The following is a 60948-nucleotide window of genomic DNA, read 5'->3' as shown; positions in this document are numbered from 1 at the left end:
AAAATGGCCGCCCGCTCAGCCGCCATCTTGATTTTCTGACATTTCGGATTTTTCCCATAATCTGGGTCGTATATCCGACCAAACGTCATTTTTATTTTTTTTCTGCCATAATTATTTCTGTCTGTCACTAACTTTAAAGACACCCATGTCGCGAAAATTTGTTTTCCCCGTAACTTTCAGTGTTGCCAGACTTTTTTCATAAAAATGGTGAAATGTCATTCAGGTCCCCAAACGTCACCAAACTGCATACCAAGTTTTTGGAATTTTTGGAAATTTCCATTTTCTACTATCCGGGGCCGTGGTGGAAAATTTTCTTCCAAAATGGTAGTTTTTTCCTATTCATGGCAACACTCGAATAACAGACCAACCATCGCCCGGAACATTGTACCCTACTCCGGTGTCGCCATCTACCGGAAAATTGCTGTCAAAGTTTAGAAATTTTTTGATCGCAACAAAATGGCCGACGGCTCAGCCGCCATCTTGTTTTTTGATAATCTGTAAATGTGGCCTTGAAGCAGACTATATAAGTCACAAATACCCAAAAGAAATTTTCTAAAACAATTGCGCATCTCGGAGTGACACCTCCCTAAAAACACCCCGAAATCGCATTTTCAATCCAAGATGGCGGCGCGGCCATTTTGTTTTTTCGTTTTTTTCTCACATTTTTGAACACACCTTGGCAACCCTAACAAACCACCAAAAAGGAAAAAATTCAGGATGAAAAACAAAAAAGTTGGAGTTTCAAAAAGTGCCGCCATTTTGTTTTTTGGTTCAAAAAATCTAGTAAAGCTGGCAGTCGAAAAATCTAGTTTAAAACAAACACTAAAAATTTTACCCATCTCCCCTTTAAATACCCCAAAAATACCCCTGATCAGTCAGTGAGTCAGTCAGTGGTAATCGAGCTTTATATAATATAGATAGACTAGCTTTGGTCGCCCGCTACGCGGGCTACAAAAGCTAGATCTGCGATGCTGGCCGCTCCGGGCTTCGCCCTACGCGGCGCTCGGCCTGCGGCCTCGCATTCGGAGCTCGGCCTTCGGCCTCGCAAAAATTACACGGGGCGTTTATCGTTTGTCGCAAGGCTCTTTTGCTTTTTTGACGCAACACAAGTAAATCTATGGCGACTGTCGGGATTTGAACTATGGCTCGGCCTTCGGCCTCGCCTTTCTGTCTGTCACTGGGCTCTAGTCCTTTTTTGACGCATTAAAAATTAACCTATGGCGACTCTCGGGCTTGTAACTATCGCTCGGCCTTCGGCCTCGCCTTTATTTTCGGTTATATGCTTGATTCAATTAGCTTATCTACCTTAGTTATTTGTTGGCTATATATTACGGAAGTAGGTACCTATGAGATTCTCCTAACAAATTACAAATTATTTTATAATAATCAACTCTATTGTAAAATCTTATGCATTCATAATAATAAAAGTAATAGCTAGTGTACCTACTTGTTTATTATTTTTATTGTCGTTAAGAATGAATGTAGTCTATCATGATCATAAAGTTAAAGGAATATTAACTTTATGATCATGATAATGTGCTGAAATTACAGAATGCTTTAGAAATAATACCGACAGGAGGCGCATCGTAGCGCTATCATCATTGATTACTATTTAACAATGCGCCACCTATCGATTTTATTTCCAAGCATTCTCTAGTTACCGTTGTTAATGGAGTGCTATGTTACATGAAAGTTTGAGTGCAGTTTAGTTTAGTCATATTATTAAAATTTAATCATCTTATGTTGTACCTAAATGAAAGCTGTTTAGGAAACAGATATCAAAGATATTAAGCCTGTGTGCGAGATAGTTAAGTCTGTGTGTTAGATATTTAAATCTGTGTGCGAGACAGTTAAGCCTGTGTGTGATTATAACTCAACCTACATTGTGTTTATTAATTAATTAATGAATAAAAAACAAAAAATTGCTTCAAATAGTATATTTATAACGATTAAACAATTAATCTACAACTTTTGAAAGCATACATTTGACTGTAATATTACTATGTCTCTGTAAAGGAGCAATCTACTTTCGTAATTGATCTATCATTTAGTACATTAAATAAAAAGACAAAAGCTTATAAGTGAAAAAAGTGCTACATGTAGCTTCAGTGCTGACAGTCGGATTTAAAAATCTAAGTTATCTAGAATGACTGGATCAAGCTACGATTTTAATATAAGCGAAAAATATTAAATTCCAATGATAGTGAAATTCGAGTAGTTTTACTTAGCTAAGACATGTTTAATTCCAAAATATTATGTAATCATAATAATCATCATTTCAAGTGCAATATTTATAATATGAATGCAAATTGACATTGGCTAAATGATTATGTTACATTTTCCTATACAAATGAAAATATAAAAAATAATCTGGATCAGAGATGGAATTGTGTAAAGCAATCGTAATCATTTGACAGTTCATAACGTACGATAAAATCAGTTAAAGCGTTTGACAGAATTATCGTACGTTATGTTACGTACGTAACTGTCAAATGATAACGATTGCTTTACACAATTCCACCTCAGTTTAAAAAAAAACTTATGGGCTGATATCTCAATCGTCGTAGAACTTTTAACAGAAGAATAGTATGAGATATGTCAAAATGTTTATTCTTCAGCAGATAGGTATTCAACGATTAAAAAATCAGTCCCAAGTCACCTACATATCCGAGTAGCTGGCATTTTATGTTCACTAAATTAATATTAGAAAATGAAAAATAAAGAAAAAAAATCAAATGAGCCATGATGAGGTTCAGCATAGGCTGCTACAAGTCTTGGGTTATGGTATTATTACTGATCAGTAAACAATATTAATTTGAATAAAAGTGCATAACTACTATGTTTTAATCTGTAAATATCTCTAATTGTTATTTTCTTGCTTCCTCTGTAGAACGTCAAGCATCTTCAAATCAGTGTTCATCGATAGTTGACTGCTGTCGTCAATCCAATACCGGAACTGCAACTGAGATTTCAAGTCCAATGTTGATAATTCCATGATACTGATGAACCTGGAAATAAAAAGACAGTTGTAATTATTTCGTTTTAATGATTTCATTCTCTTATATTTTATTCGCAAAAAAGGACTATAGGTAATTAAGAAATGACAACATAAAGGTGAGTGGATGCGTGGTAGTATTATCACATAATACCTAATTATAAGTTAAAGTGACATCTAAATAAAATGCGGCAGGCATTTATTGTGTGACATTTGCGTTTAAAATAAGATTTCAAATTATGCATAGAATTAATTTTATAAGAGTAATATTGAACATGTCTCGGAAATGGATTTGCAATAATATACAATAGGGATGATGACTGGGTAATGAAATCAAAATTATATTTAGTCCGTCAGACAGATAATTAGAAAATATTGACTCATATTTTTTTTTTCTATAATCGAATAATTATAGTATTAAATTGAGTTGAAATGTCGCGTGTCATCATTTTTGAGTAAAAATTCTACTCAAGCGTGACCATTTCAACTCGATGTAGCACTGTTATTATTTAATTATAAAAGAACATAAAAATTATGAGTCTAATATTTTCTAATTATCTGTCTGACGGACAAATAATTGAAATTTTGTCATCTAGCCTATTACTTATCTCATATTTCTTGGTCGTTTAGCGTAATAATGTTAGGTACACTTACTTGTCGTGTCGTGAACTACTATTTGCGTCTTGCGTTTATGTTTTGCTTTCTTTTCTTTCTTTATTCTTAGCCTTCTTGCTTCGTAGAGTAATATTTTACGCATTGAGACAGTAATTTCTTCTTGGCGATATCACTCCTCCTTCCTTGTGAGATGTGATCAATTCTATTTTATTCATGGCGTTTTACCTGTTGGTTAAATTTTGTTAAAAGTATTTTTTATAAAAAAAATGCCTTTAAACAAAGGTAGTAGGCGCGCGTGAACACCTGCCAGTAGAGAGGTTATATGACCTAACGACAGTTGGTGAAAAGAAAAAAGAACACTGGCTGAGTACTCCAAAGATATGCCCAAGCTTAATGTTTATGGTATCTTAACACTTACTATTGATTATTGCGATTGAGTTGTAAAATTGTTTTACTTACATAATCAGAAAAAGGTCGTGTGGTGCATTGTCAGACTCCGGTTCAGTTCAGTATGAAGTAGCGAAACGTAGGTAGCTAAGTATTATATTACATTTTAATTTTTATTATTTCTTCTAGTCTATACCTGAAATAGATGGCATATTAATATTATTAATAATGAAATGTAATAAGACAATTATAATTGTATAATTTATATAAATATAAATCTGAAGATTGAAGTTGCATTTACCTTAATTAGTAGTTAGTTCTTTTTATGTTTATGAATTCTTCAAATTTGCATTATTTTGTCAGGGCTGCGTTATTAATGCTTCATCTTGAGGAACTTGACTTGCGAGTAGTGTGGTGAGCACCATCGTAGCAATTTTAACTTTTGCATCACTCAAGTTTCTCTTTTGGCTTCTATACCTGAAATAATTAATGTAAAATATGTAGTACAGATTAAAATACTAATACATATTAGAAATGCGAAAATTTGGATGTCTGTTACTTTTTCACGCAAAAACTACTGAACGGATTTTGACGAAACTTTACAGTATTATTGTTTATAACCCAGAATAACACTTAGGCTATAATTTATGACGATCTATGACAAACAAAATTTCACGCCGGTGAAGCCGTGGGCAAAAGCTAGTCTTTTTATAAATTAAATAATAATTTTATTAATATTTTTAATACTTACTCTTAGTATCTTTTGAGTGAACGAGTGACAGTCATCTTGATGTCTAATTGAGTATCTTATCCAGATATAAACAGTGATATTACTAATAAATCGTTTGTCATCTGTAATATAAAACATATTAAAATTAGATTTATATTTGGCTATGCATTGTTAGAGTTTACATCGATGTATAATTAGAGACACATCAAAGCATTGCACGGCTCATCTGTGTTTTGTGTGAATGAGATGTTTCCACATTTATAAACAAGTTAGCTGCCACACACTGCCAGCCTGGTTAGTCCATCTGCAAGCTCTATAACATGACATACAATGTTAGTAAAAGACAGCCATAAATATTAGTTAAAGCCAGAGCCTCGTCAGTAAGACAGCAGGGAGCACCGCAGCGGAGCGTCTCACTCTCGCGGTGAGCCACGCCGCTGCCGCCAACAGCCGGCTGTTGGCGCGAGCAGGTGAGGTTGGCACATGGGATAGTACCATAACATTAATTTGATCTTATAATTAATTAAAGGCAAGCCAATGGTTAGTAAGATTAGTTTTGTTATGCACTCTCCCTTCTACTCCCCATCTACCTACATGAAATGTATAACATTAAAAACTGATTTTAATCATTCGCGTCCCACCCATTATAACTAAACGTCAAGCAGTGAGTACATAATGTAACTCATTCATAAATATCGCGTCAAGACATACCTAGACACATAGAAAGACACGGGTCTTTCTATTTTAAATAAAAACCATTTCATGTAGTTAGATCGCCCTACTGGGCGAATTCGATCTTCTAGCTACAATTAGTTAGCAAATAAATAATATGAATATGAATGAATTCTAAGCCAAAGCAGCGCAAGCATTTTAAAGCAGCAAGCAATTGCAAAGCAGCTACTGAAATGAATCCAAAATTTGATAGATTTGCCCGGGTAAGCCGATATTGTATATGATGAGTGTTTACGTGTGCAGTAATGTAAGAGAAGATGGGAAAGCAAAGTGAAATGGAATATGAAAAATATCACCCCATTACTGTAAGAGTGGTATATCGGAATATAACGTAATCACTTTGGAATCACCATGACATTAGCGCCTGATTCGGAACAGGAGCCTCCTCAGCCAACCAAACGAAGGAAGAGAGAATGATACCGCTGACTGAACGAACTGATTGACAGGGGAAGACTGTTAGGACGACACCCCCAGCCTGCAGGGGACGTCACTGATCCACGTGGGTGACACAGGCAGACGCCTCAGAGAGGGTGACGCCAACGAAGCGAAGAGTGTGAAGGCGACAGCCAACACAGCACGAGCATAAAGTTGAAGAGGTCGAGCGGAGGGAAGATGCAGGGTTAACGAATCAGGGCAGAGAAAATAACCGGTCGATAATGTCCCGGGTGTCAATCAAACACCTCAGCGTCGACGGAATATCAGGGTGTCCAGGTACAAGTACGAGTATGTCAATATAACAAACAACACGTGGTTCAGAAAGCAATGAGCAATGGATGTGTTCAAATGTAGTTAGTTAATGCCGTCATAAGCGAAACTGAACGAAATTGTTCTCACCAGCATAATAAGGATCGTCGTATAATTGTCATTTTGTAAAATTAATAATGTAACTGTCGCCTTTTTTCGCATTTCTTAAATAAACATTGCAAATACATCATAGGTCTCACTAAAAAACAGGTACTTTTAAAGGTATATAAAGTGTTATAAACGGTTACAAAAACAAAGTCAAAATTTATTTATTTGTAATTTTAAATAGTACTTAAATATTAATTAACAAGAATAAACATTCTAAAAAATAGCAAGTTACACTTAAAACATAACGTTACTTATTTATTTCAAGAATACTCAAATTTTAACAACTTTTAGTTATTGTTAATTTTATGAAATTGATCAAGTAGCAATTCCTGGCAAAGAAAGAAAATGTCACGTCCATTATGAAAACCCTCTCAACAATAAAATTACCTCATGCATGATAGCAACAACAAACTTGTAAATAAAAGGAGTAACTTTAATATTAAGAAAGTGAAAGAATAATGGTAATAAAATAACAATACCATAAGAAAATTCTAAACTGAAAATATAGTAAACATTCGGTACAAAAGAAGTGAAAACCCAAATAAAAACAAACGGTGTAGTCGATATCCAATGCTCACTTGTCTTCAGCAAGACAAGCGATAGGATGTTTTAACACCTACGACCTACAGTGCTCGAGATCCGTCGCACATCTATCTCATCAACGAGAGAAGAAGGAGGAAAATATTGAACAGAGTAGTTGAAACTGATAAATTATTAATTTTAACTTCAAAGACATGAGGTAATTAGGATAATATTTAGCGAGGGAACAGACAGCAGTTCTCAAAATGAGACCCATTTTTATCACAATTTCATTGTTAGGTTAAAATGGACGAACATAAAATATGTACCTACGTAGGACATTAAAAACAGTGCACCCAAAACAAAATTCTTATTGTTTAAATAAATGAAATTATTAAAAAGTACTATTCTGTAATATGTGAATAAGCTAACAAACATAACAAACTGAATTACAATAAAAACATTATAGGTAGGTGGTAGTCAATATTCATTATTAATTTATAGTTAATATGTACACATTAAGAGAAAAAAGTTTTTGGTTTTATATTAAGTTATTGCAAATTTTAATATTATTAACAAAGACAGGTACTAATTAATAAAAAATATTATTTGTTGTGTAGCAACATTTATGACTTAAATGTGATTAAAAATATGAATTCCTTTTAACTATTCGTATAGTGTCGATTCGAATTAAAAAAGTATGTCCTAAATGTATAACAAGAAAAGCAACGTTATGTTTTAAATGTTTTTAGTTATAAAAAAAAATCAATTTCTTGTAAAATTGTTAAAAAATCTTTATATCATTTGGTTTTGGACTATTATGTATTCGTTAAATATTGATTAAAACCCAGTATTCATAAAAAAACTGAATACTCCATGCAACAAAATACGTTAAGAAGTGTTTAGGATTTTAATTATTAACAGTTTAATGTCAGAGTTAGTTCTAGCTTTAACTACAACACGGATATTTAACCGGATATGTCCTGCGAAAATTGATTTTCTCGCCAAAAATCTTGTTTAAATCTTCTGCAGCCATAACGTGCAGTAACTAATAATATGACGTGATTGGATTACTAATGTTTGGCCAAAAACGTTTCCCAAATTATCACATCGCAAACAACTTATTTCATTCTTTTTATCGAAATATTCATTAACAAGACGTGATTCTGGCGCTCGGCGGCCGCTACCGCGGCACGCTGCGCTCGCCTTCGCGCGTTAATGGTCACTGTTCTAACCTAACCTAACCCACTATTTTCTGCAATACCTACTTTTTGCAAACATACAATTTTATTATTAAAATTATTGTTTAAGAAAACTATGATCATGTGCCTTATGCTTTGATTTGTGGGTAAGTATATGAAGTGTTAATTTGATCAATCAAATTATTTGGATATTTGGCAAAAAACATTTGCTATACAAAAATTTGCCATAAAAAAACTTGAACAAGTAAAATTTTGCCAAATGATAATATGACCAAATGAATTATCGCATCCCACCGCTCCTGCCAAAAGGCCACGGCATCCTCTCTAATGGTGCGCTTCAATTCCCGGCGCTCCCTGGGGGCCAGTTGGATTCCCTCCTCCGCAAGTCGTCCTGCACGAGAGACTTACAGGTAACGCTGCCGTGCTGCACGACCTGTAAGCCTTCGTGAGTAAAATGAGCGCCGGTCGCTGAGTATTCCCTCCAACCACCTTTGTCATCACAAAAATCGACGAGCATCGGTACCATACGGCCGCAGCGTATGTCATCGTGGCCACATAAATGCCTGCGTACAGCACACTTAGGGCGGGGTATCTCACGCCCCATGACGTCTTGCCAAAACCATTGGCAGCTTGTAAATCAATCAATTTCGCATGCGGCACATAGGACCTAGCCTCGTCGAGGGTCACACCAAGCGATTGCCACATCGTCTGCGTACGCTATTACGTGTACCCACTCAGGACACGGCAGCATCAGGAGGTCGTTGAGCAGGAGGTTCCAAAGTGTCGGGCCCAACATTGATCCCTAAGGACATCCCATGGTACTGCGCTTCCACGACGTTTGAGCCCCTACATAGAGGCCCACACGCCGGTCTGTAAAGTAACTAACCAATGACCTGAAGATATTAGGTGGAGCTCCGGTCTATTTGGCCTTCAACAAAATCATCGGCCACCACGCGTTGTCAAAAGCACCGGAGATGTCCAGGAAGATCAGCTGCACGTATGACGCAGTACTGTTCTCGGTGATCGAGTTAATGAACTTGAGCGCCGTGACCGTAGACCGGCCACGGGTGAAACCGTGCTGAGCGTCAGATATATGTCGGTGCAAGCAGGGAGCGCAGGAGATGATGACGCGCTCCAGGATCTTACCCAGGATTGGCAAAAGAGTAATAGGCCTATAGGCCTTCGGGTCAGAGAGAGGCTTACCGTTTCCCTTCGGGAGGACCAATAGTCTACCTACCTTCCAGATGTCTGTAAAAGAACCTTCAGCAAAGGTGGTGCGATAATAACTTTAAAAAAAAATAAAACCGACTTCAAATGCGTGAACACAAAAAAAAACTAAAAATTAAAAATATTGCGTATAAAAAAGTTCATCCCCAATTTTCCACCCTTGGGGGTGAAATATTTTCTTCAAATTCGCATGAAACCACCCTTTTGATAATACCTATTCAACAAAAAAATAATTGTTCAAATTGATTTATAATCGGCGGAGATATTGCGTATAAAAAAGTTCATCCCCAATTTACCACCCTTAGGGGTTGTTTTTTCTATTATTAAATTTAAATGGGACCACCCTTGAGGTATTACCTATACGCCGAAAAAAGATTTGTTAAAATCGGTTCATAATTGACGGAGTTATCGCGTAACAAACATAGAAAAAAAACATACGGGTCGAATTGAGAACCTCCTCCTTTTTTGAAGTTGGTTGAAAAGTAACAGTTGCTAAAAGTTTATTTGGGAAATGAAACATTGGCGATAAGTTGTTTGCGAAGCGAAATTTGGCGAAAAGTAATTTGGCCAAACGGAAGGATACCGACGCGATTACTATTAAATCGTAACAAATAAGTTTATGAAATGTTTATTTCTAAATGTAATAATATCAATATAACTTTAAAAAAAAAACCGACTTCAAATGCGTGAACACAAATAATATCTATTCAACAAAAAAATAATCGTTCAAATTGGTTCATAATCGGCGGAGATATTGCGTATAAAAAGTTCATCCCCAATTTTCCACCCTTGGAGGTGAAATATTTTCTTTAAATTTGCATGAAACCACCCTTTTGATAATACCTATTTAACAACAAAATTATCGTTCAAATTGGTTTAAAATCGGCGGAGATATTGCGTATAAAAAAGTTCATCCCCAATTTTCCACCCTTGGGGGTTATTTTTTTTTAATATTAAATTTAAATGGGACCACCCTTGAGGTATTACCTATACGCCGAAAAAAGATTTGTTCAAATCGGTTCATAATTGGCGAAGTTATCGCGTAACAAACATAGAAAAAAAAACATACGAGTCGAATTGAGAACCTCCTCCTTTTTTTGAAGTCGGTTGAAAAAAAAGGTGGCATAGGGGCCCGAGCGCCAGCCTCGCCGCACCTTAACCTATTTATTACACTGCATTAACTTAAATTATACTGGTAAATTACTAATATTAGTTAACCATGCCACCACCCCAGAGACATTTTAGTGAGAATGACAAATCCAAGATATCTTTTTTCATATTCTAATGATAGTAATAATTCAGACTGAAAAAACTTAAACACAATAAGATTGAAGAGGATCCCTTCCAATCGTGTAATGTTTCATTACCAATAATGTGACTGTTTTGACACTAAAGTAACCAAAAATATTTTTGACTATCTATGGGAACTGTGGCAAAGTAATGCTATAACATCACCCCATTCAAAATTAAAAGCGTAAAAATCTGGACAACTTGGTTTGACCAGTCCCCGAAGGCAGCGCCTGTTCACAGACATGACGGATGAGCCAGCCATCGCTTCACTCGATCATATTTTAGAGAATGTAACGACCCGCCTCACCACGCCACCACCCCAGAGACATTTTAGTGAGAATGACAAATCCAAGATATCTTTTTTCATATTCTAATTATAGTAATAATTCAGACTGAAACAACTTAAACACAATAAGATTGAAGAGGATCCTTCCCAATCGTGTAATGTTTTATTACCAATAATGTGACTGTTTTGACACTAAAGTAACCAAAAATATTTTTGACTATCTATGCTATGGGAACTGTGGCAAAGTAATACTATAACATCACCCCATTCAAAATTAAAAGCGTAAAAATCTGGACAACTTGGTTTGACCAGTCCCCGAAGGCAGCGCCTGTTCACAGACATGACGGATGAGCCAGCCATCGCTTCACTCGATCATATTTTAGAGAATGTAACGACCCGCCTCACCACGCCACCACCCCAGAGACATTTTAGTGAGAATGACAAATCCAAGATATCTTTTTTCATACTCTAATGATAGTAATAATTCAGACTGAAAAAACTTAAACACAATAAGATTGAAGAGGATCCCTTCCAATCGTGTAATGTTTCATTACCAATAATGTGACTGTTTTGACACTAAAGTAACCAAAAATATTTTTGACTATCTATGGGAACTGTGGCAAAGTAATGCTATAACATCACCCCATCCAAAATTAAAAGCGTAAAAATCTGGACAACTTGGTTTGACCAGTCCCCGAAGGCAGCGCCTGTTCACAGACATGACGGATGAGCCAGCCATCGCTTCACTCGATCATATTTTAGAGAATGTAACGACCCGCCTCACCACGCCACCACCCCAGAGACATTTTAGTGAGAATGACAAATCCAAGATATCTTTTTTCATATTCTAATGATAGTAATAATTCAGACTGAAAAAACTTAAAAACAATAAGATTGAAGAGGATCCCTTCCAATAGTGTAATGTTTCATTACCAATAATGTGACTGTTTTGACACTAAAGTAACCAAAAATATTTTTGACTATCTATGGGAACTGTGGCAAAGTAATGCTATAACATCACCCCATTCAAAATTAAAAGCATAGGAATCTGGACAACTTGGTTTGACCAGTCCCCGAAGGCAGCGCCTGTTCACAGACATGACGGATGAGCCAGCCATCGCTTCACTCGATCATATTTTAGAGAATGTAACGACCCGCCTCACCACGCCACCACCCCAGAGACATTTTAGTGAGAATGACAAATCCAAGATATCTTTTTTCATACTCTAATGATAGTAATAATTCAGACTGAAAAAACTTAAACACAATAAGATTGAAGAGGATCCCTTCCAATCGTGTAATGTTTCATTACCAATAATGTGACTGTTTTGACACTAAAGTAACCAAAAATATTTTTGACTATCTATGGGAACTGTGGCAAAGTAATGCTATAACATCACCCCATCCAAAATTAAAAGCGTAAAAATCTGGACAACTTGGTTTGACCAGTCCCCGAAGGCAGCGCCTGTTCACAGACATGACGGATGAGCCAGCCATCGCTTCACTCGATCATATTTTAGAGAATGTAACGACCCGCCTCACCACGCCACCACCCCAGAGACATTTTAGTGAGAATGACAAATCCAAGATATCTTTTTTCATATTCTAATGATAGTAATAATTCAGACTGAAACAACTTAAACACAATAAGATTGAAGAGGATCCTTTCCAATCGTGTAATGTTTTATTACCAATAATGTGACTGTTTTGACACTAAAGTAACCAAAAATATTTTTGACTATCTATGCTATGGGAACTGTGGCAAAGTAATACTATAACATCACCCCATTCAAAATTAAAAGCGTAAAAATCTGGACAACTTGGTTTGACCAGTCCCCGAAGGCAGCGCCTGTTCACAGACATGACGGATGAGCCAGCCATCGCTTCACTCGATCATATTTTAGAGAATGTAACGACCCGCCTCACCACGCCACCACCCCAGAGACATTTTAGTGAGAATGACAAATCCAAGATATCTTTTTTCATATTCTAATGATAGTAATAATTCAGACTGAAACAACTTAAACACAATAAGATTGAAGAGGATCCTTCCCAATCGTGTAATGTTTTATTACCAATAATGTGACTGTTTTGACACTAAAGTAACCAAAAATATTTTTGACTATCTATGCTATGGGAACTGTGGCAAAGTAATACTATAACATCACCCCATTCAAAATTAAAAGCGTAAAAATCTGGACAACTTGGTTTGACCAGTCCCCGAAGGCAGCGCCTGTTCACAGACATGACGGATGAGCCAGCCATCGCTTCACTCGATCATATTTTAGAGAATGTAACGACCCGCCTCACCACGCCACCACCCCAGAGACATTTTAGTGAGAATGACAAATCCAAGATATCTTTTTTCATACTCTAATGATAGTAATAATTCAGACTGAAAAAACTTAAACACAATAAGATTGAAGAGGATCCCTTCCAATCGTGTAATGTTTCATTACCAATAATGTGACTGTTTTGACACTAAAGTAACCAAAAATATTTTTGACTATCTATGCTATGGGAACTGTGGCAAAGTAATGCTATAACATCACCCCATCCAAAATTAAAAGCGTAAAAATCTGGACAACTTGGTTTGACCAGTCCCCGAAGGCAGCGCCTGTTCACAGACATGACGGATGAGCCAGCCATCGCTTCACTCGATCATATTTTAGAGAATGTAACGACCCGCCTCACCACGCCACCACCCCAGAGCCATTTTAGTGAGAATGACAAATCCAAGATATCTTTTTTCATATTCTAATGATAGTAATAATTCAGACTGAAACAACTTAAACACAATAAGATTGAAGAGGATCCCTTTCAATCGTGTAATGTGTTATTACCAATAATGTGACTGTTTTGACACTAAAGTAACCAAAAATATTTTTGACTATCTATGGGAACTGTGGCAAAGTAATGCTATAACATCACCCCATCCAAAATTAAAAGCGTAAAAATCTGGACAACTTGGTTTGACCAGTCCCCGAAGGCAGCGCCTGTTCACAGACATGACGGATGAGCCAGCCATCGCTTCACTCGATCATATTTTAGAGAATGTAACGACCCGCCTCACCACGCCACCACCCCAGAGCCATTTTAGTGAGAATGACAAATCCAAGATATCTTTTTTCATATTCTAATGATAGTAATAATTCAGACTGAAAATACTTAAACACAATAAGATTGAAGAGGATCCCTTCCAATCGTGTAATGTTTTATTACCAATAATGTGACTGTTTTGACACTAAAGTAACCAAAAATATTTTTGACTATCTATGGGAACTGTGGCAAAGTAATGCTATAACATCACCCCATTCAAAATTAAAAGCGTAAAAATCTGGACAACTTGGTTTGACCAGTCCCCGAAGGCAGCGCCTGTTCACAGACATGACGGATGAGCCAGCCATCGCTTCACTCGATCATATTTTAGAGTCATTTTAGTGAGAATGACAAATTCAAGATCTTTCTTTTTAATTTAATAAAAATAACAATTCAGACTGAAGATAATCTTGACAATGGAGGGGATCACTTTATTGTCATAATGTTTTATGTATTACTAATTTATGATATTAATTTATGCAACATAATATTAAAAATAGGTCAAGTTGCGGCGGGAGTGGCCCTTTGGCCATCCTTAAAACCAACTGTATTTTTTTACATACAATATAAAAAAAATCGGAAAACCGCGGTTTAGATAGCAAGAAACAAACGGACATATTCATTACGTCACGGTCATTGCATGGGTTCAAATATTATATGTGCTCCCTCGAAAACCTACTCTCTACATAACCGTTTAAAGCACTTTATATATCTATAAAAGTACCTATGTTCTTCAGTGTAACCTACGACGCAGCGTGCATTGCTTATTCAAGTAATGCGAAAAAAAAGGCTACCCCTGTACATTATTTCAGCTTCAACCAAACCAACGCGTGCAGATTGCCATCGCCGCGCGCCGGCGCGATCATAGGCCAATGACTGGTCGTGCGACCTGTCATTCGCCTATGATCGCGTCGGCGATGGTGATTTGCACGCGTTGGTTTGGTTGAAGCTTACTTTTACAAAATGACAATTATACGATATCCATAATATGCTGGTAAGAACAATTCTGTTCAGTTACGCTAAAAACGGCATATAACTAACAAAAAATCAACACACCCATTGCTCATTGCCTCCGGAACCATGCATATGTTTGTTATATTGGCATACTCGTACTTGTACCTAGACTTCCTGACATTCCGTCGACGCTGAGGCATTCAATTGGCACAAGTGGGACATTATCAAGCGGTTATTAACCTTACCTTGATTCGTCACCCCTGCATCTTCTCTCCGGTCTCTTCCCCCTCAACTTCACGCCCGCAGCTATGCGGCTGTCGAACTCCACACTCTTCGCTTCGATGTCGTTACCTTCCCCAAGACGTCCGCCGGTGTTTCCCACAGCATCAGCAACATCAGCCCACAGGCTGGCGTGTCCCCCTAACAGTCGTCCACGTCTATCCTTCAGTTCGCCCTTCAACGATATCATAACATCTCTTCTTCAATTTGGTTGACCGAGAAAGCTCCTATTCTAAAATCAAACACCAATGTAAATGGATTTATACTCCAAGTGACGACGCTATACCGATCCACCCCTACAGTGTAGAGATGATATTTAACATAGCCCATTCCCCCGATACTTCACTATCTCCACTCACACCACCACACACGCATAACTCATATACACAAAACCAACATGCCCAAACAAAAACCACCAAATTTTGAATTCATGCGAAATGAGTATAAAAAAGCAAAAATAAATAAATAATGCACGTGTATAGGCGTGTCAGCTTGATTTTAATTGATTTTAAAATATATTTACACAAAAGAATTGTCAATTGATTGATGAGGTGAATTATATTTACACTTTCCGAGAAACTGCGTAAAAATAAAAAAAAATATAAAAAAAGTAATCTAAAGAAGCTGCGGGTACACTACATTATTAAGCAAAAGTTTATCGTCGACTAATTTATCGCGCGAAACTAAAATTTTGATATCCGATTTTTCTTGGACCCGACCTAACGCTACGTACAATTGGCCATGACTGAACACGTCCGACCGCAAGTCTACGCCTACCCGATTTATAGTCTGCCCCTGACTCTTATGAACAGTCATGGCATAACACAGAGCTAAGGGGAATTGCCGTCGCGTCATTTCGATGGGGCTGTCCGGTTCGATTGGAGCTTTAAACAAGATACGCGGAATCAAAAATTCGTTTGTTTCGCCTGGCTTGCGAACGGTTATTATGCGCGGCGTAGTTTTCACGACGATAACTTTTGTGCCATTGACCAGTCGGTCTGAAAAACTAAGATTGCGGATTATCATGCACACGCATCCTACTTTTAGTGTTAGATCATGTTCTGGAACACCCTTTGGCTGCAGTTTATTTAACGCGTCCGCGCCTAAAAATATATCGTCCGCGTTATCGGAAAGGACTTTATCGATTGAATAAAAGTGTAACGGTTCCGACTCTACTCTATCTAATACTATGGAATTAATTTCCCTAACGTTTTGATTGTGTGTGGTGAGTATTGCTCGACCAGCACACGTGTCCGGTTCAATAATGACAACATGTGAAAAAACAAAATCTATTAAATCGTTCAAATCTGTAACATAAGAAAGGTGGGAAGTTAAATCTACTAAATTTAAAATTGAACGATTCACCTTTACAGTTTGAACCGGCAATTGATTCGATCCCAGTTTTAATAAAAAGTCAGAATACTCTGGGTCGTCTCTGTTACGTTGGGAAGTGCTCAAGTTGAAAATTTTAATTTGTTCCCAAATCGGTGAGGACTTGACTGAACAATTGATTACGTCAGAGTTACTTTTAGCTTTTACTACGACAGGAGGTATCTGACGGAAATCTCCTGCGAAAATTACGATTTTCCCACCAAAAAGCCTGTTACACTTCATCAAATCGCGGAGAGACCTATCAAGCAGGTGAATTAAATATTTGTGAGCCATAGGGGCTTCGTCGTAAATAATAACGTCAGCTTGTCGAACAAGCTCAGCGCGCTGCGAACCATTGGTAATGCTCCAGTAACCAAGATCATCTACGGGGTTGAGGGGGAATTTAAACATGCTATGTGCCGTAATGCCGCCTACGTAATTTTGCGCCGCGATACCTGAACTCGCCGTACACAAGACAATTCCTGAATTTCCGCGTGCGTGTGCAGTAATTACATTTAAAAGCAAAGTTTTACCTGTTCCGGCAGGCCCGTCAATGAAAATGGCAGTATTGTTCGAGTTTCGGAACTCGCTGTCACTCAGGAGAGTGTGAATATAACTAAACACGAGGTTTTGGTCGGGGGATAATTTTGGTAGCCAGCTACTCACGAACGTGTTTAACTCGTCGCGATTATATTCGACGCGCTCGCGGCCTACTTCGGTCGAATCGTCTATAACGCCCGGTAACCCTTGCTCGACAAGGGATGTCCCATGTTTACGCAATAACCGGTCGATTTGGACGAGACAAAGTTTGTACGCTTTTTCTGCGTCATCGGATAAACGCTGCAAAAAATCCTGACCAATTAAATGTTTGTACTTATCCCACAAAGAAACGACCCTAACCCCGTTCACAGCTAAGAGTACGAAAAAGCTACGCAGCCGTGGTCCAGTCAAAAATGTAGATGCTTCCTGCATAGCAATCTCATACTCCGCTTCATCGTCCGCGATCCCGAGAGCTTTCGCAGCTTCCTGGAAAGTTTTGCACAATGGACCACCAAGTTTATATAAATCGTCGTAACTACGACACGGCTGAGACGCTAAAAGTAGACGCAAGTAAAATAATTCACCTCTGTTTGGCGCGACCCAGAATAAACGCGATACTAATTCGCCCCTTTGCCGTCTTGTCAAGAATTTATTATTGCTCAATTCAAAGATTTCTACATTTTTTGTGGTGGGACGTCGTGAATGTACAATAAACCGCTCGTAAAAATCTAAATACGTTATGTTATCAAACTGTTCACCGAGAGGCCTTTTAAAATAAGTTATTAAGTCCGAATGAGCGCGGCGCGCGGCATCTGCTTCGGTTCCCGGCTTGAAAAAGATGGATTGTTGGCCCTCAAGGTGTACGGCGAGCTGCTTTACGTTCGGTTCGCGAGCTGTTACGTCAAACTCTAAAATGCGCCACGTCGCTTCGCAAGAACCAAGGTAACGTTTGGTGACATACTGCTCGATTTCATTGTTTTTATCTGAATCGGGAACGACAGTAACGCGCGATTCGTCAGGACCTTTGGTCATGTATTTGAATAAATATTTGACGATCGCGCGTGCGGAATATGCTAATAAATTTATGTGACAGTCATACTTGAGGAGAAGAGCGGCATTGTACGGAACGACCCACAAATCACTAACCGTTATGTCTCTATTTCTAAATTTAATGGTGGCTTGGTTTTTACTATCACGGCGTAAATGAACAAAACCTTTGTCATCGCAGTAAGTTACAGCCGTTTCAGATTTGGGGAAATACTTTGTGCATTTCATTTTTTCAGTATCCCAACATGGCAAATCTGTTCTATGTGGAGGTCCACATGGGCCGTGTATCATGTGATCAAGCACAGCCTTGCGTAATCTACCACCTGCCTCAGAAGGAGGAGGGATATCTGCCCTTACAAATTGATCGATTTCAAAATTTTGTATGGGACCACCCCCTTCGATTCTAAAACAAATGTGGGCATGGGGCAGTCCTCGTTTTTGAAATTCTATGACATGCATAATATACATACATCTACCAAACCAAGCACCAGTTCTAAGGTCTTTTAAAAGTTGTGCGAGTTTCAAGTTAAAAACTCTCGCACAAATTAAAGGATTAGGCCTTTGTCCTTGTGGAGTAGATTGTTGGATCTCGGGCCACTTTGGATTGCATGTCATCGTTAAAAAGTATGATGGAGTGCCCAGTCTATTGACCAGTGCAATCGCATCCATATATTTAGTTTTCATATACCGTGGACCTCCAGTAAATGTATTGGGCAGATAGACACGTCCCGGCACAACACCGCCCTCTCCCCGTATGGTTTCATCTGCTGCTATCTGGTTACTTATCTCTACTGAGTTTTCTACTTCCTGAAGGGGAGCAGATCTAAGAGCAGCATCTGAGGAATGATTCTGCATGTTAAAAATGTACCTAAGTCGTTCCTCTGAAATTCTACAAAACATATCTACTATCCATTCCTCAGAAAGTCTGTTCAACTCTGAAAACCGCGGCTCAGATAGCAACAAACAACGGACGTATTTATTTTGTGTTAGTTTTACGCCGTTGTTATCGAGTCTATTCGGTAACCAACCGGGATTACCGTGTGGATACAGCAAAGGATATTGGAAAGTTTCATACAGCGGATGTAAAATGTCTACAGTGTGCGGTTTTCGAGCACCTATGCGCCATATGACTATAGCTTTAGGAATATAGCGTTCGCGTTCTGTGCTCAGAATTGCGGCTATTTCCGAACCGATTGGCATGTCTCCCAAAATATTACCATGGGAGCGTCGCGACGTGGGTTCAAATATCAAATGTGCCTCCTCGGAAGGCTCCTGACTTAAACGTTTAAAACAATCTATGTACGGACTAACATTATGCATAAAATTGGTAATGCAGCGAACTACCTCCATGTCTAAATTTTGGCTTACAGCTGTCCTTTCCCTTTCGTCGTAAATGTACATACCGATAGGATTATATGTGTCAGTGTAAGCTAAATCAAAAACGCGATGGTAAGTTCGGCCCTGAATTTTTAAGAAAGACACACCGGAATTTGGTTGATGAAAACCATGAGAAACGCCTAATGCGCTAAACGAAAACAAATTATTGAAAGCTCGCGGTCTTAGAAGGAAAGCTGGGTGGGAATAGAACTCTTCGGTTAACGGCGGTAAATTTTGAACATTATATGCTCCAGAACCACAACACCACTTGACTCTACCTTTTTCCTCAACAAAAATTCGCGCCTGACATTGAGGACATCTGTGACTGTCATTTAAAGAAATTTTTTTAAAAGAATGAGTCTGAATGGAATCTAAGTCGTCGTTTTGTTTTTGCCCGATCAAAATATTGGAATTACGCAACGCGGGTTCTAAATTTCTGTTTACTACATTATATTGTTGTGACGCTTCTTTATTAACTTCCGGATTTTGTTGCGAATACCGTTTTACCGCTTCCCTATTAACCGACGGATTATTATGCGCGTACCGTTTTACCGCGTCCCTGTTAACGGAGGGATTGTTTTGAGAATAAAGTTTAACCGCGTCCCTATGAACGGAGGGATTTTTGTCAATGTATCGTTTGACCGCGTCCCTATTAACCGAGGGATTTTTTTGTGAGTACTTTTTAACCGCGTCCCTATGAACAGTGGGGTTCTGGGCAGCATATCGTTTAACAGCCTCTCGGTGTCTAATAGTTTTAGTTGACGCTACGTTTTCATTGACCCGATCAATTACAACGACTGGCTTTAATTTCAATTTGACATCAGAATGTGTAGTACTGACGGACAAAGGTTTCGCATCATGGGCAATTTTTAACGCAGTTAAATCTACTCTTTCAAGAACCACAACTGGTTTTAATTTTTCATTAATTAATTTAGATTTTTTCGGTGCGGAAGAATCTACTTTAGATTTAGATGATCTCTTTTTTTTGGGTCGACCTCGTTTGGTTGATTGCACCGGTGCAATGTCTATGGATTCTAACTCAACTTTTTCAAGGACTACGACAGGTTTCAACGTTGTTAATTTCGCGTCGCGTGGCTCGAGTGGGACGACGGGATCTAAGTTTAGCGCAAAATTTACTACAGTTAATTTATGTATAGAATATTGCGCCGAGGTATACGCATGTCCTATGAACAGTAATTTTGCGAGATCTTCTAAATTTTGGCAACAAAACAAACGCGCCTTATTTTGAATTTCGTCCCGATGATTAAATTTATTATTGATGCCAACCGCATGGCTATTAAATAAATAAAATTTGTTGCCAAATTTCCAAAAACAAACCGTATAATTGTTCCCGGTGAACAAGTAACTATCCCGAGTATCGTTACGTTCGCGAGTGAATACACGGTCGCGCAAAATATGAACTAACTGCAATGTTGCAACATCAACATCGCGCAGTGAAGCTGGAAAAAGCCCGTTTTCAATCCAGTTGGGTTCCATTGCATTAATTTTAACTGCGAAGTTCCCTACTCGATAATCATTTGGCAATTCGTCTGGTAATAAGAAAACGTGGTCCCGAGGTTTGCACTGCAAGTAAAGTAAATCACCGTACTGAAGAATAGTATTGATATCCGCAACATCAAACACGGCCCGATTTTTAATAACTGACAAAGCGGATGCACATGCTGACATGGCTACACACTGTGCATTATTACCTTTATACCGTGCATCGCCTTGATGGGACAATCCTTTACCAGAAATTAATCATTAATAATAGTCTGATTGACAATGAAGTCGCGCTTATTATGCATTACGAATACATAATTTAAAAGAAAGTAATTTGCTTCGAAATACAAAATGCAGGTGGTTTCTTTATTTTCAGATAATATGCTGATACCTTATCAAGACAAAAATAACGAAAACTCTAAAAGATTCAAGTCAATCTTCTCTTAAAATTATTGTCATAAAATATAAACGTGTAAAGAATGCAACTTCAGTATCTAAATTGAATGATAAAAAGTGTTATAGATTTATATGACACAGGGAAGATAATTAAAAGATTGGTCACATAATTAATGCTAATTTTCAACTCTGTTATGTAATATTATAAAAATACTTTCATTATCTTCTAACACTCTCCGCTAAAATATCTAAAGCATTTTGACAAGGCCTTAGAACATCACCTTAAAGCAATATCAATCATGCTAATTTTGAGGTACACACAGAAAACAAAATGACAAACTATAGTGCCAACAAATTTTCTGAAAATAAATTGTCAAGAAATTCATATTCAGTTATAAATGGTTAGGTATGCAATGAACAAGTGATAAATTTTACAATGCCTACCTGATTAATTACCTTTATTGTTTTGGTAATTGAAATTAAGTTTGTTTTTTACTAATAAATAAAAGAAATTAAATTAAATTATAAAATAGATATACCTACCTATAGAGACCTACCTAAACCGAAAATCCAAACTCATACAATTAATAGCAGCTAGTGCTAATAGTAATAAGAAGTTTAGTGTAAACAAAAGTTTGAAATTTTATTATAATTAAACAATAACATTACCTACTTAAGTAGGTAGGTAAATGTATCCAAATTACTAAAGAAAACAGTAAATTGTATTAAAAACCAATGCCTACCAGTTAAGGTATGTAATGATGGAAATCAATGATTATACAAATTAGTACTAACCTATTTTACTGTAACTGTACCATTTTGCAGTAAGTTCATATTACAACAAGTAATTTTATTAGGCTAATCCTACCTAAAAAATGCATTGCATTGATACAATATTTCCTAAAATACAACTAATGCAAATTCAAATAACAGGCTTACCTAACCCCATTGAGACAATAAGTAGGTACCTACCTGCCTAATTTCTGTTTATCAAACATACCTAAATTAATTTAGTAATATTATGAATCAATAGAAATTTAGAATTTATGTTTCTGTAAAAATGAAAAATATTATAGGACCTTAGATTAATAATCTAAGTAGGTATAGGACCAATTTCAAACATGATGAATATTGATAACTTCAATCAATTGGTGCACATCTATTTGAATTTAATTAATTTATGACAAGAGATAAAAATTAAATGTTATTAATACCACTATTCAAGTAGGTAAATTATAATTAGTATAATTATTTATTAATCTTGATTTATAAAAGGCTAGATATTATGGTCAGATCCAGACTTATACAAGTTCAAAAAAAAGTACCTATACCTAGTAAGATGAATGTCAAATCAGAATTCAATACACTAAATTGAAAATATTGATAAATAAATACAAATATAACAAGCGCAGGATATAGGTAAGTAGTATCAAATACAAATAATCCTATTGCAAATCTGAAGGTTTTCAAATAATATTTAAACTGCATTGATATTACCTACCAATATTTGAGAAGGATTCAATCAAGTTCTTATTATTGATTTGATTTCAGAGCAAATCAATTATTTTAACTACACTGAAACATTAATTAAATTAGATGTGATTCAATAAATGCTTTGTTTATAATAAGAACTAAGGTTATGCTTACTTGTGTATTTTAAATACCTAATGTAACACCAATTTCAACAGTAAATAATCTTACATGTAAAATTATTTTACATAACTATTCATATGAAAACCATCTCAGAGTAAGAAGATCTAAGTAACTTTTATTGATAGATAATGTGAATTTATGTTCATCAACAATGAAATGATAACTTGCCTGTTAGGACATTATTAATACAAGTACCTTGTGTGGAATTGACATGTTTCAAAATATAAAGATTTCTTACGTGTTATTAACTATTTACTGTTATGCATGGACCTTTTTTATAGGTCCATGATTGTAGGTAGGTGTAGATAATTTAAATAACTTGGCAAATAGAATAAGGGGCTACGCCCTTGTAAACCATATTTAGAAAATGTGTGAAGTTATTGACTTGAAAAAGCTAGATCTTATGCAGTTATGAACTACCTACAACACCATTGCCATGTCAATTATAAAAGAAGAAAAATGGCGGTCCATAACTATTCATCAAAGCCAAACATAGTATATTTTTAATGAACCAAAGGACCTAAACACAGAAAATAATGGAAAGAAGAACAAATAAGACTTTATAAGACTTACCCGTGGCGATGCAGACGGCCGTGGTGGAATCGTAGTTGAAGCGGGGCATCGTGAAACTGCAATTATACACATTTAATGAACTAAAGAACCACAAATTATGGCACTGAAGAACCTAAAATACACTTAAAACTTCGATCATTACACTTTAAAAAGTTTTAAACCATAAAAAGTTGTTTGTTTAACATTATTTCATTTGTTTTACAATGGCGTCCCCTTCAACAAAAATGATGCCTACACTAACGGAACGAAGAAAAGAAACAATTAAGTTGATATATCATCGAAATTGATTTGTACAATAGTTTTTTATTATTTGATAAATCAATGGATTATAATTTTAATAATATTTACACATAACTTACCGCGATGAAACAAGATGCAAAACAGTTGCGACCGAGAGGGAGGCGGAAGTGAATGAGCGCGAAATGTCTCACTCAACTTTTTTTGGCCACAAAACTTATGACCATAGACAACTTTTGTTTAACCTATTGGTCACCAACCTATTTCGCCTGGAACAGTAAAAAAATATATTTCTGTTTTGAAAATAAAGATTTAGGGTTTTAGGCAATCGCAAAAATACGCATAAAATAACTAAAGCATTTCTATAAATATTTTTATCAAAGAAATATTGCACGGAAATGTTAAACGTTTTGTATTTTAAAAAAGACCATGGCGCTCTAAAGGATATAGAACGCAACTCAGATTTTATTTAATCTGATTTGATTATGATGATTAATTATGATAGAAAAAGAATTATTAATAACAATCGGTTATTATGAATAATTTGGTAAAAGTGATTAAAGAAATCATTTACGTATGTATAAAATTAAATAAACTGCTTAGGGTTGGCCCAAGGTCCACCCCCGTCGCATCTAAACCTATTTATTAAATTTTAAACAATTCGTTTAAATTTTAAACATTCCAATCTCATTATACTAATTTATGGATTACTAATGTTTGGCCAAAAAACGTTTCCCAAATTATTACATCGCAAACAACGTTTCGCAAATTTTCATTTGGCAAAACAACTTATTGCAAACTTTTAATTCGCAAATGTCGTTTTTGGCATATTATTGTTTAGCAAATTATTGTTTGGTAAAGTATGTTTTGCCAAATGTTTCATTTGGCAAAAATATTTCACGATAAACTATTTACAAAATAATTTGATTGGTGCATAGAATGGAATACAAATTAGCTTGTGGTTATTATTTTGTTTAGTGGGTAGTAAATATAAAATTTGTTCTAAAATAATTTTCTTATTTCATTCTTTTTATCGAAATTTCCAAATGATTCATTAACAATAGTGGTGATTTTAGCGCTCGGCGGCCGCTGCCGCGGCACGCTTCGCTCGCCTTCGCGCATTAAGGGTCACTGTTCTAACCTAACCTAACCTACTATTTTCAGCAAAACCTACTTTTTGCAACCATACTACTTTCTGCAGTCTCTTTGTTTTACATAAAATTCTTGTGAAAACCATGATAATGTGCCTTATGCTTTGATTTGTGGGTAACGGTGGGTAAGTATTTGAGGTGTCAATTTGACCAAACAAATTATTTGGGACATAATATTTGACGAAATAAAACATTTGCTATATAAACATTTGCCAAGTAAAATTTTGCCAAATGACAATTTGACCAAATGAATTAGTTGCGAAAAGTACATTGGCCAAACGGAAGGATACCACTAATTTATATTAATATATCAAGATATCAAAACGTTCAAAATATTGTGTTGCTGTACACGAGCCGGTGTTCTCTTTTAAGATATTTGTAAGTGATAAATTAATGTGATTACTTTCTTACTTTTACCTCGACTGTCGGTAATTATTATTAATAACTGGTAAGTAACATAATATACATAAATTAAAACGAACTGTCCCACCCATGACAGTGACAGGGGGGTGCCACCACCATCAATACCGAATCGCTGGTTCCGATTTTTGCCACGTTGGAAACTATATAGTTGAAATGATGGTGGCGCCCCCCTGTCAATGTGTTTGGTGACACGGTTCAGTTTAAATTAGTTCATCTATATGACTGTAAGTAATGAACAGCGCAGCCGCCGCCGGTCTTATTGATCCTTGAGGGGATAATGACATTAATTAATCAGTAAGACGTACTATGGATCGAAATAGCGATTTATGGACATATTGATTTTTTTCTTTCACAATTTCTATTTGAAAAAAATACTTATCGAACGTAACTTACGTTATTCTGATGAATAAATGTCGCTAAAAGTTTTTCTCTAAAATCAATAGTTAGGCTGGAAAAAAATATTTTCCATTTTCGTTGTATGGAATGAAACTTAAAGTGGTAGATTTCGACTAAGCTATGGCTTGTTGACTATAATCCTAAACTATCAGCGCGCGCCCAAAGTTGCCCGTTCAGAAGTTACAAGGTTCCAAAATATGAGTTAAATATTTGTCAGTAATTTAAGGTTAATTTAAATTTTTAACGTATGGAATCTTTATATTTTCGTTGAATCTTTAAAGATATTCCAAAAAAAAACACTTTTACTAACTTTTTTTCATTTTTCAGAACCACATAACTTGTGAACGGGCAACTTTAGGCGCGCGCTGATAGTGTAGGATTATAGTCAACAAGCCATTTCATTTCATACAACGAAAATGGAAAATATTTTTTTCCAACCAAACTATTGGTTTTAAAGAAAATCTAACGACATATATTCATCAGAATAACGTAACGTATCGATAGGTATTTTTTTCAAATAGAAATTATGAAAAATATTGCTATGTCCATAAATCGCAATTTCGATCCATAGTGTGACGTAACCTATCAATATGAATTTAAAAAATAGAAGTTGTGAAAAAAAACGCTGTCCAAAATTTCGCTTTTCGATCCATCCATAATAGAAGTTTTTTTTTTTAAAACATGATGATGACATTCACAACGCTGAAAAATTATTATTTTTATCTCATAAAGATAAAAGTAAATTATGCCTGCTCCACTTTTACCTACTTTCGAGGGACCTTAATTTTTCAGTCGTACAAAACAAAATTTGACAGAAGGGCGCTACACGGGTTAAAATTCACATTTTTGTCCTTTGACGTTTCAAAATCTTTTGATTAAATTTCCGAACGAAACATCCTATCACTCTCTAATCTATGGTTCCTTTTTTCTTGCCAAACTGTCAAACAAAAGTTTGTTTTGATTTGGTTGGTGTTGTTTTGTTCGAATGAAATTAATAAGAATAGTTACTTACATACATATCTCAAAGAAATAATCTATAGCTGAAACAAGTGATCTTAAAAATAATAGTAACAGAAGCCTTGTACAATATTGCAACAATATCTAAGTTTTCAATGTGATACTGTTACGTTAACTCTATGCATATTTTGCCTGTGTAAAATAAAGAGAATGGTGATTGCAGCGTAAGGTAATGCTTGATGATAACTATGAAACGTTTGATAATTGATGGCACTATTAATTATTCAATAATATTTAAGAGGTCAAAGTTTTTGAGGATGAATGTTTTTTACTCTTGCACTCTAAAAGTATTGTACAGTTTTGATGAAATTGTTTAACTATAAGGCTGGGTTACACCATCTTACTTTAACAAACATCAAAAATCTATCAAACTTCATTCAGAAAACACCAGTTATCGTTAAAGTTACGGTCAAAGTTATGTAATGCAACTGAGCCTTAATGTTTACAACAAAATGTAAGCACAATATCTATCAATTTAATTAAAGTTATATATTTTACTTTTCAGATGTTAAAGTGATCAATAATGATGTACAACTTGTCCCGGAAAACCAATATTTAATGAAAATTAATAAAATCTTAACAAACCAAAGTAAACTGTTCATAATTCCAAAATATTTAATTGAACATAAATTGATTATTATCTTTAAATAAGCCTTCTTAATAAATGAGTGTTTTAAAATTCATTGGGTTTTAATTAATATTAAATATGTAATAAGTTGAGATAAAAATGATATAGGAATGTTATCAACTGAACTAAGTAAATATATAATAAAATGTATCAATCAATCATCAATGTTAATGGAGTTCAAGATAATAGTAATATTTTAATGGTAATGATACAGACGGAGACAAGGCTATTTTCATAAATAAATACAGATGAAAACTTTTAAATACTATGTCACTTTTAAGAACTTATTCTACATAATAATAGGTTTGGAAGTTCTTTACAAGCTTAAACTTGTTTGTTTGGCTCTTGTGCATAAAATCTTACTTTTACAAGCATGGTATGCAGCTAAATGCATCAAATAAATTATTATGTAAATACTTTTATCCTTCTTACTGTTAGAATTTTGCTGTGTGTAGGTTTTTCATATCCAGATTTATTCTTAGAGATGTTTTCTTTGTGTAATGAAGTACTATAACACTAACTTAATTTAGTAGTAAGTAGGCAATACTTACCACATTTAGTTTCAACAAATGTCATAATAATACGAGTAAGTACTTTAGTAAGTCCTGTTCTTTATATTTTTAAAAATTATTTTGGGACTGGATGTCGCAATACAGGGTGGAATTTTATAATGCCACCTGGAGGGAAAGTACTTTTAATATTGTAGATAGAACTTTTTTCTCAAAGAAAATATTCCTTTATTTTTGAAAAGAAATAGAACTACATTCAAAGATTTACAAACATTTTCTTGCCACACCCAGAATCAAACCAACTGAAATCTATTAAAAATTACAACCTGTATTTTTATTGCATCAATTGTTATGGTTAAGTATAAGGATGAAATCTCTTTAATAAACTTGATAAATCAAATGAAATGAAAACCATGAAATCTTAAATTATTTTATTTATGTACAGAACACATTGTATGGTATGGTGGACAATTTTCGAAAATCTTTCAATGCAGTTCTCTTTCTTTTCAAAAACAAAGAAATGTTTTCTTTCAGTAAAATTTTCTAGCTACAGTATTATGAGTACTTACTGATATGTACCATCCTAGACTGCATCTCACTTAACACCAGGTGCGATTGCGGTCAAATACCTGCCTTGTCTAGCATTAAAAAAAACTTTTCCTCTAGGTGGCATTACAAAATTCCACCCTGTATATCCAATAATATTTATTTATTTAATTAATAAGTACAATTTATAACACACAAAAGTTAGTGAGATGGCTGAAAGAAATTTCGGTAAAGGGGGTAAAACGAGATCCACGCGTACGAAGTCGCGGGAGGCCGCTAGTTATTTCATAATGCGCGCTCGTTGCCTCGCACAAGTACCTATGTAACCTATGTACAAGTTACTGATTCTTGCTTGAGAAATAATAAGAATTAAAATCTATAAAAATGTGTAGAATATAACTACCCACAAGGGCTGCTCTCATGTGGTGGGGCTTATCACCCTGCCAGATGGGTAGGACCATATGAGTTGAGAACGCGGGACATTACCAGGAGTAAGTATTGGCGTGTGCCTCAAACATTCGTCAGCGGTCCCTATTCGGTCTCACACAAGGAAAACGTCATTACGCCTTCGGCTTTCAGTGTGCGGCATGAATGTATTGTACTGGTGGTCACTGTTCGAGGCCTATTAAAAGGGCAGGGGATGAAGAAGTCGATTGGTCATGTGGAAGACTACAGCCGGCAGAAAATGGTCGTTACCTACCTAAGTGGGCTTTCTGGAGCGGTATTATGACCCGTAGCCCGTCAATGCTAGTGTCATCCGGTTGGCAAATGACCATGCTACCCAATGTCGCAGTCACTATGCCTAGACAGCCTCCACCACTCGCCACTGGTACCTCCGGAGCCGTCCTGTGAAACTACCCTTAGTGCAATTAAACGCACTGCCCTCTAATCTATAGATATAAACCAGAGCCCCGATTACGGTAACTTTAAACGTTTCCAATCCAGACGCGCTTCATCGATTCTGCGATACGATTGGTCAGCGTAATGATCAAAACAGCGCAGCGTACATCAGCTGTTTTGACCAATCGTTTCGCAGAATCGATGAAACGCGTCTGAATTGGAGACGTTAAAAATTACCGTAATCGGGGCTCTGTTAACCAAGTGCGTTTCGTGCCACGCGCAGTGTAGGGTTCCGTAGTTGCCCGTCGTTACCGCAATATATTTCTGAAGCAAGCAATTAGTACTTCATCTTAACACTTTTAATGGGGGGACGCCCTAAGTTACTCGAACAAAAATTGGCTTCAATAAAGTGCTACTTTAATATTTTGCAAACGGGATCCGTTTACATAAAAAAATTGTCTTAGAAACCCCTAAGCCCACAGATGGGGTAGAAGATGAAAAAAAAATCCCCACTTTAAATATAGGGAAGCTACCCTAAAAAATATTTTTTTAAATTTTGTTTTATTACTTTGTCGGCATGATTAGAATACATACCAATGGTTAAGTGGCAATACCTCCTAACTAACAATACTAAATTTTTTAAGAAATCGATTTAATTTCCTGTGGACATTTTCCATTCGAAATTTTTCTCCTAACTGATATTTCTTTTTAGATAGCAATAAAACTTTGTGGAAATAGCTGCTATATGCGCAAGTAATATTCTTATAACACTGGGCTGCAGTCCTGTCTTAAATATTAAAATTAAATTTATGGAAAGAAAGAAAGAAAGAAACATTTATTGCCATGGACATCATAGAAGACAAAAGATGTAAAATAATAGAAAAAAAAGTAAATAAGACATAGGTGACATAAAACATACAATGAAAGTGAAAGTAAACTGAGCAGTGGGTCTAGACAAAGTGCAAATTATAATCGCAAACCAGTCGAAAAGTGGTCGAAAAAGCCCCTTTTTTGTATGGAGTTTTGACGGATTCGATTTTCGATTCGATCAAAAAGAAAAAGTGCGTTTTGTCTAGGGGGGCAGTGCCACCCTGTCGCACAGCGATGTCCATCGCAATGGGACCCCACTCAGCATATTCCGTGGCCCCCGGTGAGGGAGGCCACGACGCTGGTTCTCAGTGTGGCGATTTTCGTTCTTTGACTATCGTTCGGCCTTGGGTCTCGCCTTAGTGAGCTCCTGTATACAATTTGTATCGAGAATTTAGTTCGGTTACGAAAGCGATTGACAGCTTGGCGGCCATCTTGGATTTTCAAAATTTTGTATTTTTTCTTTGATCTGGACTACTTTCCGCACCGAACCCCATTTTTACTTTTTCTCTAAGTTTACCGAGTTCCGAACAGCAATGCCTTAAAAACCTCATGTCCAAAAATTGTGTAATCCCGTAACTCCAAGTGTTGCCAGGTCATCGAGATAAAAATGGTCAAATGTCATTAGTTTCACTTATTTGCACACGTTTCATCATCACCGGAAGTCATTATTTCCATTTATTTCTTAAATATAAGGACCAAATCTCCAACAATATGGCAACATTGCAGAAATTTCTTTACCCAAGCGATACCTCTTGACAAGACACATGAACGCCTCATACAACCCAATTTTCGCGAATATTGCCAACTACCCTAATAATGAATTTTAAAAATCAGAAAAATGAAACTTTTTACCAATTGGCCGCTTGCTCCGCCGCCATCTTGATTTGCCATGATTTTTTATTTTTCTAATAATTAGGGTCATATAACTGACCAAACACCATTTTTAGATTTTTTCTGCCATATCTCCATCTGTCCGTTCCTTAACTATAAAGATACCTACCCATGTCGCAAAAAATACTCTTTCTCATAGCTTCCAGTGTTGCCAGGTAATCGAGAAGAAAATGGTCAAATAACCTTTTTAGGATTAGCTACTTTGCACGAGTTGACATTCAAATTTTTGACCGGAACTCATTATTTACATTTTTTACATTTTTTTGACCAAATCTCCCAAAATATGGCAACACTGGTGAAACTTCTTTACCCAAGCGACACCTCTTGACAAACACACACATACAATTCGACTTTCCCAGATGTTACCAACTACCTGAAAAAAGCATTGGAAAAATAAAAAATCTGAAATTTTTTACAAAATGGCCGCGCACTCGGTCGCCATTTTGATTTTCTGATATTTCGAATTTTTCCTATAATGTGGGTCGTATAACCCACTAAACCCCATTTTCAGACTTTTTCTGCCATAACTCCTTCTGTCCGTCCTTAACTTTAAAGACACCCATGTCGCAAAAAATACTTTTCCCCATAACTTCCAGTGTTGCCAGGTGATCGAGATGAAAAAGGTCAAATGTCATTTGCACGACCCTTTTGCAGGAGGCGTCATCCAAATTTTTGACCGGAAGTCGTTATTTCTACCAGTTTTTTGGACCAAATCTCTCAAAGTATGGCAACACTGGAGAAATTTTGTCACCCAAGCGACACCTCTTGACAAGACACACAACCGCCTCATACAACTCGGCTTTCCAAAATGTTGCCAACTACTCGAAAAATTAATTCCAAAATTTCAAAATTTTCAACTTTTTACAAAATGGCCGCCCGCTCAGCCGCCATCTTGATTTTTTGACATTGCGGATTTTTCCCATAATTTAGATCGTATATCCGACAAAACCTCATTTTTAGTTTTTTTCTGCCACAACTCCTTCTGTCTGTCCTTAATTTTAAAGTCAGACATGTCGCGAAAATTTGTTTTCCCCGTAACTTTCAGTGTTGCCAGACTTTTTTGATAAAAATAGTGAAATGTCATTCGGATCCCCAATCGTCACCAAACTGCATACCAACTTTTTGGAATTTCTAGAAATTTCCATTTTCTACTATCCGAGGCCGTTGTGGAAAAATTTCTACCAAAATGGTAGTTTTTTCCGATTCATAGCAACACTCGAGACACAGACCAACAATCGCTCGGAACATTGTACCCTACTCCGGTGTCGCCATCTACCGGAAAATTGGTGTCAAACTTTAGGGAATTTCATAATCGCAACAAAATGGCCGACGGCTCAGCCGCCATCTTGTTTTTTGATAATCTGTGAATGTGGCTCTTAAGAAGACTATACATGTCACAAATATTCAAAAGAAATTTTCAAAAACCATTGCACAACTCAGAATGACAACTCCCTAAACACACCCCTGAAATCTAATTTTCAATCCAAGATGGCGGCGCGGCCATTTTGTTTTTCCGTTTTTTTCTCACATTTTCGAACACCAAATGACAACTTCAACCGGCCCCCAAAAAATAAAAAAATCAGGACGTAAAACGAAAAAGTTGGTGTGTCAAAAAAGGCCGCCATTTTGGTTTTTAGTACAAAAAATCTGATAAACTGCGTGTTGAAAAATCTAGTTCGAAACAAGTGCTGTTACTCGTACCCTCCTCCTCTCTAAACCCCCCAAAAATGGCCATGATCAGTGAGTCAGTCATTGAGTGGTAATCGTGCTAAGTATACAATTTGTATGGAGAGATTAGTTCAATTACGAAATCGGCTGAAAATATGGCGGCCATCTTGGATTTCTAAAATTTTGCATTTTTCCCTTAATCTGGACCATTTTCCGCGCCGAACCCCATTTTTACTTTTTTTCTATCCTCACCCAGTCCCGAGGAGCAACGCCTTAAAAACACCCATGTCACAAAATTTTGTGTTCCCGTAATTCCCAGTGTTGCCAGGCGATCGAGATGAAAATGGTCAAATGTCATTAGTTTGACCTATTTGCAGGAGGCGTCATCCAAATTTTTGATCGAAAGTCGTTATTTCAATTTTTTTCATTTTTGGATCAAATCTCTCAAAGTATGGCAACACTGGAAATTGTTGTTTTTCCAAACGATACTCCTTGACAAACTACACAATCGCCACAAACAACTCGACTTTCCCAAATGTTGCCAACTACCCGAAAAATGCATTTGAAAAATCAGAAATCTGAAACTTTTTACAAAATGGCCGCCCGCTCAGCCGCCATCTTGATTTTCTGACATTTCGGATTTTTCCCATAATCTGGGTCGTATAACCGACTAAACCTCATTTTTGGATTTTTTCTCCCATATATCCTTCTATCCGTCCTTAACTTTAAAGACACCCATGTCGAAAAAAATACTTTTCCCCGTAGCTCCCAGTGTTGCCAGGTGATCGATACGAAAATGGTCAAATGTCATTTGCACGACCCCTTTGCAGGAGGTGTCGTCCAAATTTTTGACCGAAAGTCGTTATTTCTACTTTCGACATTTTTGGACCAAATCTCCTAAGGTATGGCAACACTGGAGAAATTTCTTCACCCAAGCGAAACCTCTCGACAGGACACACGACCGCCTCATACAACTCGACTTTCCAAAATGTTGCCATGTACTCGAAAAATGAATTCCAAAATTTCGAAATTTTCAACTTTTTACAAAATGGCCGCCCACGCCGCCGCCATCTTGATTTTCTGACATTTCGGATTTTTCCCATAATCTGGGTCGTATATCCAACCAAACGTCATTTTTATTTTTTTTCTGCCATAATTCTTTCTGTCTGTCACTAACTTTAAAGACACCCATGTCGCAAAAAAAACTTTTCCCCATAACTTTCAGTGTTGCCAGACTTTTTTCGTAAAAATGGTGAAATGTCATTCGGGTCCCCAAATGTCACCAGACTGCATACCAAGTTTTTGGAATTTCTGGAAATTTCCATTTTCTACTATCCGGGGCCGTGGTGGAAAATTTTCTTCCAAAATGGTAGTTTTTTCCGATTTATGGCAACACTCGAATAACAGACCAACAATCGCCCGGAACATTGTACCCCACTCCGGTGTCGCCATCTGCCGGAAAATTGCTACCAAAGTTTGTGAATTTTTTGATCGCTACAAAATGGCCGACGGCTCAGCCGCCATCTTGTTTTTTGATAATCTGTGAATGAGGCTTTAAAGAAGACTATACATGTCACAAATACTCAAAAGAAATTTTCAAAAACAATTGCGCATCTCGGAGTGACGCCTCCCTAAAAACACCCCGAAATCGCATTTTCAATCCAAGATGGCGGCGCGGCCATTTTGTTTTTCCGTTTTTTTCCCACATTTTTTAACACATCTTGGCAACCAAAATAAACTCCCAAAAAGGAAAAAATTCAGGATGAAAAACAAAAAAGTTGTTGTCTCAAAAAATGCCGCCATTTTGTTTTTTGGTTCAAAAAATGTGGTAAAGCTGGCAGTCGAAAAATCTAGTTTAAAACAAACACTAACAATTTTACCCCCCTCCCCTCTAAATACCCCAAAAATACCCCTGATCAGTCAGTGAGTCAGTGAGTGAGTGGTAATCGAGCTTTATATAATATAGACTAGCTTTGGTCGCCCGCTACGCGGGCTACAAAAGCTAGATCTGCGATGCTGGCCGCTCCGGGCTTCGCCCTACGCGGCGCTCGGCCTGCGGCCTCGCATTCGGAGCTCGGCCTTCGGCCTCGCAAAAATTACAGGGGGGCTTCTCGTTTGTCGCAAGGCTCTTTTGCTTTATTGACGCAACACAAGTAAATCTATGGCGACTGTCGGGATTTGAACCATCGCTCGGCCTTCGGCCTCGCCTTTCTGTCTGTCACTGGGCTCTAGTCCTTTTTTGACGCATTAAAAATAAATCTATGGCGACTCTTGGGCTTTACACTATCGCTCGGCCTACGGCCTCGCCTTTTTCTACGTTAGCTGAGCCCCCCTGCATACAATTTGTATGGAGAATTTAGTCCCTTTAGGAAAACGGGTGAACGCTTGGCGGCCATCTTGGATTTCCAAAATTTTGCATTTTTGCCTTAATCTGGACCATTTTCCGCGCCGAACCCCATTTTTACTTTTTTTCTATCCTCACCCAGTCCCGAGGAGCAACGCCTTAAAAACACCCATGTCACAAAATTTTGTGTTCCCGTAATTCCCAGTGTTGCCAGGTGATCGAGATGAAAATGGTCAAATGTCATTAGTTTGACTTATTTGCAGGAGGCGTCATCCAAATTTCTGACTGAAAGTCGCTATTTCCATTTTTTAAATTTTTGGACCAAAACTCTCAAAGTATGGCAACACTGGAAATTTTTGTTTTCCCAAACGATACTCCTTGACAAACTACGTAATCGCCCCATACAACCCGACTTTCCCAAATGTTGCCAACTGCCCGAAAAACGCATTGGAAAAATCAGAAAACTGAAACTTTTTACAAAATGGCCGCCCGCTCAGCCGCCATCTTGATTTTCTATGATTTCGGATTTTTCCCATAATCTGGGTCGTATAACTGACCAAACCCCATTTTTAGATTTTTTCTGCCATATCTCTTTCTGTCCGTCCTTAACTTTAAAGACACCCATGTCGAAAAAAATACTTTTCCCCGTAGCTCCCAGTGTTGCCAGGTGATCGAGATGAAAATGGTCAAATGTCATTTGCACGACCCCTTTGCAGGAGGCGTCGTCCAAATTTTTGACCGGAAGTCGTTATTTCTACTTTCGACATTTTTGGACCAAATCTCCTAAGGTATGGCAACACTGGAGAAATTTCTTCACCTAAGCGAAACCTCTCGACAAGACACACAACCGCCTCATACAACTCGACTTTCCGAAATGTTGCCAACTACTCGAAAAATGAATTCCAAAATTTCGAAATTTTCAACTTTTTACAAAATGGCCGCCCGCTCAGCCGCCATCTTGATTTTCTGACATTTCGGATTTTTCCCATAATCTGGGTCGTATATCCGACCAAACGTCATTTTTATTTTTTTTCTGCCATAATTATTTCTGTCTGTCACTAACTTTAAAGACACCCATGTCGCGAAAATTTGTTTTCCCCGTAACTTTCAGTGTTGCCAGACTTTTTTCATAAAAATGGTGAAATGTCATTCAGGTCCCCAAACGTCACCAAACTGCATACCAAGTTTTTGGAATTTTTGGAAATTTCCATTTTCTACTATCCGGGGCCGTGGTGGAAAATTTTCTTCCAAAATGGTAGTTTTTTCCTATTCATGGCAACACTCGAATAACAGACCAACCATCGCCCGGAACATTGTACCCTACTCCGGTGTCGCCATCTACCGGAAAATTGCTGTCAAAGTTTAGAAATTTTTTGATCGCAACAAAATGGCCGACGGCTCAGCCGCCATCTTGTTTTTTGATAATCTGTAAATGTGGCCTTGAAGCAGACTATATAAGTCACAAATACCCAAAAGAAATTTTCTAAAACAATTGCGCATCTCGGAGTGACACCTCCCTAAAAACACCCCGAAATCGCATTTTCAATCCAAGATGGCGGCGCGGCCATTTTGTTTTTTCGTTTTTTTCTCACATTTTTGAACACACCTTGGCAACCCTAACAAACCACCAAAAAGGAAAAAATTCAGGATGAAAAACAAAAAAGTTGGAGTTTCAAAAAGTGCCGCCATTTTGTTTTTTGGTTCAAAAAATCTAGTAAAGCTGGCAGTCGAAAAATCTAGTTTAAAACAAACACTAAAAATTTTACCCATCTCCCCTTTAAATACCCCAAAAATACCCCTGATCAGTCAGTGAGTCAGTCAGTGGTAATCGAGCTTTATATAATATAGATATAGATATAATCATTTAACAAAATTAATTTTCTTAGAATATTTTAATTCTATTAGAACCATTTTCCACTTCATCGCAGAAGAAGTCGCGGGCAAAAAGCTAGTATGAAATATGTAGTATTGCCCGCGGCTTCACCCGCTTGAAACTTAGTTTGTCACAGATCGTCATAAATTATAGCCTATACATTGTTATTCTGGTCGACGCCAGGGATGGATGAGCATCGCTGTCGCTGGCGACAGGGTCTTCTGGTTCAGGGTTCATGGCGTAGGTCTCAGGCAAAATGAAATCCACTCGTATAAATTAATAAACTCAATGTATTCACGAAAATAATTACACTCAGCACTAGAGTCGTATCGGAACTGAGTGAACCAAAGGTCTTGCGATAGGAACGTCCGACCCGAGTGATAGTTGAACACAGACTGCCTAGTACTGCTGTACTATACTGTAAAGTTTCATCAAAATCTGTTCAGTAGTTTTTGCGTGAAAGTGTAACAAACATCCAGACATCCACACAAACTTTCGTATTTATAATATTAGTAAGACTAGTAAAAAGTAAGATAGTAAGATGAATTATTTTAGTTATTTGTTTACTTATAATAATATTTATTTATTTATTTCTTAGCTCTGTCTGATAATGGATCTGGAGGAGATGCAATGGCCACCTCCGTAACAAAACAATAGAACCCTATGGAGTTTGGGCTTGTGTGATTCGCCTTGACGAATATTTCGTATCCAGGGTCCGATGATGGAGCTGTTGGCATGGGCAGATGGGCAGATTTTTTTTCACTATGTGACTGTCTTTATTTTGTACTTAATATATTTTACATATTATACCTATTCGTGTTTCATTATTCGTATCCAGGGTCCGATGATGGAGCTGTAAGGGGGCAGATTTATTTTTCACTATGTGACTGTCTTTATTTTGTACTTAATAATTATATATTTTACATATTATACCTATTCGTGTTTCATTATGAATCGAAATATAAAAGACTTAATAAACTCTATTAAAAATTTAAATTAATTAATCAAGTTTGAATACCTCATTCTACCTTAAAATTAATAACTTAAATCAAGTCTTAATACGGTCACGGCTCAAGATTTTTTTGTCCATTTCAGCGTTCTTTTTACTCTTTTGACGTTGCGTTGACAGCTTTTACCTAAATTCGCGCGGAATATTTTTGTGAAATGGCTCTTAACATCAAAAGGAATTCCTTAGCGCCTAACTAACTTAAATTGTGTTATTTATGTGTATAGATAGATGTATTAAATATTCAATGTATCATTCCCAAACTGGTTCGTAGGTACATCAATTGAAAATTTTGTGAAAACCCTGAATTTTCCGGAGAAAACATGAGTTTTTGACATCTAAGAAAACTGTTCTTCAAACCCTGTACAACATTAACAGACCCAGTTTTGTTCGTAATAATTCTTGTTGATCCATCAACCCGGAATAATTTGCCAAAAGTTTTATTGTTTGCCGACAATACTTTGGGATCTTTCGTGAAAAGTTTCGGAGAGTTTCGGAGAACATAGAAGAATTACGTAAAAACAGTGATGCATGCCTTTAGTTACCAGTAAGTTCATGGATCAAGATTATTTGGTCAACTGTTTTAGAATCATAAAAAGTATGATACAGTCGCAGTACGAAATTTCGACACTTGAACATTTTAATGAGTTTACTCAGTATCTTCGTAGCTCAAAAGTGATAGTAGTCGCCCAGCAAGTGAATAGCTGAATTCCTCAAACAATTCTAAAATAACATGTACCTACTATGTAGTCGAGCCTGTACTCGTACCTACGTTTTACTTACTTATGTCAAGTTGACCAAACACCGTTATCAAAATAATTTACAAGGTGCACAAAATTCATGATGCGGTTGTCAGGTCACCGAAAATCGTCAATATTGGACCGAAAGTTCGATAGCTCCATCAAAGGAATACCTTTTGTAACCTTTGACGAACTTACTGGTTCCTTAATTAATTCCCCTTTCCCACCTTCCCACCTAAGTTCCTTTGTCAATTTTCCGGCTTATGTATTGTAGTTAGGCCTTGGTTATTAATAGGGTTCAAGTTTGGTTGTATAGTACAGTCAACAACATGTCAATCGAAATGTAGAGTCTTATGTAGGTGTGATAAGAACTATAATGCAACGAAAATGTAATATATTCTGGTGTATGGCCGTCTGTACATATGTAGACGACCCTTTTTAGGATGGTCAAGACCCATCAAGCACATCAAACAAGGAAGAAGATTGCGATGTAACTTGAATCGACTTCATACAAATTTATAACGAGCACGTGGTCGTAAAAACAAAAACTTTATTAATATTTTAACATAATTAAAATAAAACTTGAGATTGTTCTCGAAGTTTTAATTTAATATATTTTGGACAGATGATCTCTATCTTTTAGTTAGATAATAAAAATTCAAGAAAGATTTTTCGATCCACTAAAATTAAATTATTAAATACATTGCTAGTTAAGTAGGCATATTTAATTTCCAATTATAAAATATGGTATCTGGTAAAAAAATATAAAAAAAAACTTTGGAATGGCCTCATTGTCATTTTTATGATTTACAATAAAAATGTAAAATTTTGAGATTTTTATACAAATTTGTTACAAAATAATCTTTATTACAACTACATTAAGATGAATACAATATTCATCTTGATGTGCTGACGTCAGTAAATTAAAATGGAATGATTCGAAGCCCTGTGGTGACGTAGGTACCTACCATAGACATTACAATCCCTATTTATAAAAACTTGTCTACAGTTGTCATCGGTCATTGCCATCTAGTCGGTTAAAAAGGGCTATAAACTACAGGCATACAGAATTATTGCATCCCATGAAGCTATCTCATGAGTGTATGTGTTAAGATTTAAGTGTAAGTCTTAGGATTTACCAACATGAGTTGGTAAATGTAAGTATTTCTGAAAATACGACGATTTTTTCGAGCTTTTACCATTCGAATTCAGTATATGCTAGGTTTTACCTCTGTTAGCTGGTAGATGTTGGTTTTAGGAATAAAACAATGAGTAATTCTTAATGGGGAATCATAAAACGATCGACTAAAAAATAACTTAGCGACTGATGATGGCATACTTACTGTAATAACTTGAGCGGTATGAATTTGAGTAAGCGAAAAATTAACTTAACTAACGACGAATATTGGTTAATAATCAAATGCAGAACGAGCTTACAAAAAGTAGGTTATGTTTAATCCATTTTAGATATTAAAATTCTGTCCGTGCGACTACATTACTAAGTGAGCGACTAGAAATACAAAGAGGGCAACTTCAATATTAAGATAGATTCGATTTTTTCCAATTGAAGTAATTTCTGATGATGATGAGATGCGCTGAGCACGTTATGACATGTTTTGTTTTTCAACATTTACCGTGCCATTAATGTAAATCCTAAGATTTACCAACGAAATGGTGGTAAGAGTTCGAATCGCAAACCTTTTGGGACATTTACCATTAGAAATTGGTAGATCTTAGGTTTTACTGGAATATCTTAGGATTTACTGCAATTCGAGCTTTTACAGTAACATAACATTATTATTTATTATTTCAGTCTCTCGCTTTCCCAAGGCTGTGAAAATATTACCAATATATTAGGCAGGCACTACAATTTTACTTTCAAAACCAAATTTGGGTTGCAAAATGAGTTTTGGTTAGTTTTACATGCATACAAGCATCGACGAAAAACAAATGTAGAGATAGTGCAACTCTACGTGATTTAAAACGAACGAAAGTCTGAATTTAAATGCATCTCATTATAATATCCCAATTTTTCATAAACTCTATTACCTGATACATTTACAAATGAGATATGATTGATTACGCATTAATAAGATTTATACTTATTCCAGGAAAAGTGTTTTTAAGTTTTGCCCTCCGTGCTAGTCAAAGAAAACACAATATAATTTCGTATAGTAACGGTCTTATCAATATGCGATTAGTCTAGCACCAAGTTATTTATTAAAAGTATAGAATTAGGAGATTAAGAATAATACAAATAATTAACATACATAGACTAAATATTTACAAATATTTACAAATAAAAAATATGTCCCAAATCGCTGTCCAAACAACGCGACATGGTGCCCAGAATGCTGGCTGCATTTCCGCGCTGAATGGCCAAACTGATTCGTTGGCCAAGAAATGCGCCAGCTCTTCTATCACCTGTACAGTCAATCAGCCGCTTGGCTAATTCCCTGTACAGGCGATGAGCACTTGGTCCCCACGGACCTAGCGTCTCGACCCCAAATGGCTCAAACATGTAGGTACTACTAAGACCTACATATTTGCGTCGCTTGAGGGATTCCGCTGATGCAGCGGCAGTACCAGCCCCAGACGAGGTTTGCGGAAGATGAGACGGTGCCAGTGTGTCTACGCAGGTTGCATCCCACACTAGTGGCCGTCCCACCTTCCATGGAACCAAAGTCATACCATCAGGTCTCTTACCATCACTTCGAACCAGGCCATTTGGTTCAAGAATGGCCGGTACGGAAGCGCTAGAAAGAGACCTGCGTATGATGTCATTGAGGCTGGCGTGACGGGAAAATCTCCCGGCACTTCTGCTGCATGACAGTCCGTGATGACCAAGGGAGTCAACCATGTCACCGCAGGGACAGCGATGGGGGACAATGCATGGTGCCCCCAAACGGAGCGAGACTGCTAAATTAAAAGTGGTATTATTTATTTAATCTTAACTTCTTCAGAAACATTTCTCGCGGCTATCACTCGAAAAACAATTGCCAGCGACAGTCATTTGTCTGTAGATAATCTCTCTCGCTTTCAAAACAATTGAATACCTATTCCATTCAGTCTGTCTTAACATTCTTCAATCTAAAGTAGTCACGAAGTTTTAAGTCCTCCAGACTACGCGAGGAATGCACGTTACGTTTTTATAGCCAATTTTTATTGTGAGAATTCGGAAGAATAGTAAGGTGGATGCTGCACAGAAAAAGTTTTTTTGTTTTCTGGACATCTGAAACTGTCAAACTTTTAATGATCAATTACAGTTATAATTTTTAGTTGTTAATTGTAATAAAATTAATCTGTTTTGACCTGACTAATACAATGGACGCTCGTTCATGGTAAAGGTTAGACAGCAACTGACTGCCGGAGTTAGATCACAAAATTTGAACGAACGAATGAACGATTGAACTGAATGAGTAATGAAACTAAAGGTTAACTAAAGGTGCTCAAGATGTTAAAACAAAAATCCTCGTCATTAAAAAATAAGTTTCAATATCGCTTACACAAAAAGGTTTTAATCCGTTGCTCATTTGTTATCGACAAAGAAACTTAAGTAGCGACTTGGCTAGACATGACGGCTTTCAGATAAGGATTTTCTTCTCGGATACAAATCCTTTAATCGTACTTTAAGTACGCTTATTTAGTAGAGTTCCTGGCAGGGATCATAAGGGCATTGCCTCTAATGGAGTATTAGTACCTTTCACCTTTGACGCCGGCTTAATTAACTATAGAGTATAGTAACTTATAGACCGTATTTAAATAATCAAATCCGCGCGAAAAAAACTCTCGTTTCAACGAAAAAGAGGAAACAACAAATCTGACCTTTGTGAATAAAAAAATGTCCTTTATTCAATTCAAATTGTAGGATACAAACGACATTCGGAGAAATCGTCACCCGCTATTTTACTAACTGTGACGTTTTTACTTAAATATTCCTAAGTAGTTTTTTCTCTACATCAATAAAACTTTATTTACAGCGAATGCTTTCGAAAACTTTTCACAATTTAAAATTATCTCCGTCTGTGGTCTCGTTATAAATAAATTGAGGGTAAAACAATAACGCGCTAAAAATATTCTCCCATCTTTCGTTTGAAAGCAATCAGACGTAAAACAATCCCATTGTAAACTGAATAATGGCCTAAGCCTGCGGTTTTCAATTTTCTGGGAAACGTCAAGTCAACACAAAAAAACACTCATGATAATGGCCACTGAGCTTGAAACAATGATAATGGAGCCCCAAAATTTGATAGTCACTTGTCTGCTATGATTGGCGGGGGAGGAGCACCCTTTGACCGCGGCTCGATTTGGATTTATCAAAGAGAACTAACAGGGATTCCTCGGAAACTGTAGATTAATTGTAAAGTTTTAAACTTTCATGGTCACTGTCATAATTATTATTACTGACGGGATTGCTACTCCGTGACCATGGCGCTTGCAACAGTGCCGAAATATTGGAAACTCAAAGTTAAGGTACATGGTAGCAATCCCGTCCGTTCTATTTTAAAACTCTCCTATCAATAAATTTATAAGGTGAAGTACAGTGCTAACCTGATGTTCCGACATCTGTAATTACTTGCACAGGTTAATGTTTAAAACAATAGGAAGCCAGAAGGCTACAGCAACAAAAAAAGACTGATGAAGAGCAAAAAGTAGCCTTCGTTTAGTAAGATTATGAAGAATTTATTTTAGCTATTTAATAATTAATTCTAAGTACAATTTTAGCACCAGACATTCATTATTTTAATATGCCTTTTAATGAACAAAGCCCCAATCAACGGAATAGGTATCTTTTGAGCAAAATACAAAGGTATTGTGTAGCCAAATTCTTTCGTTCTTTGCAATTTCGATTTCTCGGGTTTTAATGTAAATTTTCTGAGTACTACCAATCTTTATCGAGTTATCGATGTCCACTTTCAATGCTAAGAAGGTCTGGAGTGGACAGTGTCGACATTTTTTCCAAATAAATAACACGAAACCCTGAATTCAGGGCTTATTTTGATCGTATGCTGAAATTAACATTGTTGATTTTTTTGCGAGACGAACCTAAGTGACGGAAAATCAAAAAGGGTAGAGTTAAAACAAAATAAGAAACCTAGAGAATTATAATTTGAATTCGTAGTTATTTAAACTTTTGCGTTGAATATTAGCGGCATAAAGGGATTTTTTTTTTTCTAATGGCATATCGCATTTAATTCCTGTTAATGAATTAAATGATTAATGAGTGTACCTATTCAAACTGGAATTCAAATTCTTTATGTAATATTTGTAATAAATATTATTTATAGGCCCTTTTCAGAGCTCAAACTTATTTTTACACGTCCAAATATAGCTTACCCTACCACCTCATTAAGATAGCACAATACATTGACGATGCTGAGAAGAAGTGGCTAAAGTCACTCACCTTCATATTGTGTAATAAGATAATTATGGAAGGACCCATAATAACTCATTCGTTACATCAGTGTATCAGAAATAGAGTCCTAGAGGACTTTTGTCTCTGTTAAAAGGCGATGGAGTGGACTGAATATTTCTGAGAGATATTATTTGGTGGTGATTATTTATGCAAGAAGCAAGCCAAGCCAAAACAGTATATTTGCTCAAGACATATAACTAGACCGCACAAGAGACAGTAGAAAAAGCAACTTCAAAACCAAAAACAATATTTAAAAAAAGTAAAAAACCATAAATAATATAAAAAGGATTGCTGGCCAAACTGCCAGCAACAGTCTCTGTCACGTATCCCAAACCAAAGGCCGATAGAGTAGAAAACTTCTTGAATGGAGACCAATGAAAAGCGCAGCGGGAAGCGAACCTAAATCACGGTCGATCTGATTAAGACTGTAACCTTTCTCGCTAGAAATCAATAGAGGTAGAAATCAATCTTCAATAGTGGATATCTTTAGGCCATTTTTCTTCTTTCGTTTCAAAGGTGTTATGTTGACCCCGATCAAATGGCGTGACCTTTCTATTCTAGGATTTTGGCCAGTTCTTTCTTTGTGCTGACGTAAGAACATGTAATCTTTGTTTTTTAGGCAAACAAGGGGCAAACGAACCGAGCGATCATTGATGGTAAGTGATTACTGCCGCCTATAGTAGCCTGAGGTTTTATTTTTATTATCCGCAACAAGGAAGCCATGGCTTGCATCTCACCTGAATCATGATTATGATCATACAAAGGTGGAGGCGGACTTTTTATTTATATTTTTTTTTTTATTAGGTACACCAACTATAGGTACAACAATACACAATATGTTAAAAAAATACGCAAAATATTAAGCTAATTGCATACACAGCTTGCAAGAATTACAAGTTACTGCTTAGTTAGCGTAAATGATGTTATAAAAGTTAATTTTTAGGGTTCCGTACCTCAAAAGGAAAAAACGGAACCCTTATAGGATCACTTTGTTGTCCGTCCGTCCTTCTGTCAAGACCCTTTATCTCAAGAACGCGTGAACGTATCAAGCTGAAATTCACATGAAATACTCAGGTCTATTGTCCCTTTAAGCTGTGAAAATATCAAACTAGAAGTTTGAAGCCAAGCCAATCAAAAGATACAGCCGATTATGTCGATATTTTCAACAAATTTTCGACACTCGCAAAGGAATCAAAACCTACAGGATACTTCCCGTAAACTCAGAATCTTGAAATTTGGCATAAAGCATTGTCATATAATGCAAATATAGGAAAAATTGCGAAAATTACATTTTTTTAGTTATATAATATAATAAAAATATTTTAATAAAATGAAACTTACTACCTTATTTCTCACGAACGAATAAAGGTATCAAATTGAAATTTATACCAAATACCTAGATCTATTGTCCCTTTAAGAAGTAAAAAAATCAAACTTCTAAGTTAACGCGATCAAAAGATACAGCAGTTTATACCGACACCTTAGACGAATTTCCGTCACACGCTAGGGAATCAAAACCTACAAGGTACTTCCTGTGAACTCAGAATCTTGAAATTCGGCACGAAGCAACGTTATATAGTACAGATAAAGGAAAAATTGCGAAAATGATAAATTTGAAGTTATATAAAATTTAAAATATTATTTTTGCTTACATGACATAAAATATTTTTTTAATAATTATAAACTTACTACCTACCCTTTTTCACATGAACGCGTAGAGATATTAAAGTTGAAATTCATATCAAACACTTCTTAAATCTAATTGCCTCTAAACTGTGAGAAATTCTAAATCAACGCAAAAATTCAAAACGCTGAGGTAGGTACCTACCTATAATGCAAATATAGGAAAAATAAATAAATAAAAAATAATCATACCACATATTTTTTTTTATAAAACTCCGGACTTTGACGTAATTTTGGTTTAAGTGAAATGAATGGTGTCCATTGGCATAGCTACAGGTTTTACCTTAGAATACTTGTTTTATATTTGTAGATAGTTACCCTGCCTAAAAAAAAACCCTAGCTACGCCAAAGCTAGCGTATATTTGATAAGGATCAGATATAAACACAAAATAATCTTGCGTGCATACCAATGTTATTTATACCATTTTGCAAGGGGAAAGGGTTTTTTTTTTTTTTTTTTTTGAAGGGACGCGCGCTGGTAGCTTGAGGAGCTTTTCCAGCTTCACCGGGCAGAGTGGCGAGTACAGAAGGTACTCTAGCCGTTTGGCGATCGTCGGTGCGCGTGCCGACGAGGCCGAGTGTGGGCTTCGCGAAGCGAAGCCCAGGCTCGTCCGCGTCGGTCGCAGACCGACGTTCGCGATCGGGCCGTATCGAGCGCATAAGGCGCCCGATCAGTGGCGAACCCAACTAGAGGGTTGCCCACCGCGGTGTTGGACCAAAGTCCAGCCTACGGCGGGCTCACTCTAGTGGGCCCGATCGAGGGGACTACGGACGCGGCCTGAGGGCGCCACTGTAGGCTCGGACCTCGGCTCAGGCCGTGTCCGGGGGACGGATAGGGGAGAACCGGCCCGGTACATGTCTGTACCGTCCGAAATGGAAAGCAGGGCCTCGTACTCGCCGGCGAGTACGGTGTAACGAGCTACTGTGTTGTGGAGTAGTTGGCGTGCTTAAGGCAGTGATGTCTGTGTTCAGAAATTCGGTAATAGGATCGTCCGGGTCGTCTAGGACATGCCTAGGTCGTCGGTATTGGGCAGCGACATCTTTCTGGGGTGTATACGTGGCGGCGCTAACGATAAGAGGGTTCTTGTGGTTGATCGCTTTATCAAAGTAGCGGCGAGAGGCTTCTTTCATAAAGTGATCAATCGATGGGATCTCGAAATCTCTATGGAGATTCGTATTACGCACGAACCACGGGGCATCCGCGGCTCGGCGTAAGAATTTGTTTTGGAGGGTCTGGAATTTCTTAAGGTCTGTGCAGGAAGTGTGAGCAAACACCGGACTGGCGTAAGTCAACACTGGACGGATGCAGGTTTTGTAAATTGTCAACTTATTTCTAAGTGACAATTTACTTTTCCTTCCAACTAGGTGGTAGAGTCGGTGGATGTAGTGGTTCGCACGGCTCAAGACGCGTCTGAGGTGCGGAGCGAACGATAATCTCTGGTCGAGAGTGACACCTAAGTACTTGGCCTCACTTTTCCAAGGAATAGTTTGGTCAAATAAGGTGAGATGGGTGGGGACATTAGGACGAGTGCGAACCGGAGGACGTTTCGCAGACAAAGCCCTAGAAAAGTACACTGCTGCACTTTTTTCGGGATTTACCTCGATACGCCACTTCCTGAACCATTCGCCTAATTGTGTGACTGCGCGTTGGAGCGCCAAGATGACGTAATTCCGATTACGTCCGGACTTGTAGAGTGCGGTGTCGTCCGCAAAGAGGGCTAAATCCGTATTCGGATATTTGGGGATGTCATTGTCGTACAATGAAAAGAGGATGGGCGAGAGCACGGAGCCCTGGGGGACTCCGGCTCTTATGGGGCGGGGGGAGGAGAGGGAGCCATCTACTCGGTAACGAAAGGTGCGATTCGATAAAAAGTCACGTAAGATGTGCACGAGACTGTCCGGCACACCGAGTTCGTAAAGCTTGTAAATCAAGCCATTGTGCCAGACTTTATCGAATGCCTTCGCTACGTCGAAGAATAGCACTCCTGTCCCTACGGGTGGCTTAGCAGTGAGGCCGCTAAGTATGTGCTCCGTTAAGCGGTGCACCTGTTGTACGCAGGAATGTGAGACGCGGAAGCCAAACTGTTCGTTTATTAAGAGATTATTAGAAAAAACATAATCTCTTAATCGAGAGACAATTATACGTTCGTATAACTTACCCATGGTCTTTAAGAGACTGATGGGTCTGTAGCTTGTGGGGTCAGCCAGTTTCTTACCGGGCTTCGGGATGCCAATGACTTCTGCCTCTTTCCACGCGTCGGGAAAGATGCAGTGAGACATAGCCGCGTTGAAAATAGCAACCAAGAGGTATACTAGGGGGGCGGGCAGGGCGCGTAAGACTCTATTAGAGATACGGTCCGGGCCGGGGGCTTTGTTGGGACGGAAACCTTTGATTATCGTTCGCACCTCGTCGATGTTGGTCGGGTCTAGGGTTGTGGTCGGAGGGAGGGCGGCTCTACGTTCGACTTCGCTGTCCACCATGCGGAGGTGAGCAGAGTCTACTGGGAGGGTACTGGGGGAGCACTGTGCTTCTAGACTGTCGGCTAGACATTCGGCTTTGGCGTCGTCGTCAAACGCAAGCGTTTGATCGGGACGTAAAAGCGGTGGCGTGGACGCTACGGTGTCAGACTTAAAGGCTCTCGTCAACTTCCAATAGGCTTGGTGAGATGGCGAGATTTCTTTAAGTAGATCATCCCACTGATTGTTACGGAGTTCCGCGATACGAGCCTTGACAGCGCGCTGTAAGGAACGTAGGCGGACTCTGTTTTCCTCGGTTGGATAAGCGTCATAATCGCGAGTGGCTGCGTTCTTTGCCCTCAATAGTTCTCGCGCGTCGTCCGGCAACCTGAGACGGTGGTTAGCCATCGCAGGCACTTGCCTAGACGAGTCGCCGATGGCGACCGAGATGTGACTAGTGAGCGCATCGATCGCGTGAATAGTTTCGTGAGGCGAAACTATATCGTCGGGGATTGAGGACAGTTGTGGGCTCTGACAGTTCCCAAGTTTTACCTTGAGTTTGTCCCAGTCCACAATTGTCTTCATAGTGGGTGTAGACTCAGGAGAGCCTAGTTGTAGTACGACCGGGCGATGGTCAGAAGTGAGCGCGTGCATGGTTTCTATAGAGTGTAGGCGGAGGCCTATATTCTTTAGAATTGCCATGTCCAGAATGTCGGGCCGATGCTCGACATTGTAAGGATAGTGAGTGGGCGTCATAGGGACTAAGATGTCAAAGATGAGTTCCTCAGAGAGTTCGCTTAACATGTTGCCATTGGCAGTGGATGTTACGCAACCCCAATGAGTGTGTTTGCTATTAAAGTCGCCGCCAAGAATGACTGCACTATTCATAGCAAAGAGGGCCTGAAAGTCGCTCCTTAAGGGAGTCTTGTTCGGGGAGAGGTAAACCGAGCCGATGAGGATGGGCTCGTGTCCAGTCATGGCTAGCCGACAGAGTGAGACTTCTAGGTTAGAGAGAGAAGGGGGATCGACTAAAGCACAGTGCAGAGAACGCTTATAATAAATAAGCGTGCCGCCGCCACGTGTGGGCCTATCGTGTCTAATGATATTGTAGTTCGCTATCCTAGGATTGCGAATAGAGGGTGTTAGAAGGGTCTCTTGAACCAGAAAGATGTCGACCTGGTGGTCGGTAAGGAACTGAGTAACCTCGTCCTTCTGCTGTCTAAGACCGTTAGCGTTGAAAAATGCTAAGGTGATTGACCGGGGTTTGATCCTAGCGGTGGGATTAGCCATTACGGAGCGTGGAAAGAAGAGATAGCGTAGCAAAAGTCTACGTGTTCGGCGAGGATAGATAACCTATCCATGATGTTGCCTTCGTCATTAGTCGCGCGCAGTTTTGCGGCGATCACAAACATCTCGCCGACATTAATTTGGCCAAAGAAGTCTCTGACCAGTTTAATGTCAGCCGCAGGTGAGTGTGACGGCTGGGGCTTGGCCTGAGGGGCCGGGACTTTGTGGGCCGGTGCCTTAGGGGCAGGGGGACTAGGGTTAGGCGCCTGTTGGGTAGGTGCCTTTGGCGTAGCCTTAGGGGCTGGGTGGGGTTGAGGAGCCTGCTGGGGCGCGGGTGGGGCCACAGCTGTTTGGGCGGGTGCGGGAGTAAGGCTGGCAGCCTGGGTGTAGGCCAGAGGCCTAGCCCAAGCATTGGGCCTGTTGGGGCGGAGGCTAGGAGCCTCATTTGCTACCGCAAAGTTGCGAGTAGCATTGATCTGCCTGGGGACAGAGGGGATGGGGGCACGCGGCTGAGTGCGTGGGGCCCGGGGACAACCGCGATAATTCGCAGGATGACCCTGGCTACCACACAGTATGCAGCTCGGTGGTTCGGTGGCTGTGGCCTTGTCACGGGCACAGTCGGCTGTGCCGTGATCGCCTAGGCACTTAACGCACCTAGGACGGGCGTGACAATTACGGGCAGCGTGCCCGTAATGTTGACAGCGGTGGCACTGGCCGGGAGCGCCGCGCTTACGGGGTGGCTCGACTTTGAGCCCGGAGATAAAGCAAACCGATTTCAAATTGAAAATCGATTTCGCTTCATCGGAATAGTCCAAGACTACTTGGACAAGGTCAAATGGTTCACGAGTACGAGTCCTGTACAGACGATGAACCTGTTTGACAGGGAAGTTTTGGGCCTTGAGGTCGGCCAAGATGGAGGCGGAGTCTAGCTCCTTGGGAAGGCCACGGATAACAACCCGCAGCTCCCTTTCCTCCTCGCGGGGGAAAGTATGATAACCGATACGGTTTTCATCTAGGAATCGTGTTAGGGCTCGGTGCTCGTCCGAGGTGGACAAGGACACCTTAATACCTACGTTGCACGACTTAGCGTGCGAGAAGTTAATGTGACGCTCCTTGAGCGCGCCGGAAATCTTGTTCCAGGACGCCTTGTCCTGGACAAAGACTGGGGGGACTCTAACAGTCCGCCCGGTGCTCGACTGCGAGCCGGAGGGCTGGGAAGATTGCGAGGGCTGAGAGAGGCCTGAGTTGGCCTTCAGTGCCTTCGCAGGGGGGGAAGGAGGGGGAGAGGCCGCGGATTTGCGGGTCCTCTTCGGACGACTGACGGTGGTGAAGCCACCGTCATCGGCGTCTGAGACAGAGTCACATTCCATGTCCCTACTGGGGGCATGGGATTGGTGATCTATGATAATAGAGTGCTCGTTCGTGAGCGGGATTGGTAGCGGGGCCGAGTTAGGATCGCTCATGGCGTCCTCGGGACATGACGGGGAAGCAGGCTCCTCATAGACCGAGCTTGCGAGGGATTTTGCCCGTATGTGGGCTTTAAACCCGGAGAGGACCTCCGGGTGAGTGGCCCGGAGGAACTTTAAGAGTTCCTCCGTGTCCATGGCATGGAGTTGAGGTTCGCGACGCGTGAATCTACGCCGGTTCGCAAGTCGCAACCACCGAGAAGAGCCGGCAAGAAACTCGGTGGTTATAGCGGTGTGTAAGTCCCGCACAGTCGGTGTAAACCGTGCGGGGTGTGTCGGAAAAGTGTGCCCTAGCCAATGTAACTACGCCGCAACGTAGCAACGCCGCGACGTAGGGTGAGTACCTACTCCTAGCAGTCCTTCAGGAGGGCCCCGGTCGCAAAAACAACCAGGGATACGCTCCTTCAGGGATGGAAAATAGGGAGGGGTAGGGGGGGTCACGCCCGGCAGTGAAAAGACTGTGAAACCGAGTGTCTCAAGGGCAAGGAAAAACGCCTCACCCTCTCAAACGTGCCTTCCAGGAGGCCAAGGTTCACAGCCTAATATACCGGCGGCGGCAGGAAATTTCAGCGCCTTGAAAAAGGCACTGTCGGTCGCTCCCAATCGAACCGAACCGCCTTTAGAAAGGCGTTTAACTACGCTTGTTCGTTATCACCGTTAGGTATCCCAAGCGCAGCCGCGGGCAAGCCACGTAATTGTGACAAAACACCACAGAAACAAGACTCGCAGAGCGAGGGCGATAAGCTCGAGGAACTCGGAGCGCAGCGCATACGAGCGGGCGGGCAAGGCGGAGCGCACGTCCGTACCGTGCGAGCGATGCGAAGCGAATGGGAAAGGGATTTGTGGTTAGCCCTGACTACTTAAGGACAGGAAAAAATCAAATGATACCGCGAGCTAACTACGAACAGCGCCATCTATTGACAACCGTGCGAACTACGAAGTGTCGTTGCTCGGTGATAGGTGTTGCTGATTGCAGCTCATTGTTACAATACTTTTTATTAAAATCGGATTTTATTCCGGAGGTTTTACAATTTCTTACTACTTTCGCAAATCATTACAAATGAAGAAAGGAATTTACGGTGTGGTACCCTCAATGTACAATTAGATTTCGAGCGATACCACTTTTGGGCATTCTCCTTTTAAGTAGTTACTTTCCCCATTGTAATGTTATGAATTTCATTTTGCAATAAAAATACCATAGTTATGACTCGATTGTCGTAATGAACGAACTTTGTAAACCTTGCAGGTTTGTACGGAACCCTCGGTGCGCGAGTCCGACTCGCACTTGGCCGGTTTTTTTATGATAAAGAGTCGGTTGCTGTTGCCTTGAATTTGGGTAGGTACATGAAATGCACGTCCAGGAATTCACCCGGAATCCTCAGCCACAGAGGAACTAGTGGTAATTTAGATGATGACTAGATTAGACTTCCAGTTGGGTTGATTCCTTCAAGAATTAAATAAATTAAACTACAGCTATTGACTTGATAAAATCTATATTCGGAAACAGGGCAGAGAAAAGTTTAAAAGAAAAACAAAGAGTTTCAGGTAAAATAAATTTTCCAGAAGGGTCTATCGATTCTCAGTTGTTATCATTTTAAACTAAAATAAATAAATTCTCCCTACAAAGTTGGGGCAAGAAAGTTCTCGAGTGCCGACCACGGGCTGGAAGACGTAGCGTGGGTAGGCCTCCTACTAGGTGGACCGACGATCTGGTAAAGGTCGCGGGAAGAGCCTGGATGCGGGCAGCGCAGGACCGCTCATTATGGAAAACCTTGGGGGAGGCCTTTGTCCAGCAGTGGACGTCATTTGGCTGAAACGAACAAAATCAAAATCAAAATCAAAAATATTTATTCAGTTTAGACCACAAGTGGCACTTATGAACGTCAATAGAAAATAATAAAAAAAGAAAAGGTAGCCCTTATGGGGCACTTTACATGTCTCCTCGGTGAACGAACGAACAAACCGTTTATAAGGTTCACTTTGGAATGCATTTAGATATCTCTATAGAAAACTTAAAAAATATTCAAAACCTCCTACAAAGAAATCTTTAGCTGCATTAATATTAAGATATCCAATTAATCCTCTAAATACTTCGAATGAGACTGTCCCAGCTTGAGACTAATGACTCTACAATCGTCTTTTTGTGCAGTCAGTACAGTCAATGGCAAAAGTTTCTATAATGCAATTTTTTTTCATCGTGTTGTATCAGATCTTAGACAGGTTATACAAACTTATAACTTTTTGTTTGTTGTTGGACATAAATTAGGGTATTTTATTATATCTCAATATTATATTAGCAAACCATACCGAAACCATTATTTAATTCAGCATTTACTTGTTTATAATTCAATAATAACTAAAATAGATAAACATGGATCTCAGCGCGACATTTTTATTTGAGTTAGGTACATATGCACTCACGGATTGACGTTTAACGTAATGAAACGCGACAGTTTGAATTCTTAGATAAAATTTTAACAATTTTTTATTTATTTATTTATTTTAAACTTAAATGCACATAACACATTGTACATAAGGCGGACTTAATGTCTCTCGGCATTTTCCTCCAGTCAACCTAAGGTTGGCTGGAAGACGTGGCGTGGGCAGGCCTCCTACTAGGTGGACCGACGATCTGGTAAAGGTCGCGGGAAGAGCCTGGATGCGGGGCGATGGCGCAGGACCGCTCATTATGGAAAACCTTGGGGAGGCCTTTGTCCAGCAGTGGACGTCATTTGGCTAAAACGAACAAACGAACCGTTTATAAAGTACTAGCTTTCCGCCCGCGGCTTCGCCCGCGTGGAATTTTGTCTGTCACAGAAAAACTTTATCGCGCGCGTCCCTGTTTCAAAAACCGGGATAAAAACTATCCTATGTTCTTTCCCGGGACTCAAACTATCTCTATGCCAAATTTCATCAAAATCGGTTGCGAGGTTTAAGCGGGAAAGCGTAACAGACAGACAGACAGACAGACAGACAGACAGACAGACAGACAGAGTTACTTTCGCATTTATAATATTAGTTGGGATTAGACTGGTTTACAACTAATAATTTGCTATTAAACGCAAAAAAAACTAAATGTTTAAAATTCACTATGCCTAATGTCAAACAAGTTAATACTAATATTACAGTAAATAATGAACGCATTGAACTGATAAACTCTACTGTCTTTCTAGGTATTACCCTAGACTGTAAATTACAATGGGGCCCCCATATTGCTGCCTTGGCGGGAAGACTTAGTTCAGCTGCCTTTGCGGTGAGAAAGATCAGAAACTTGGGTCCATATTGGCTCACCTAAAGTTATTTACCCGAAATTGTTCTTCCTAACGATTTTAAATCCGAATGATCACTCTTCCTAAAATTTTTCATCCTAAAGTTTTCATTAATACTATTTGTAGTGCTACTGGCGATGTTCATAACACTCATGTTTCCGAAAATTTTAATTAATAATATCATTAATGTAAGTATATTTAAACTCCTACTGTTTTTTATCATAACACTTTTATCCCTAAACATAATTACCATAATATTTTCACTCATACCACAGAATAATAATAAGTACTACGTACAGCAGGTTTTATTCGCGAAGGTAACGTAAGGTCACAGTTCTAACCTAACCCAAACCAATAATTTTATGAATAGGACCGATTCGTTTCTGGAACTTGACTGAATGACTGAAGCGGGACTCTGGCTTCGCTTGCTCGGCTTGTGCGTTGTGGTCGCAGCTCTAACCTAACCTAAACCAATTATTATGAATAGGACCGATTCGTTTCTGGAACTTGACTGAATGACTGGAGCGGGACTCTGGCTTCGCTCGCTCGGCTCGTGCGTTGTGGTCACAGTTCTAACCTAACCTAAACCATTAATTATGAATAGGACCGATTCGTTTCTGGAACTTGACTGAATAACTGGAGCGGGACTCTGGCTTCGCTCGCTCGGCTGGTGCGTTGTGGTCACAGTTCTAACCTAACCTAAACCAATAATTATGAATAGGACCGATTCGTTTCTGGAACTTGACTGAATGACTGGAGCGGGACTCAAGTATACGTGCTAATGCCAACAAACTTGAACTTTAATATATCGTCAAAGAAAGAAATCTAAACAAAAAAGATATGACTTTGAATAATAGTGTAAAATATGGTTATGTTTAGAAAATCTAGGAGAACAAATAAAAGTATAATAGATGTTTATTGCTAATGACATTATGAAGTTGAATGATTCGGAATTATGAACATTAGAGACAGAGTAGTTAGGAATTGTGATTGTTAGGATGAAAAATTTTAGAGAGAACATTTTCGGACTTCCAATTTTCGGAGTTGAAAATTTAGGTGAACTTTGGCGCACCCCAGAAACTTGACTGATGTTGAAACAGCAAGGCTTGTATATTTTAGTTATTTTCATAGTATTATGTCTTATGGTCTTTTACTGTGGGGCTCAGCAGCAGACATAGAATCAATTTTCATTTTACAGAAAAGAGCTGTTCGGGCAATATACGGTCTTAAACCACGTCACTCGCTTAGAGAAGTTTTTAAAGAAACCAATATATTGACTGTAGCTTCGCAATACATATTTGATAACATTATGTATGTCCGTAAACATATATATTTATTTACTAAGAAAAGTGACGTCCACTCATTTAACACGAGACATAAGAATAAACTTGCTGTTCCATCATTTAGGTTGCATAAGATAGGTAATTCATTCTTGGGGAAATGTATTACCATATTTAACAAAATACCACACAACCTTGTCGAATTGCCAATAAACAAATTTAAGATACATATAAAAAATACCCTTATGTCCAAAGGGTACTACAAGGTTCGAGACTATATTGATGACAAGGATGCGTGGTCAGTTCAGTCTGCACATATTTGATGTACTTAAATTTGACTATTCTTACCGTTAGATAATTCCTGGCAATAAGTGGTGACTGAGTTTGTTCCGGCGTTTCTTCTCAGCACTTGCCATATGTTTGTCTCGAAGCGCTGGTAGGGCCCAAAAGATAAGGAGACATGTAAAGTGCCCCATAAGGGCTACCTTTTCTTTTTTTATTATTTTCTATTGACGTTCATAAGTGCCACTTGTGGTCTAAACTAGGGCATGCATTATTCGTTCGATATTGGTATTCGAATATTTCGAATACTAAAATTTATGGTATTCGAATACTTCGGATAAAACGATTTTTTCGAATACTGCTATTTTCAAAATAATGTAAATTAAAAGAAACACTTTTTTGTCTATAATCATTTTAATAAGGATCAATTTGCTTAATACAATCATCTAACTTCAATAACTACTTAAAAAAAAAACGCTGCTATCGAAAGTATTTGAAAAAATACTGTTCAAACGAATGAAGCCCCAGATCGGTGATCTGATACCTGAACACCAATTTGGTTTCCGGGAAAGACACTCCACAACTGAACAGGTCTAAAGAACCATAAACACCATCTCAGAAGCACTAGAAAAGAAACGATACTGCTCAGCTGCGTTCTTGGACATAAGTCAAGCCTTCGACAAGGTCTGGCATAAAGGGCTCTTGTACAAACTTAAACAGAACCTCCCATGCCCGTTCTACGAAATACTTAGGTCGTATTTGAAAGACAGATGCTTTGAAGTCAGATCTGGAGACTCTTGTTCTGCCCTATGCAACATAACGTCCGGTATACCCCAGGGTAATGTCTTGGGGCCCGTGCTATACCTATTGTTTGCCGGAGACCTGCCAACAATTGCAAATACATTCACAGGAACCTTTGCTGACGACAATGTAACAATGGCAACACACGACGATCCAGTCATGGCCTCATTCTATCTACAGGAAAGCCTGACGGAAATGGAGAAATGGTACCATTCATGGCGTATTAAAGCGAACGGACAAAAATCTGTGCATGTTCATGTACCTTCACTCTCAGAAGAAACTCCTGCCCACCGGTTAAACTTAATGGTATCCAAATACCTCAGGCTGAGCCGCTGAGGACGTTAGGTATCTGGGCTTGCACTTGGACCGCAGGCTAACCTGGAGAAAGCATATATGGACAAAGAGGAAGCACCTAGATGCCAAACTAAGAAACATGATGTGGCTTGTCGGAGGCCAGTCACAGCTGAACACCAGTACCAAAATGATGGTCTACAAACCTATCTGGACTTACGGGATACAGCTGCCAATCTCGACATAATCGAGTGCTTCCAGACAAAAGCCATACGTTTGATTTACCAAATCCCTTGGTATATTAGCAACAGGCTCTGCAAAGAGCTAGTGTCAAGAGTCTCCTTAGTAGATTCCAGGACAGTTGAGAAACCATGACCACTGAGGGCAACTGAGTCACTGGACTCCTGCTGATTTACAACAAACAAAAAATCTCATTATAACAGGAGATAACTACACCATAACACTAACACCATCGGAAACCATATGTCTGGCACTTTAACCTTTTTCGCGAATATTGGTTGGCACTTGAAAGGATATTTGCGATTGCGCGCACTTGTCCATTCATCTAACCTTACCGCTAACTTCTTGCCTGCAGTTTTAATAGTTTTAAGTTTTATTAAGGCAAGGCTCAATACTGGGACCATTGCTCTTTCTGATTTATATAAATGATCTACCTTTTTATTCAAAGGACCTTTGTGAGATAGTATTATTTGCTGATGACACTTCTTTAATTTTTAAAACTGACAGGCGTCAGGAAATATTTGACGACGTGAATAATGCTCTTTCCAAAGTATTAGACTGGTTTACAATTAATAATTTGCTATTAAACGCAAAAAAAACTAAATGTTTAAAATTCACTATGCCTAATGTCAAACAAGTTAATACTAATATTACAGTAAATAATGAACGCATTGAACTGATAAACTCTACTGTCTTTCTAGGTATTACCCTAGACTGTAAATTACAATGGGGCCCCCATATTGCTGCCTTGGCGGGAAGACTTAGTTCAGCTGCCTTTGCGGTGAGAAAGATCAGAAACTTGACTGATGTTGAAACAGCAAGGCTTGTATATTTTAGTTATTTTCATAGTATTATGTCTTATGGTCTTTTACTGTGGGGCTCAGCAGCAGACATAGAATCAATTTTCATTTTACAGAAAAGAGCTGTTCGGGCAATATACGGTCTTAAACCACGTCACTCGCTTAGAGAAGTTTTTAAAGAAATCAATATATTGACTGTGGCTTCGCAATACATATTTGATAACATTATGTATGTCCGTAAACATATACATTTATTTACTAAGAAAAGTGACGTCCACTCATTTAACACGAGACATAAGAATAAACTTGCTGTTCCATCATTTAGGTTGCATAAGATAGGTAATTCATTCTTGGGGAAATGTATTACCATATTTAACAAAATACCACACAACCTTGTCGAATTGCCAATAAACAAATTTAAGATACATATAAAAAATACCCTTATGTCCAAAGGGTACTACAAGGTTCGAGACTATATTGATGACAAGGATGCGTGGTCAGTTCAGTCTGCACATATTTGATGTACTTAAATTTGACTATTCTTACCGTTAGATAATTCCTGGCAATAAGTGGTGACTGAGTTTGTTCCGGCGTTTCTTCTCAGCACTTGCCATATGTTTGTCTCGAAGCGCTGGTAGGGCCCAAAAGATAAGGAGACATGTAAAGTGCCCCATAAGGGCTACCTTTTCTTTTTTTATTATTTTCTATTGACGTTCATAAGTGCCACTTGTGGTCTAAACTGAATAAATATTTTTTTTGATTTTTTTTTTTTTTTTTTGATTTTATGTAGTTTGCGGTCAGATATTTTTACAAGTTTTTAATAGGAAAGGCGTATTCGTATTGTTCGAAAAGACCGAATAATTGTATAGATGCTATTCGAATAATAAATGTGGCGAATATCCGAATAATATGGATATCCGGATATCCGAATTGCATGCCCTAGTCTAAACTGAATAAATATTTTTGATTTTGATTTTTGATTTTTGATAAGGTTCACTTCGGAATGCATTTTAGATATCTCTATAGAAAACTTAAAAAATATTCAATACCTCCTCCAAAGAAGTCTTTAGCTGCATTAATATTAAGATATCCAATTAATCCTCTAAATACTTAGAATGAGACTGTCCCGGCTTGAGACTAATGACTCTACAATGGTCTTTTTGTGCAGTCAGTACAGTCAATGGCAAAAGGTTTTATAAATATAAGGCAAAATATTTTTTTCATCGTGCTGTATCTTATAGACAGTTATACAAACTTTTAGCTTCTTTGTTTGTTGTTGGACATAAATTATGGTATCTTATTCTATCTCAATATCATATTTGCATAATAAACCGTGGGCAATTAAAACAATGGTTTTGTTTCGCAATAAGCTTTTATAAAGTCAAAGTTTTACTTGTCCCAAAATAAAAAAGACATTCACTTTGACAAATATTGAAAAGCAAGGATTCTGAAGCTGTTTTAAAAATAAATCACTTCACCACTGTCGCGTTAATGTCGACCCGTTTTGCATCCGACTGTACTTATTTCACTAAACGGCTCAACTCGTCTGAGACGCTAGCACGAGGATTCCAGGATTTATTGCCACTGGTACTTTAACCGGTTATTTCTTTTTACTTAGCGAGATTTATCCGGTTTTCCTAATATTAATGGCATACAAAATAAAGCACCTACCTAATATTCCATTATTTAGGGCTGATTTTTCAATCGTCGGATAACTTTCAACTAACAAAGAATAAACTTGTAATTTTGACATATTCTTTAGTTAAAAGTTATCCGACGATTGAAAAATCAGCCCTTAGAAATTTTATACATATAACTTTTTTTTATATTGTATTGGGGAGATTGTATTATATACATATAACTATTTTTTTATATTGCCGTCTCACGGCACCCAAAGTAATACCCCAATTTTTTTACTTCAACCAGAAGTAGCCATTTTCTAACTTCATCTGATGCTTTTACCAAACTGCGCCAGTAGGAGGGTTCTGTTTAACTTCTAACTTTCATACGTCGTTTAGTTAACCCGGTAGCCCGGGACTTTTAATCCTACACCTGTAAAAATAACCACCATCAAAATGCCTATTATCAAAATGTAATGAAACCCTGAAGCTGGCTTTAACCCTTATTATTTTTCGCCTCATCACGGTTTAATGTATTATAAGAGGTGTTTGCAATGATTACAAAGGGATTAATTCCCGGTATTAAACTTGAATGAGTTTTCATACTCTTTGACGTGTCGTCAACACGTTTTAATTAATATTCAAACTCTATATTCCAGGATATCGTAATTTAATATCCTAAGGAAATCATTTTCGTCGGTTTTGATATCGTGTGATCTAATATAGGCGATTGAGCTGTTATAAAAATTGGTAATACCATTTCCAAGCCGGGTACATTACCAGTAGAGTTCTTGGAAAATTTTCCCAATATTGCTTAAGAGCCATTTTACATTTTCGTGCAAATTTCTAAGATTTTGGAAGCATGAATTACTATCTTAAGCAACACCCAGAGATTATTTAATTACTGCGAAAGATAGTTCAATCCTTGTTGTTGACCAATAATGTAACGGATTTACTAAAACTCTTTTGATTAATTCTCAGTGCCCCATCTCCCACAACCATTTTACGGAAAAATTGCCGCAGACTCAATTTCAAAGTCCTGTATCTATTATTTATGCTCGTATAATAAGCTTAAAAATATATAGAAATCATCGGACATATATTCTTGTAGTCCAATAATCAAACGGATTCTTGAATTTCATTACCATTATTGAGTAAAATCTAAAAATATTTTGGCAAATTTTTAAGATTTACGTCACATTTTGATCGTGATTTTTGGTTTTAATACACAGCAATAACAGCAATAAAAGTATCCCAAAATAAAGAATATTCATTGGAGAATTGATTTCCA

At 38.1% G+C, this 60948-nt stretch overlaps 2 long non-coding RNA genes across 4 annotated transcripts; one reads left to right on the top strand and one right to left on the bottom strand.

Annotated features, from left to right (window-relative positions):
- Nucleotides 1-2826: 2826 nt before the first annotated feature.
- LOC135077457 (uncharacterized) lies at nucleotides 2827-24082 on the bottom strand. 3 transcript variants are annotated; one of them, XR_010258464.1, is made up of 7 exons: nucleotides 23987-24082; nucleotides 23628-23683; nucleotides 4749-4849; nucleotides 4299-4474; nucleotides 4070-4193; nucleotides 3650-3835; nucleotides 2827-3008 (listed from the first exon to the last, which is right to left on the bottom strand). It is a non-coding gene; the product is annotated as an uncharacterized LOC135077457 (long non-coding RNA). The 3 variants fall into 3 exon arrangements; XR_010258465.1 differs by lacking the exon at nucleotides 23987-24082 and adding an exon at nucleotides 23770-23784; XR_010258463.1 differs by lacking the exons at nucleotides 23628-23683; nucleotides 23987-24082 and having other exon boundaries at nucleotides 4749-6425.
- Nucleotides 24083-26774: 2692 nt separating this feature from the next.
- On the top strand, nucleotides 26775-27532 carry LOC135077114 (uncharacterized). Its single transcript, XR_010258398.1, has 2 exons — nucleotides 26775-27020; nucleotides 27357-27532. It is a non-coding gene; the product is annotated as an uncharacterized LOC135077114 (long non-coding RNA).
- The last annotated feature ends 33416 nt before the right edge of the window (nucleotides 27533-60948 follow it).

This window comes from Ostrinia nubilalis, chromosome 13 (genome assembly GCF_963855985.1).
Source record: "Ostrinia nubilalis chromosome 13, ilOstNubi1.1, whole genome shotgun sequence".
Taxonomy (NCBI): Eukaryota; Metazoa; Arthropoda; class Insecta; order Lepidoptera; family Crambidae; genus Ostrinia; species Ostrinia nubilalis.
Note: the sequence above shows the minus strand (reverse complement) of the source record. Positions and strands in the feature narration are given on the sequence as shown.